General features: G+C 43.4%; 1 protein-coding gene across 1 annotated transcript; it reads left to right on the top strand.

The window, feature by feature from the left end:
* Window positions 1-33,537: 33,537 nt before the first annotated feature.
* Window positions 33,538-71,836, top strand: APOB (apolipoprotein B). Its single transcript, XM_054728236.1, has 29 exons — window positions 33,538-33,604; window positions 33,978-34,016; window positions 34,994-35,109; window positions 36,541-36,686; window positions 38,894-39,047; window positions 39,893-40,048; window positions 41,386-41,510; window positions 42,184-42,269; window positions 43,467-43,686; window positions 44,437-44,664; window positions 44,883-45,000; window positions 45,105-45,251; window positions 45,962-46,173; window positions 46,448-46,685; window positions 47,217-47,393; window positions 49,051-49,242; window positions 50,098-50,265; window positions 50,719-50,930; window positions 51,723-51,890; window positions 53,018-53,139; window positions 55,364-55,574; window positions 56,144-56,319; window positions 56,443-56,630; window positions 57,101-57,234; window positions 59,699-60,072; window positions 60,577-68,118; window positions 68,909-69,023; window positions 69,127-69,307; window positions 70,184-71,836. The coding sequence occupies exons 1-29, from the start codon at window positions 33,538-33,540 to the stop codon at window positions 71,834-71,836; spliced, it is 13,665 nt and encodes a 4,554-aa protein (XP_054584211.1).
* The last annotated feature ends 253 nt before the right edge of the window (window positions 71,837-72,089 follow it).

The raw sequence follows: 72,089 nt of genomic DNA, 5'->3' as shown, positions 1-72,089 counted from the left end.
TGCACCAGTGGGGTCCCTTGGCCTGGCCTGTGGGATCAGGCCAAAACCGGCTCTCCGACATCCCCAGAGGAGTCCCAGATTGCAAGAGGGCACAGGCCAGGCCGAGAGACCCCACTGATGCACGATGGGGGCCAGGGAGGTGACATGGGAGGTTGGCCAGCTGGGGAGGGACCATAGGAGGGCTCTAGGGTGTTTCTGGCCCATCTCGCTCAGTCCTGATCGGCTGGACCCCAGCAACAAGCTAACCTACCAGTTAGAGCATCTGCCCCCTGGTGGTCAGTGCATGTCACAGCGAGAGGTTGAGCAGCCTTAGCATATCATTAGCATATTATGCTTTGATTGGTTGAACAGACGACTGGACGACTGGACACTTAGCATATTAGGCTTTTATTATATAGGATGCAAATATATATCTTTATGTGACTGTTTGGTGTCTGTTTCTCCTGCCTGGAGTCTCATTGAAACAACACTGAGCATCTTGCTTTTCCTTAGTAAGCCTTTAAAGAAATATTGAATGAGCAGATGCATGACTGTGCTGTTGGTATCTGCAGCCTTGGGAGTAGATGAGATTGCCAGGAACTCTGGAGAACAGCAGTGGAGTAACAACTTTAGAGCAACAACTGTGGCATTTGCCTTTGCAACTTTTCCCTTCCTCCTTTGTCCCTAATAGGGAGCTCAGTGGTTTGCACACAGGAACAATACAAAAGTAAAAGTAACCTGCTTTACCAAACCAATCTAAGATTCAGAGTATATCATTCCTGCTAAGAATGTTGTTTTCAGTGAAACTGTTACAGAAGACCGGGAAAAAACCAAGCCATGCTTAGAGAAAGGGAGTTACATTTTATTAAGCGCAGGGCCAGAGAAAAATGTGCCTTTCAAATTCTGGGCCCCCCACATGGAGGAAACCTTTTCTATTTATACTTTTCCTAGCTCCTTTGTCTCCCAAATTTGGAATGAGACTTCCGGGCCTTCTGGGAAAGAAGGCCTGCGTGCTGGGAAGGGGCCATGAGACCATATCTCAAGGCCTGGCCTGGTGTCAGCACTGACAACTCTGTCTGGGGCATGGTCCATGGCCTCTCTGGAATGGGAGTAGTCTGATTTTCCTTATTACTTAAGCAAGCAAGCGTTTACAGAAGCCAAAATAGCAGGGTTAAAATTTCAAACAGCAGTTTTTATATAAGATGGATGCTTCAAAACAATTACCCTCAAAGACTGACACTGGGCATGTCTCTTAATCTCTTCATATCTCATTGCTTCCCCATCTTGTAGGAGAAACAGATGTTACATACATCAAATACATAAAGTTTCCATTGTCCCTTCAAGGAAGCTGCATGTGACCCCTCCTCAAATCCTCCACTTAATCATTGATTTCCTTGTATTCTCATTCTGTTTCATAAATCTGATATAATGCAGATTTAGTAAATTGTATAATGCATGTCATACCATGTGCTATACTTATGGGTAAGACTCTTTTTTCCTCTAGTTGCCATATGCTCCAACATCCTAAGTCAGGTCCATTGTTTTCTACATTTCTGGCACCCACTTTCTAGAACTCTAGTCCTAAATAAATTAACATTTATGACTTGTTCAGATTGTTTTCAATTTGACTGTTTTCTATCTTGTCAGGCTTTTAGGTGCCACGAGGAGGCAACACAAATTTAGTGATGTTCTCACTCAATGTGCCTGTGTATTCACAGTCTTTCTGGCACTCCCTAAGGGAAGATGTCTTTCCTACTTAAGATGCAATTAAGCCTCACCTTTTTTTTTTCCAAATAATACTCAGTGTTAAAATGAGGAAGTGAGGGATAAGAACTGCCATATACTTGTGGATTACACACTTAAAATTGGTGAATTTTATTATATGTGAATTGTAACTAAATGAAACTGACAAAAAAAATAAGATGGCGCCTTTTAAGCTTTCACAAATTATGAAGAGCAAGGTTAATGAAATAGAAAAAAACAATATAGCCATATCTCTGAAAAAACTAATGAGGTGAACGAACAGACCTCTTGCAGGACTGATCAAGAAAAGAAGGAAAGGCATATAAAAATATTATGGGGTAAAGAGATCTGAACTACAGATGAGATTGAATGAATGGACTCCTGTCCAACAGTGAAGAATGAATGAACTAAATCTACATATACTGAGAGTTTTAACTCACATACCACACAATTCACCCAATTAAAGCATATAATTCAATAGTTATTTGGTACAATCCCAGAGTTGTGTAGCCATCAGCAAAATCCAGTTTAAGAACATTTTTATCATACCAAAAAAATTCCATAACCAGTAGCCATCACCACTTTTAAGGTTCACCCTGGTTCGATATATATATAGTATAGCCTATTGCTCCGTGGTAGGCATTACTGACCACTCCTGGAGACTTTATAAGCACTGATCCTGCTTCCTTCAGGCAGTCAGAAATAGAACATTAAAGCTACTCCATGAACAGGGATGTGAGCTGGATTAACTGGAAACATGGAGGAGAAACTGGCCAGGTAGGTGTAGATCACTGTGATAGTGACTGTCAGGAGAGAATGAAAGTTGGCCTGAGGATCAGTAGGAATAAGAAATCAAGATGGAGAGATAAAGGAACATAGAGGACTGTCATGGCAATGTGGTTTTGTCTATTACATGTTGAAGCAGTGGACAAATTAAGGAACTTTGTGGTATTCATTTTAAAAAGAGGTTGTTTAATATGTAGATCTGATGACTCAATATTTTGACTTTGGAACTTTGTTTTTGGTTCCATTGACCTTATCTGGCAAAAAGGGCTCTTGCTGGCATTGAATTGATGGAAGAAAATAAAACATCACCCTAGCGGGTTTGGCTCAGTGGATAGAGCGTTGGCCTGCAGACCAGAGTCCCAGGTTCGATTCCAGTCAAGGGCACTTACCTTGGTTGCAGGCTCCTCCCTGGCCTGGGCCCTGGTCAGGGCACATGCAGGAGGCAACCAATTGATGTGTTTTGTGGAGAGTGGCCACAGTGTTTGGACAGGTTCAAGCCTCGGACTAATGAGAGGGCACGGTCCTCTCGTGGCAAAGCCACGTGCAAGTCCCAGCTTGGAGGGCAAAGCCCTCCCAGCACAATTATAGCCAACAGCTATAGTCGTAAGCTTGAACCTATGGTCCGAACCTGTGGTCCCACGTGGCTGAGTGATGTGGGCTTGATAGAGTTCAGGTGCATGTAATTGAGTAGATTAGAACATTGTTAACATCTTGACCACCCCCTTACTTTACCTCGTGGAATCTGGCTATAAAATAAAGACTTGGCTTGCAGGCAGTGTCGCTGTCTCTCCATCAGAGAAGCAGCGTCCCACCAAGACCCAGCTTTTATTACCTTGTCTATCTTTTCTCAATCCTTCACTGTCCCCCCTCAGGTTCACCCTTGGCCGTGCTGGCGCGGCACAGTGTTTCTCTCACATCAGTATTTCTCTCTGTCTTTCCCTCTCTCTCCCACTTTCTCTTAAAAAAAAATCAATGGAAAAAATATCCTCAGGTGAGGATTAAAAAAAACACACCAAAAAACTTATCTATGCTTTACCTCACTACACCTGAAAATATTTCCAATGTATAAGGACAGGCTGACCCCACACTACCTCTGAAACCTTTTACTACAGGGCAGAGGCACTTAATACTTGTGAAGCTAGCTCCTCCGGACCTGTGTCCTTGCACAGGATCTTGGGTCCTCCACAAAGAATTTACAGCAGTTTCTTTGAAGACCATTCCGCTAGATCTGGGAGGGCTGGCGCACCCTCTGAGTGTGTAGAGCTGACTCCTCTGTGCTGACACAGGTCAGAGGCTGACTGATTAGGACATCACCTGTACACTCAAAATCCAGGTGCTGTGAGTGAGAGGGAATCTGTGGCCAAGCCCCATAGATACTGCTCCTGTAGGAAAAGAAAAGATTCCTCCTAAGCCACAAATCCTTCCATTCCTTACTAGGAATTCAGCTCCATTATAATCTTATGGGGCAACCGTCATACATGCGGTCCACTGTTGACCAAAACATCCTTATGCAGTGCCCGATGTGTGCACAGGACACCACAACGTTAGCCATCCAAAAATGCCGATAGTGCCAAGGTTGAGTACCCTGTTCTAAAGCAATGATGTCCAAACCAGGCTAGCTTTTTATCAAAAAATCAAAAGAATCACCTATCCAGCTTTAAAAAAAAAAAAAAAAAATCTATGTGCCTGAGTCCCACCTCTGAGATTCTGAATAAGGAAGTATGAAGAGAAGCCGGGGATCTGCGTTGTTTAGAAGCTTTCCAAGGGATTCTTACGATCGGCCAGATTCAGGAGCTGTGCAAGTAGACCCTAACAGAAGAGAATTGGCTAGTAAACATTGGCAGCACGTCCAAAATAGGTTAATGGCTCCAAGGCCACTACCTCTTCTATTTTCTCCAATTACCTATCTCTCAATTAATGGGGTCATTAAGCACTTCAGACATGCATTAATTTTCATCCTCTTTTCCCCCCACTTCTTTCATTCTGCATCAATCCAGTTTGCAAATGATTACATCTTAAGTATTATACACTTTCTGTTTACAAATAGAACAAATGACCTAGAAAATGTTTGGCAGCTGTCTTTGTTCTCTGGCGCTTAATGGGAATAGCTGAGCAAACAGGCGCACCAGCCCTGTAAGCGGTGTGGTGTGACATATTAATAGCTAGTCTTTGCTACCAGAGGACGTAATACATGGAAGTGGAATTCATTTTAAATGGCTTGAAGTTGCATACTTTAAGTCACTATAATTCTGCTGAATGCAGAAAAGTGTGAAAATGAATGAATTTTAGCTTTAAGACTCTTTTCACTTTCCATCACTCTAATAAATTACCAAAAAAAATGAAATCGTCCCAGCTCTTAAGAAACCAAGAAATAGTATAATGTAGCCATGGACATGAGACATAAACACAAGGAACTATAAGAAAAGGTATTATACATTCTCAGAGGATAGACATTTGACAGGAAGAGATCCTTCTGGCTGGAGAGACTGGAAATGCATGTGGAAGTAGCTTCATCTATAGCTCTGCCTTACTCATGCCTACCTCATGCTCGATCCACCATATTGGGAGCTGGAGATAAGTAGACACTATTTCTCTACCCACGGAATTTATTTCCTGGAGACTAGTCAGTCAATCCACAATTATTTATTGTGTGCACTCTGTGAGTCAAGCATACAAACAGGCAATAATGATTTAGAGTGATCAGTGTTAAGATAGGGAAGGGCATGATCCAATTAATTATTGGCTGGAGTTTTATCACACTGAATCCTCCTCTCTAAGTTTTATCACACTGAATCCTCCTCTCTAAGCATAGATTTTTCTCTGAATTCATTTGCAATGCCAGGATCACAGGGCACTCACTCACATTTAGCAATAATTTAGCCCTGACACAGTTTAGCAATAGCTGCTTAGTAATATGTTGTAATCATCGAGTGGATCACTAGTGTTAACTTCAAGAAATCGTTAAAGAATTGTAATAAAAACCACTGATATAATCCTTGGTTGGTTAAAACTTTTGAGGAAGCTTCCCCTTAGAACTATATACTGACTCTTGTCTATAAATCTAGCAGTGATATCAATTGTGAGATTACTCAGGAACGTGGTCACTATACAGGGTGTGGCAAAGGCAGATTTACAGTTGTTGGTACAGAAAATAATGTAATAATTAATAAATAATAATACAAGAATAAACCCCACCACATTAACAGATCTACTAGTAACAAGAAAATCTGAATGATCATATCAATTGGTACCTAATATTTATTTTTGAACTGGAAGTGGCTTTGGATAGTGTCATTATCATATTTCAAAATAGTCTCTCCATTGGCTACCATCACCCACATTTTCAAGATCACTGAACCGACGCTACATTGCATCCAAACTCAGGCTGAAATCTTTGAGTACGGCCCTTACTCAACAACAAAACACCCCACTCTCAGAGCACACAGCTGACAGATACTCTTTTTATAACCCAGCCGGGATGGAAAGGGCCTCCTTGTCATTCCCAAGCCCCTTCGGCCTCTTTGGAGGAATAGAGGACACGTGAACATTGCCAATGAGAAAAGGTAAAGGGATAAGAGCATTCCCATGGCCAGCCTAATTTTGTAATGAGTCAGGCTGGTCAGACCCTGTCCTGATGGGCATGCTAAGCCATGGGAGATCAACAGCAATTAGACAGTGTTAACTTTTAGGGCCTCGAGCTCTCCCAATAGCCAGGGTAGAGCCCATTCTTCTAATTTTTTGAGCATGTGGCCTCAAAACCTGAGAGGAAGTGAATATGTTCGTAGGTTTTTAGTTACAAAACCAGACCTGATACTAACGTCAGGTTATGCTGTCTCAGCACGTACTGTTCAGAACTCCACGAAGTATGCAGAGGACAGGGAAGGGCAAATTGCAAATATCTAGTGAGGCAAAATTTTGTATAATGTAAACAAAACAAACAAAAAAACATTAAGGCAATTATGCTTTTATCATCCAGAAGAAATCATGTTGCATGGAGTTAAACAGCTTGTCTAAGTGGTTAGATAGAGATCTGTTTAGAATTATGTAAAAACTAGAGGCCCTACACGCCTTCGCTTTCGATCTCGGGAGAGCTGGGTGCCTGTCCGCTGGTGCACCAGGCCTTTCAGAAGCCTCCGGCTCGGCAGAGGCTTCCGAAAGGCCTGGTGCCGGAGCAGACAGGCACGCAGCTCCCCCGCTTTTGATGGTCCGCGGCGGGACGTGAGCTCGCTGCCCCAGAGGCCCCTTCTGTTCCGCAGCACAGACATGGCGCAGACGCTGAGCTCGCGCTGCCAATGCGACGCGAGCTCAGCATCCTGCCGGCCCAATCGGCCACCCCAGCCACCCTGAGTCCCGTCCCCTGCACCTCCCTCTGGCCCAATCGTGGGCGTAGCGGAGTGATGGTAATTTACATATTACCATTTTATTAGGTAGGATAAGGAAGGGCCCAGTTTGTAAGACTGGAAAGAACTGGCTCTCTAAAGAAAAAATTCTAGGGAGGAATATTAATTCAGGGACTCATTTCAGAGACAAGGCAGTGGACCATAGGTAAGAAGTGACACCAGCCTGTGTCTGAAGCATTGACACATTTCTCATCCTTAGTTCCATTCACTGAGGATGCAAATGAATAAATACATAGAGCTTTTGTGAGAAAAGCTAAGTCCATTGGGAGGGTTCTGGGAAGAATCTAATTTATTTGGAGGACAAGTGTCATCTTCAAGACAAGATACATCAACTGACTCTGAAGTTCTTACCGTGGACATAGTGGCAGCCTTCCCTGGCCCTCACCGTCTGGCTGCATGAGGTGTACCTCTTCTGAGTCCTGACAGCACCCTGGGCATATGCCCAAAGGAACATTTAAATTATTTTTTAAGATTTTTTTTTTTTTTTTTTACTTCACAGTGGAAGGTAGAGGGAAAGAGATAGAAACATCAATGATGAGTAAGAATCATTGATCAGCTGCCTCCTGCATGCCCCCTACTGAAGATGGAGCCTGCAACCCAGGCATGTGCCCTGACTGGGAATCCAACAGTGACCTCCTGGTTCATAGGTCAACGCTCAACCACTGAATCACACCAGCCAGGAAAGATTCTTATTTTTTTATCTGCTTTTCCCACTAGTCAGCTTCTCAAGAACCCAGGCATTGTTAGCATTTGTGTGGTTTTCAGTTTTTAAGGGACTCTTATCAGAGATTTGAAGGCAAACATACTTTCCCACTCTGGAAATCGTGTTTCATTTTCAGGTGTTCCATAGGCCAATTGGCCCCTTTCCAGATTAGGTGATTAATTCAAAGGTTAGCGCCAGAGCTGAACTCCGCCAAAAGACCTGGTGGTAAATCAGATCGAAATATAATACTGAGTTCCACCAGTATTGGGGCTGAACTCCAAAATGAATGCCCCATACCAATCTGCTCGCTGCCATGTGTTCAGTCATTACATTGGCTTCAATCCAGATGTTTGTCTGATGGCACTGTAGTCCAGGTGAACTTTCTCTGCTGTGTCCGCCATGCTTATGTGAGATGCTAAAGAAACAGATTGCTCAGAGACATCTTTAGGGCCAGAAAGAATTCAAGCACCTTCCCTGTGGCCTATCTTCATGGGAGGGGTGGGGCATGGGGCAGGGCAACACAGCTATGGGAGATTCTGATTTATGTCCCAGGTCATGCACCCAGATCCCAGATAGGGAATCAGAAACTTTATTATGTTCCTTGCAGGTTCCAGATAGTCAGACCTAATCCTAGATCATGTCCTTTTTTTTTTTTTTTTTTTAACCTCATTCTCTTTTTCTGAGTAGAAATTTTCAATGGCAACATTATAATGGATTCTCTGGATAAGAAATGTGTTTTCACCAAATCTGTGGGTTATGATCTGTCCATTTAACCCCTCAGGTGAAAGTTAACACAGACAGTGCCTGTGTCAGTGCAGACACAATGTCAGTTTGAAAAAACAAAGAGAGCACTAACGTCCATGGGTGTCCCCAGGAAGCACTGTCCTGCTGAGCTGGTCATTATCTCCAGAGCAATGAGAAGGCCTTTCCGGAACTCCTCCTGCCTCTGCGGCCCAGGCTCTGGGGATTAGAGCCCACAGACAGGAATGCACCGTTCTTAGGTCAGGAGCACACAGAGGGGAGACTTTGGAGTGAAGAACTCATATTTGTTGAAACCTTTGCCCGGAGCTATAAATCTGTGCGCTGCGTGGCAGGGCTGTCTCTGACTCTGGAACAGAGAACAAAGAGCATATTAGTTAGTCACAATGAGGAAAACACCGAAGATGCAGAAACCACAGGTACATATTACCATTTTATTAGGTAGGATAAGGAAGGGCCCAGTTTGTAAGACTGGAAAGAACTGGCTCTCTAAAGAAAAAATGTCTAGGGAGGAATATTAATTCAGGGACTCATTTCAGAGACAAGGCAGTGTTATTCTTAATAACATCTCCCAGCCCCTCCCCATCGGGAGAACCACCTGTCTTCCCTTCAACTCCTCCAGTGGAGATTTCTTGGAGCATTTCGGCTCCAAATCTGGGTATTTTTCTACCATAAAACTAATGCCAAAATCACCCCTCAGGCCCTAGAGATCCATTTCTAATGCTGATGAGTTCAGATCTTTCCTGGAGTCGTAAACCTCAATGTGGCCAACAACCTGGAAGTCCGCATTTCACTCCATTGTAGAGGTGACGGAGTGACTTTACGATCCAATATCACGAAGCCCCTCAGAGGCCCACCAATCCCTGCTACACCTGCCAGATTCTTTAAAACATTTATCTGAGTCATCAATATAATAAATTTTTATTGAAGAAAAAAATGTCAAATTATGTGAACTATTGAAAAAAGAAAAACACTTTTATAATCCCAGCACAATACACTTTGTTCAGTATGTCTTTGGGGGATTAAAAATAAAACTAACATGTAAAATCTTACAGAATAAAAAGGGGAAATGTGGATTTCTTCATTTGATGTTTAAATCTTAAATTTTGGCAACTTAGCACATAAAACATCAAAGCACACTTGGACGGGGTCTTTGTTCGAGGCAGGCTGTAGATTACTACAGGGTGTGAAACATTGTGAAATCAGCCCAGCTCCACGGGAGTGTGGACAGCACAACATTCTCTGTAAGATCCTGGCAGTGCCCAGAAAACCCTGCACTCCTAATTGGCCAAATCCTGCTACCGTCACTTGCAGGGCACAGCCCATAATCAGTGGAGGGATTCCAGAGGTGTGTGATATTATCCCTGAGTTCTTATTGCAGACACTAAACTTCAGGCAATTAAATCCGAGAGAAAGCAACCTAGAGCAGGTGGAGATAGAGTGATTGTGCTTTGCAGATTTGCATTGATCTCCCACTGATTAGGGGTGTCAACGGAAGCCTCCAGCGGTAAAGAGACAGATCTTCGTAGAGTGGTTTCCAACATTATGTGAAGTTATCCAGGCTTAGAAGGGAGTTCTGGTGAGAATAAGAATCAGCTAAATGCTAAGCCAGGCCCTGCCAGCTGTAACTCCATGTACAAAGTGTTGGGTTCCCTCTGATAATTCAAATATCCACTTGACTATACATAGTTATTACAATATTGTTGACTATTTTCCCTATGCTTTACTTTACATCCCCATGCCTGCTTTGTAACTACCAATTAGCACTTCTTAATCCCATCACCTTATTTTTTGAAGGTAGCTGATAAGTTTCATCGCAGATATAGTCCTTTTCACCATACTTCCATTCCCACTCAGAAATACTAAATTCTCTCCTGTATTGTGGAAAAATCAGGTAAGATATTGAAAGGGGCCTCTACTAGGAGTTAGAAGACAAATGTAGCCTCACTTCAACCAGCCACATATTTTGGGGTCCAGGCAATCACTTAGCCTTACAGGGTCAAGAGTTCTTCACGTAGGAGATTGGAAGGATACTATAGGCCTATTATTTTCCAAGTTTGTTTTGGTTTGTCTTTGAGAATTTAAAGAGAATGAACATCTGGTAATGAATAAAGCACGTAAGTAGGAGATTATAACATTAGTTAAAAGGGTATGTGTTGAGCAATAATGAAAGAATACGAAGACACATCAGTTACAATGTACTTGCAACACTTTTTTGTCTCCAGGCCAGCAGAGCTCAACTACCTGTTTACCACCACTCCAAATGTGGCTGAGCATGCGCCCTTGTACTTATGTCCTACACTGAGTCAGTATAGGAGCATTTCCAGCAATTTGTCCAATGACCACTCAATAAATAATCTTGAAAGAAAGGGAAAGGTTAGGGATAACGTTTAATCATAAGGAAAATACAGAGTTGTGTGCATTATTCTCTGAGAAGTGTGTCCTCATAGATAGATTTCCTTTGGAAAGACAAAGTGAATGAAAAGGTTGGTGTTAACAAGAATAGCTATACAGGAAGCAATGTACTGTATGAAAGGACTTTGACATAAAAGAAAATGAAAAAGTGATTCTTAATGAAATTTTATCTCTAGGGGCATATATAATCAAACTCCTAAGTATAAGTGCTTTTTATTATATTCTTGTCTTATTCGTTTGTTTGTATTTAGTATTTTATTCTAAGATTATAGCTGAATAAACTTCTTTATGTCTGTAGATTTTATATCTCAGTGGAATATTTGCATATGAATGTTTTCAACAAAGTATCAAATCATTGACAATTTATGGAACATGAAGAGCTAAATTAATAAATTTGTTTGAAGAGAGGAAAAAGCCTCTTTGCTCCTGAGCTCTTAAATATTGAACCTTGTGTTTTTTGAAGTGATATGAAAATGTATTTCTAATATCAAAATATATAAACATATGAAGGAATTAAAATGGGTTTATATCACGGGATTAGAGAATATGAGGCTTGGAAGATAACTTGAAGCCAAATGGGTATAGGGTCTTAAAAACCTTAGCTTGGGTGTAACCTCAGAGATCAATTGGTATTTAATTAATCCTTTAATCTTATTTTCAGAAAAAATAAGGTCATAAAAATCCATCCAATTTCTTATAAACCCTTCCCAGGTGTACAAACTAGAATTCATAATGAGGAATCTGGCCTATAGACAGTGGGTAACCACTGTAGATTTTGAGTTTAATTAAAAGAATGGCACAATCATAATTGTTTGGAGGAGTTCTCCTGTGGTGATTGAGGATCAATTGGCTGAGGAGATCCTTAAGGCCAGTTAAGAGTCTCTTGAGATGGATCTGAGGTCATAAAAACCAAGACAAAGGTGATATCCAAGGAAATAGGAGGAAAAGGGACAGAAGTGGAACTATGGCTTGGAGTCTGGATTTACACTACTGCTGCTGACACTGTGGCTTAACCTTCCTCACATTTCATCATCTGAAAACTGGAATTGAATTAGATGATCCCTAACAGCTCTGGTGTCTGTGGCTAAAATGAACATCTGGAAGTAGGTCAAGAGTAGATATAGTGCAGAATGTATCCCTCTTCCTTTCCATACAGTTCAGCTGTAAATGCCCGATCCACACCAGCCCTATCTTATCCTCTCTCTTGAGAATCTGAGAAACACAGATTGGAAATTGTAGTTGAATTACACTGATGGTAGAATGCTAAACAGAAAGTCTGTCAACTCTCACCGATGAGATCTCAAAGTTCCTAAGGACTAACTGTTTATACCCTGGAGCCCATACAATACCCTATATTCTTTCATAAAGTGAGTGAGTATATAGGTGCAGCTCCTTTGCAGTGGAGGGAAATTTGATAATATCTATCATCACTTTTTAACTCTGTGATGCTGAGCTTTAGTTCTTCCCTGGCAAAATGGAGCGACCAATACCTACCTCCTAGTTTTGTTTCAAAGATTAAATGTGGCACAGTGCCTAGCACCTAGTTAGTACTTACTATGTATTACTTCCTGTCTTAGCTCAGGTAGCTGTGTAACAAATACTACAGACTGGGTGGCTTACATGGACATTTTTTTCTCACAGTTCTGGAAAGTCCAAGATCAAGATGCTAGCAAGGTGGTTTCATTTTAAGACCTCTTTGTTTGGCTTGAAGGCAGCCAACATCTCATACTACTTCTTTGTGTGCCCAGAGAGAGAGTGCAAGTGAGCTCTCTAGTATCTCTTCTTTTTTATCTATAAATCTTTATTGTTGAAAGTATTACATATGTCCCTTCCCCCCTCCCAATTGCCCACTCCCATCCCTCTCCCCCACAAGCCTTTACCACCCACTATCTGTGTCTATGGGTTATGCATATATGCATATGAGTTCATTGATTGATCTCTTCTCCCCCCCCCACTACCTTCCCCAGCCTTCCCTCTGAGGTTTGACAGTCTGTTTGATTTTCTATGTCTCTGGGTCTACTGTTGTTCATCAGTTTATGTTGTTCATTAGATTCCACATATGAGTGAGATCATGTGATACTTATCTTTCTCTGACTGGCTTATTTTGCTTAGCATAATGCTATCTAAGTCCATCCATGCTTGTTGCAAATGGTAAGTGTTCTTTCTTTTTTACAGCTGCATAGTATTCCATCATATAGATGTACCACTGTTTTTTAATCCATTCATCTGCTGATGGACACTTGGGCTGTTTCCAAATCTTAGCTATTGTAAATTGCACTGCTATAAACATAGGAGTGCATATATTCTTTCTGATGGGTGTTTCTGAGTTCTTGGGATATATTCCTAGAAGTGGGGTCACTGGGTCAAATGGTAGCTCCATTTTTAATTTTTTGAGGAAACTCCAAATTGTTTTCCACAGAGGCTGCACCAGTCTGCATTCCCTCTAGTATCTCTTCTTATAAGGGCACTAATCTCATCATGGGATCCCATCCTCATTACCTCTCAAAGGCTCCACCTCCAAATATCATCACATTGAGGGGTAAGGCTTCAACATATACATTTGGAGGGGGACACAAAAATTCAGTTCATGGCACCATCATATGCAAAAGCACAGTTTTAAGGAAGGAAAAAATATTTGCTCAGACTGGTTTCTATTGAAACAGATGTTAAGAAATCTATTTCAGGATTTCATGTTTAAGCTGGGATTTCTTTTTTTTTTTTTTAAGTTGGAGAATATATTCCATAGCTTTCTTCTTAAGCCCTGAGGCAGGAACAGACTCATCTTACCAAGCATGATGATTCTCTCTCTCCCTCCCCTTCCCCTCTCTCTAAAAATCAATAAAAAAAAAACATTTAAAAATATTTCATATTACAATCCCTCCCCGAGGTATGGAAAGGAACTATTTCCTCACTGATCCATTTCAAAAGCAAGAAGGGGTTCAGGAAGGTGTGTTGCTGGGGTACAAAGACAAGTGGTCTTGGGCCCCAGGACAGTTCCTGTAATGCTCACCTAAAATGCGTCTTAAGCTTTGTTGGCCAAGTATCCGAGAGGTGGGAACACACCGGGGAGCTTTTACACATGGGCCTTCTTTCTGCTCTGCATTCAGTCACCTTAGTGAAAATGAGACTTTTCTATTAGGATAACTTCCTTTAATCCCCAACTTCTAATTGTAAACCTTATTAGGCTAAGCCAAAAAAGCCAGACACAAAAGAATACCCACTGTGTTTCCATTAATATAAAGTTCTAAAACAGGCGGAGCTAATCTATGCTGACAGAAGTGAGAAAAGTGGGTGCCTGAAGGAGGGCAGGAACTGAGTGGGAAGGGTCACCAGGGAACTTTCTGGAATGATGCAAATATTCTATAGCTTGACCGGGATAAGTGATTGTGCATTTGTCTGAACTCACCAAACTGTGCATTTAAGAACCATTCATTTCACTGTAAATAACACTTCAGCTATTAACAAAATAAATATATGCATTTATATCAAATTAAAAATAATTGTGAAAAATACATGTGTGTGTGCGTGTGGGTGTGTGTTTTTTTCCTAAAGAACTGTTAGAAATCTAGATTCATGTCTGTATATAGTCTGCAACAGTGAGGAGGAGATAAGTCCAGAGTATCCTCCATAGCAAAGCCCTACTCTCCAGGGGAAAGAGTTTACCAGAGCCTTACCCCACCTGGGAGATGCACCTTGCCCTGCCTCCAGTGCCCTCTACTTTTTCACCCTTACCTAAGAGGGGAGGGGTCTAAGAACCACTTGTGAAGGATACATCCTAGGGACCCAGGCTCACTAAAACACTGAGATTTAATCAAAAAATTATAGATCACACCCCCTCCTGCCACCAACCCAACCCCACCAACAGGGCTCTAACATTACAGTGGATTACAGCTCAACTTCAAACCCGACTCTAAGGAGAAGTTGCTGTTTTTTAATTCCTAAGGACAACAAGGCAGGCAAAAACAAAGACACTACAGAAATTTGAAGTCTCTGGCACTTCCAGCTACAGCAAACATTGCACATGGCACAACTCGCAGCAGCCCTGCATGGCTTCATTTATTTCAGTCATTCATAAATGTACTAACCTTATCAGACTCTTTCACGGGACTTTCGATTGGTTATCTAGCAAAAGATGCCTAACCTCACGAATACTTTTCACCTTATATATAAATGATTGTATTACTGTATAATTTTATTTCTGCCTAGCTTACTGCTCCTGTTTCAACTGAAATCCTTTAAGGACAAGGACTGTGTTTTACTTTTCTGAACCTTCATAGATAGCCTAACTCAGAGCGGGCTGCGTGAATTTAGCAAATGAATATTTCTTTTCTTGCTCTGGCTGGTATGGCTCTGTTGGTTAGGGGTCATCCCATGCACCAAAAGGTCGCTGGTTTCCCAGTCAGGGCACATGCCTGGGTTGTAGGCTCGATACCCAGTAAGGGGCGTGTGCAGGAGGCAGCAGATCTCACATTGATGTTTCTCTCTCTCTAAAACTCAATAAAAAAATCATTTAAAAATACTTCTTTTTTCATATCCTATTAATACCTAGGACTTATTGAATGCCTGCTACATTCAGGCACTGTTTGAAATGCATCACCTGTATTAACTCATTTATTCCTAGGAGATAAAACTATGTTATCCCCCTTTCACATAGGTGGCATAGAAAGGTTATGTAACTTATGTAGCTACTGAATGATCCAATGTCAGATCAGTGGCTGTGCTTTTCATCTTGAAGCTTCCGCATGAACAAGGGTAGGAACAGCCTTCAGCTCTGCCCTCAGAACCACTGGCCTCTTCTGTCTCCAAATACTTTGCTTGAAAAATTAAACTCTTATCTCAATACAAAGTGATAATGCAGAAAGGTTTTGGGAGAGAACACGGTTCCCCGGAGAGCAAAGAGATATTTGCTAATGGCTTCACTTGGAGGGAGGGCCTTTGTTGTCCTTGATATCACATGTCCTGGATTGGGAAATCAACGTGTGGAGAGACTTTTGACCTGACTTTTCGACAAAATGCTGCTCTTTTTCCTAAAACCTTATCAAGCATGAGTTTGAAAGGTGAGTCCTGTCATTGCAACATCACCTTTATTCCTCCTACAGATGGGGTTCTGTTTGATTTAATATTAGGGAAGGCTTCGTGGATTAGCTCTTACACAGAAACTGGATTTAGGAAGCTACATGACACTGCTTCCTCCCATTCCTTACCTACGAACATGCTGAGATGGTCAAACACATTTTACAGCTGGTTCCAGAAGAATCAGTAAACAGGGAACTTCCCATCAACTGAAACGTGCACTTTGAGTCCTACAAAGTTTACATGGTAGTAGGCACGATAAAGATAATTCTAGAACTAACAAAGATGGTGATCAACATTCAGAGTTGCTGGGCCTTCTTCCTGCCCTACCAGCCATGTTTCCCTCTCGTTCCTTTTTCCCATTCTTACTTTCCCAGTTCTCCCCCAACTCCTCTCTCCTGTCCTTTCCCTTCCAATCACTCACAGGAAAAGAGCCTCATATAAGTGCATACAAAAATACATATATATAGCATCTATTCACACTTTGATTTTTTTTTCACCCAAATACTCATTTATTCATTCAACAGATTATTCCGTGCCTAACTGTTCTTACCCTACCTCCCCACCTTTGGACAGATGGAAGTTTGTGTTTCCCCAAGGACATTGGATTTAGCTGGAGAGGCCCAAAATAGCAGAGATTCGGACATATTCTTGATAGTTTATCACTGATCACAGAGTCAGAATCTGGTAAATTGCAGGCCAACAAGTTATAGCCTTAGGAAGACAATCTGCTTGGAAAACAAACAGAAACAAAAACCTTCCTGTCTGGTGCTTTCATTGGGGTTTCTGGAACTCTCTCTGAACTCTGGGAAAAGCCCACGCTCAGGTAGGAGCCAGTGTCCCTCTCTCAGTACCTCCTATCTGTCCACAAAGGAGCCCTACAAGCTTGGGAAACGTTTCCCAAGTGACAACCCACCAAATAATGGCTCACAGAATATCACAGATCTAGATATCATGCCTTAAGTGTAATTATACCTCATAAAAGACAAGATTACTAAGTATTATATAAGGTTTTAGCATAAAGATGTCCTAAAGTACAATGTCAAAACCAAGACATGGCCTTTGACCAAGATTACTATACCATTCTGCTTATCAGGTAGTCATTGAGCACCTCCTGGGCACCCAGCATGGCATTAGGCATTAGGTACAGTCCTGATCCTTTTGGCATTTACAACCAAGTTGACTAGGCTAGACATGTACTAATAAGATGATGGACGCAGCATGATAAAGTGGAAAGAGACCTTGACTTGGAATCTTTAGACTGGTCATAGCTCTAAATGTCACCACTTGTTAGCTGTGAAACTCAGTTTAGAATTGCTGTAAGGATTTGTTTTAGATGTTATGTAAATTACTAGAGGCCCAGTGCATGAAATTTGTGCACGGGGGTGGGGGTGTTCCTCAGCCCATCCTGCACCCTCTCCAATCTGGGACCCCTCAAGGGATGTCCAACTGCCCATTTAGGCCTGATCCTGGTAGGGCAGTTGGATATCCCTCTCACAATCCAGGACTGCTGGCTCCCACTGCACACCTGCCTGCCTTCCTGATTGCCCCTAACCACTTCTGCCAGCCTGATCACCCCCTAACCACTCCCCTGCCAGCCTGATTGCCCCTAACTGCCCTCCCCTGCAGGCCTGGTCACCCCTAACTGCCCTCCCCTGCAGCCCTGGTCACCCCCAACTGCCCTTCCCTGCAGGCCCGGTCGCCCCCAACTTCTCTCCTCTGCTGGCCTGGTCACCCCTAACTGCCTTCCCCTGCAGACTTGATTGCCCCCAACTGCCCTCCCTTGTAGGCCTGGTCCCTCCCAACTGCCTTCCCCTGCTGGCCATCTTGTGGCAGCCATCTTGTGTCCACATGTGGGCAGCCATCTTGTGTGTTGGAGTGATGGTCAATTTGCATATTACCTTTTTATTAGATAGGATAGAGGCCTGGTGCACAGGTGGGAGCCAGCTGGTTTGCCCTGAAGGGTGTCCCGGATCAGGTTGGGGGTTCCCTTGGGGCATGGAGTGGCCTGGGTGAGGGGCCTGTGGTGGTTTGCAGGCGGGCCATGACCCCCAGTGACCCAAGTGGAGGCCCTGGTATCTGGGTTTATTTATCTTCTACAATTGAAACTTTGTAGCCTTGAGTGGAGGCCAAGGCAGGCTAGGAAGCTTGGCTTCCTCCTTCACTGGGGGCAACCCAAACCTCCTGCTCTCTCCAGCTCTGTGGCCACAGCCATTTTTGTTGGGGTTTATTTATCTTCTATAATTGAAACTTTGTAGCCTTGAGTGGAGGCCTGGGCCAGCCAGGGTGTGCGGGAAGCTTGGCTTCCTCCATTGCCAGGGAAACCCAAGCCTCCTGCTCACTCCGTGGTCGCAGCCATCTTGGTTAGGTTGATTTGCATACTCGCTCCTGATTGGCTGGTGGGCGTGGCTTGTGGATGTAGTGGGGGGTACGGTCAATTTGCATATCGCTCTTTTATTAGATAGGATGTATGAATAGAAAATATTTTTATGGTTTTTAGAGGAGAATTCAAAATGGAGTAGAATTACTTGTCAGGTTCAGTATAACCCAATAAGAAAAGCCAGTGTTTTGCAAACAAATTGTCAACCACTGGTGGCTCATGAAATCAGTTTAATGGGTGGTGGTCTTTTTTTTCTTTGTTAAGTGGAACAGAATAGAAAATATCAGAGTATATTACATGTAGTATGGGCATTTTTGTTTCAGGTAACTTTTGTCTCTATTATATATAGATTTGTGAGTATTATACTGTGATGAGAAAATATTTTCTTAGTATGGGTCACTTTCCAAAAGTTTGGATAGCCTGGATTTTCTCTCCCTTGGCTCATCTTCTTTCAGCCTTGACCTTGGCCATTTACTACATACAGTAACTGTAAGCCAGGAAAGGGCAAGAGATGGAGAGTGGACCAGTCTGTTATGTGAGACTTGCAGCATTTGTGTTCTTGATGCATGTGCTTGAAGTGAACCGTATTCTCACAGAAGCTTGACCTCTGCACTCGGGAGCTATCAGTGACACGTCCTACCTACATGACTTGGTGCAGCTCCACTATAAGGCAAGGGGTGAGGGTCTTCTGGGACAATGCTGACAGCTCTGAATCAGAGCTAAAGTCATGGCCCAGGTCACATGGACTTTAGGATTACTCGCCTAGAACACCCCTTGAAGCATGGATAGAGCCCATCACTTAGGGACCTCCTTCTCTGTCCCCACTTCCTATCTCTCTCTCTCTCTCTCTCTCTCTCTCTCTCTCTCTCTCTCTCTCACACACACACACACACACACACACACACACGCACACACACACACACAAATCAACAATCTCCTCACCCGGAGGAAGACCTGATTCTAAGGCTGGAGCAGGAACCTAATTTGAAGCCACCACTGGGTGTATTCTTTCCAAAGCACAAATGTTCTGTCAAGACAATTGATTCTGGTCCTGTGACTCAGTGCACTGATTCTCTGGCTCCTCCAGAGATTTTTCTGGTGACAAAGGAGCTATTAAAACTGTACTTTTGCCCAGATGGCATGTCTCAGTTGTTGAGCATCAACCTGTGAACCAGGAGGTCACGGTTCTATTCCTGGTCAGGGCACATGCCTGGATTTCGGGCTCGATCTCTCACATCCCTAGTGAGGGGCATGCAGGAGGCAACCTATCAATGATTCTCTCTCATCATTGATGTTTCTGTCTCTCCCTCTCTCTTCCTCTCTGAAATCAATAAAAATATATATTTTTAGAAAAACTGTACTACTTAATGAAGAACAATGATATTCTAATATTCTAAGATCATGGTCACTGACAGCAGTGACCTCATTCATGACTTGCCCAGTGTGGTCAGGTTGGGATTGTTGTGCCTGCCCTTGATTGCCACCCACACCCAGCACTCACAGTGCAGCCCCACCTTGCCAGCCTTGAGGAATCCTTCTCTCTTGGGATCATAGACTGGGGGCAGAGGTGGGAATGTCCTCTGGAGATGGCAGACACAAGAGCACTGAGTTTCTAGATGGTTTCCCACTGGTGCCCTGGAGCTCCCTGTGGTGACAGCACCAGCCTCAACCCCCGGTAAATTATGTATCCCCACAGGATCTAAAAACTTACTCTAAGCGAGTCACTGAGCTAGGAAGTTTAGAGATACAGAGATGAATAAAGTGTGAGTCTGACCCTTTAATTGTCACAGTAGGCACCTTAACTAAGGAGTTGTTGGGCTCTATAGATGGGCGTCAGGGGCTTCATGACCCGAAGAGTGAAGTTCTGTGCAGTTATTTGCTGGACATTTGTAGGTTTTTATAGTAACAGGATACTAGCTTTTATAAGATCATCAAAGGGCAGGACTCTGTGGTCCCAACATTTCAGAAATGATGAGTTTTCTCAACTGTGATTTTTATATATTCTCATATTAAGAAGAGGAATAGCCCTATAATCCTGGATTTAAAAAAAAAAATGAGGGGAAGGCCTTTTAAGTAACAGAAACTGGCTTCTCTCTGGTTGACTGCCCAGTATCTACTCAATAAGTGGTTAGTAAGCAGATTCTAGTGACCAGAGTATCATCTCCTCAGTGGGAATATGTTTCCTGTAGATGGTCAATCAGAAGAGCTTTAACCAAAGCTAAGGGCTGACCCTCATTTCCTGAAAATACAGTCACTGCACTCTATAACACTTGTGCAAGTATTCCAGAGTCTGCCCTATTTAGTAACATGTTCACATCAAGTAAATCCATGGTAGTCAACTTGTTGTAAAATGCAGCCAATCCCACTGTTTCTGTCACCAGGGTGAGGAACGGGAATTGCCTCATGATGGGTTCTGTCACCATGATTACTGCTGTGACAATTTAGAGAGAAAGGACCAGGTTGGCTATAATATATCCAGCTGGGCCAGGATGTTTCTTTTTGAGTTAGCTTAATGAAATTCAGAGTCCCAGTTAGCAAATTGTTGTTTGATTGCATTGTGTGTATACATTTTGATTTCTAAAAATTAAATCTAAGCAAATCTAAAATGGGTAATTTCAAATTGGGTAATTCCAAATTGGGTAATTTTTCTTTGCTATTGTTGTGGAAGAGGTATTGTTTTTCTTTTTTAATATATATTGATTTATTTCAGAGAAGAAGGGAGAGGGAGAGAGAGATAGAAACATCAATGATGAGAGTGAATCATTGATAGGCTGCCTCCTACACGCCTCCAACTGGGGACTGAGCCCGCAACCCGGGCATGTGCTCTTGACCAGAATCAAACTCAAGACCCTTCAGTCCACAGGCCAATGCTCTATCCACTGAGCCAAACCATCTAGGGCTCTTTTTTTCTTTATTGCTGAGGATCTGGGGAGAAAGTTTACCTGCAGAAATTGTCCTCTAAATTACTAAATAACTTTTACATAATTGTGTAATCTAAATTCAGGTGTTTTTATCAAAAGATTAACCGTGACCTAATTTCACAGTTTGTTGCTTTCCTTAGTTTAAAGAACATTCATTCCCCGTGCTGTGCACCTGAAACTAATACAAAATAATATTAAATGCAAGCCATAAATGAAAAAAGTAAAAAATAAAACCATAATGAGATATCACCTCCTAATCAAAAAAAGACAAGAGATAAGTGCTAGCAAAGAGATGAAGAAAAGAGAACCGTTGAGTACTGTTGGTGGGAATGTAAATTGGTACAGGCACTGTGGAAAATAGTGAGAAAGGAAAACATATAGGGTGATGGATATGTTAATTAAATGCATACATACAGCAAATTTTCACATTGTACACTTTCAATATCTTAAATTTTATTTGTCAAGTATACCTCAATAAAGGTATAAGGGCTGGAAAGGTTGACTACAAACTTAAATTGAGATTGCTTCTTTCTCTTCCCACGAAAATACCTAATTTTTTAGAATAATAAGTTTCTTACAGAGACTTAGTACTAGCAAAATTAATTCATTCACTGTTAAAAGCAGCAGTCTGACAACAAGTGAAAACTTTATGATGCAGAAAATGTAAGTTGTCCTCTATTCATTCTGTCCAATATTCTAAATCACAGCTGGGTAATTATTTTGATGAAATACTAAAGGGTAGGAAAAGTTCATAGTTAACTATACCATGTAACTTTAGTTATGTAATGTTGATTTTGGAGAGCAACATAGAAATAATTGTAAAGAATAACCTCTGGTTGGCTGCTAAGATAATAGAAAATAATATCAGGGAACTTTGTGGCCAGTAAAAATTTAATACAACAATTTAAAAATATCCATTTAGATTATGAGGCTGCATTTCAAATACATATTTAAGTGATAATGGGAAAGATTATTAGAATTGGCCCAGTAACATTTTTCAGGTAGTTGAGGTGTAAGAAATATATTCTTCCCTTCATAGCTTTATGTTTCATTGGCATGACTTGATAGGTTCTTTGCTAAAGATGTGAGCTGGTGGTCCATGTACCAGAACATTTATACTTCCCAATTCTAAACTACTTTATTTTTCTAAATCCCGAAGAACTTGCCCTAGCTGGTTTGGCTCAGTGGATGGAGTGCGGGCCTACAGACTAAAAGGTCCCGAGTTCAATTCTGGTCAAGGGCATGTATCTCACTTGCAGGTTCAATCCCTGGCCCTGGGCCCTGGTCTGGGCATGTGCAGGAGGCAACCAATCCATGTGTCTCTCTCACAGCGATATTTCTCTCTCTGTGTCTCTCCCCATGCCTTCTACTCTCTCTAAAAACCAATGGGAAAATATCCTCAGGTGAGGAGTAACCAGAAAACAAACAAACATAGAAAGCCCAAAGAATTGTACCAGAGTGAAAAGCATATCTTATTACTGAATCATGAAAAGCAATTGGAACGACCCTGTGCTATTGCTCAGAGCAGAACAATGTCTTATGAAGTGGAGAGCCCAAAGGAATTTCTTAGCACACAAAGGCCAGACAGACCATAGAAATCACTATTACACAGGCTACATTAGCAGTCACTGTGTCATCTTCCACATGGGCCTGAATCATGGCTCATAACTTAATTCAAAAATAAATCATTTCAGTTTGGTACCAAAATGGTGGAGATGATAATGAAAATGTGAAGGAAGAGGAAGAATAGTATAGACAAACTTAACAGAGGAAGTGGAGATTAGGGCTTAGGTTTGGTAACAAGAGCAAGAGTGAGGGGGAGAGGAGTGAGGGGAGAGACTGGGAGATGAAGAAAGTCGCACACACAATTCTGGAAGAATTTTAGGAAGGGAAGAATTTCCGGAGGGGTGAACGAGGAGCAGCTGCTCTCTGCCCTGAAGACAGGGACCCACTCATCAGTGGGATGGGCGGAAGCTGCTGGAGTTATCTGAGTCTCCCACCACTCCACCTCCCTCCTCTTGGGGAGGGTCTAGCTGCTCTGAGCATTGAGGGAGAAATAGCTTATCTGCCTTTAACAAGGAGACACAGCTCTGTTATTAATGAAGTGAGAACCAGTAATTCTCTGGGCAATTCAAACATCCATCACCATTTTCAACTAACATGGTCAGGTAAAAAAGGTCTAAGAGTCAAGAAGAATAGATGGATCTGAATTAATTGCCTCAATTTACCATTTTTATATTGGAGTTGTCCAAATTAAGTCACATACATGGCGTTTAGCTGTGCATGTGGGTCAGCAGTGATGGAGAACGCTGCCGGCCAGTGTTCTGCCAAGGACTCTGGTCCCAAGACCTGGTCTGGAATGAGGGGACAGACATCATTTCACACTGACTCACTCTTGGAGGTATTCTCTGGAGGTGAGGCAGTGTGTCAATCCAGTAGGATGAGCCATGCCAAGATCATGATGTGCAGGATAAGAATGGAAAAAGAACGGAGGTGTCTGAGCCAGCTTCTTGTTTACCTACTTGGAGAAAATGCATGCAGGCATTTGGAAGGGGAAAATAACAATAAACAGCATTTATGTTAAGACCTCATCCAAAGAGCAGCAAGCACAAGTGTCTCGGCACATCTGTGCTTTTTCCCTAATCACATTTCCTCAGAAGTCTGGATGTTAACAAAGGCATACCTTAGCAAATGCCACGTAGCCACCAACCCCCTCCTCTGGCAGCAGTATTTCTATGGTATTTTCATTTTGTCTCTCTTAGTATCCTCTCTGAGAGCCAGCTCAGGCTCAGAACCCCAGGCCTTTTTGTTCTAAAAAAAAAAAAAAAGGAAAAATAAGCCAGATTTAGAGATCTGGATTTCCTAATGCTCTCATTGAGATTCAGGTTGGTGGAGTATAAACCACAGAATGGCTGAGCTTGAGCTCTAGCTCAGTTAGTTACGATGCCAGGTGATCCTGAAAGCCACTTAACTCCAGGAAGCCTCAGGTGTCTCACCTGTGATATATACCTTAAACTCACAGTATTATTAAAAGGGTTAAAAGAAATAATGAATACCAAAGCCCGACCAAACCTTACAACAATATGCAATGGCAGCTCTTGTTAATATAACCCTGGCGTATTTCCTCAGGTAGAGGGTAACCAGTGTGTGGATGCTCAGAATCACTGAAATGCAACCTGATGGGGTTTATTTGACCCCCTTACACATCCATAATCATCTCTTCTAGCTGCCTGTACTTGCATAATGGAGACAGTAGAATTGGGTGAGTAATGCAGAATGCAACCCTGGCTTCCTTATTGGTAGGAACGGGGGTTAAAACATCTATTTTGTAGGTTTTGTCTTTTGAATAGTAAATGCGATCATCTATGAAATTTAGTTATCACAATGATTGGTACATTTTTGGAGCTTAATAAAAAATGGGTTTTTAACAAGTATTTGCAACGACATGACTGAGCAGAGGGATGACTGCTCACCCTCCCCAGCACCTGGCGCACAGTTACCATGTGAAGTGTGAAGGCCCCATCTCATTTTGTTGTTGTTGTTGTTTAATTGTTTGTTAATTACCCACCCTGACTCCACATCACTACTCCCAACTCCTGTTCTCCACTTCACCCCAAAGCAACCATTCTAAGGTGTTTGCTGTCACTTTATTTGTTTAAGTATTACTAGTTTTGTATATATTTGCTTGTAAAACATATTGAGCTGTTTTGGGTGCAGGGGAACTTCATGTCTCAACCACTGCATACTCTCCAAAGGAAAAAAGAAGAATGGTCATCAGAGGACAATGCACCCCAAAAAGCAGACCCAGGGACCGAGAACACCCCTTTTTCTCCCTCTGAAAAGACAAGGGCTCAGGGCCTGGCCCCTCAGTGACTGTGGCTCTCAGCTCCATGTGACTGGTCACTGGTTGGAAAGCACCCGGGAGGTGCAGTGCCCTGATAAGGGACTGACCCTGCTCATTGAGCAAGAGGACTGATGTCATCCTCACATGGGAAGAGGTCACGTCCTGTTAGCAGGGAGGCGGAAGAGGTTACTCGTGGCTATGCACAGGTTCATGGAACCTGGAAATGTCTAAAAACAAGGCTCAAAAGGAATCTTCCATTCACAAAAATTAATAGAGCGTAGACATAAACATAAGGTCTAAAACTATAAACCTCCTGGAAGAAAATCTATACTAATAAAAGGGTAATATGCTAATTAGACCGGATAGACTGGACATCTTCCGGTCGTCTGGTCCTTCTTCCGGACAAAGCCACGGTGGCCGGGGGCCAAAGCAGAGGTGGTTAGGGGTGATCAGGCAAGCAGCAGAGGGCTTAGGGGAGATCAGGCAGGCAGGCAGAGGTGGTTAGAGGCGATCAGGCAGGCAGGTAGAGGGGTTAGGGGCGATCAGGCAGGCAGGCAGGCAGGTGAGCAGTTAGGAGCCAGCAGTGCCAGATTGCAAGAGGGATGTCTGACTGCTGGTTTAGGGGTGATCAGGCCAGCAGGAGAGGGCAGTTAGGGGCAATCAGGGCAGTTAGGGGTGCAGGGATTGAGCCTAAACTGGCAGTCAGACATTCCCCAAGGGGTCCCAGATTGGAGAGGGTGCAGGCCGGGCTGAGGGAAACCCCCCCCCATGCACGAATTTCATGCACCAAGACTCTAGTATAGGAATAAATGTTCTTGACCTTGTTTTAGGCAATGCGCTTAGATATGACACCAAAGAACAAGTAACAAAAGAAAAAATAAGTAAAGTGGACTTCATCAAAATTAAAAACTTTTATACTTCAAAGAACACCATCAAGAAAGTGAAAAGAGCCCAGCTAGTGTGGCTCAGTGGTTGAGCACTGACCTATGAACCAGGAGGTCACAGTTTGATTCCCAGTCAGGCCTGGGTTGTGGGCTCAATCCCCAGTGGGGGCGTGTACAGAAGGCTGCTGATCAATGATTCTCTCTCATCATTGATGTTTCTATCTCTCCCTCTCCCTTCTCTCTGAAATCAATAAAAATATTTTTAAATGAAAAGACAACACACAGAATGAAAGAAAATATTTGAAAATTATATATCTGATAAGAAACATATTTAGAATATATAAAGAACTCTTACAACTTAATAAAAAGTAAAACAACTCAATTAAAAAGTTCAAAACTCAAAGGATTTGAATAGACATTTCTCCAAAAGAGATATACAAATTGCCAATAAGAACACAAAAAGATGCCAAACATCATTAGCCATCATGAGATATCACTTCACACCCACTAGGAAGACTATAATGAAAAAGACAGATAATAACAAGTGTTAGCAAGGATGTGAAGAGATTGGAACCTTTAAACACTGGTAGTGATAGTGTAAAATGGTACAGTCATTTTGGAAAACAGTCTGGCAGTTGCTCAAATAATCATACATAGAATTACCACATTACCCAGCAATTTCACTCTTAGGCATAAGAGTGAAACCAAGAGAAATGAAAACACATGCCCATGCAAAAAGAAAAACTGAACACAAATGTTCACAATAGCATCATTCAAAATAGCCATGAAATGGAAGCAACACAAATACCATCATTCATGAATAGATAATAGATTAAATTGTGGTATATCTATTCCATGGAATATTGGTTGGCATTAAAGAGGAATGAAATGCTACAACATGGATGACTCTGGAAAACATTACGCTAAGTGAAAAAAGCCTATCACAAAAGGCAACACACTGTGTGATCCCATTTGTATAAAAGGTCTAGCATAGGCAACTCTATAGAGACAGAGTGTAGATCCGTACTTTGATTGGGGGAATGAGGGAGTTTAGGAAGTGATGTCTAATTGGTACAAGATTTCTTTTTGAGGTGATAAAAATGTTCCAAAATTAATTGTGATAATGGTTGTACAATCCTGTGAGTATACTAAAAACCATTAAATCTTTCACTTTAAAGGGGTGCATTTTATGATACTAATTTTATCTCAATAAAACTATTTTTAAAAGAAGTCCCTTTCCAGAGTTGACCATACAACAACTGAAGGTGGCCATTATTTTTTAATGACTTTATTAAAAGCTAAATGTTACCATTAAAAAAAAGAAAGAGAAGGAGCCCCTGAAACTAATTGGTACATGTTTCTACCCCCACTTCTGCTTTAGTGACCAAAGCTGACTGGGTTCTGGGGGTGGCCTGACTCCTTCCTCCTCCCCATGCTAATAACTTCTATTCCAAAGTAGATACCTTTCCCAGCTCTCCCTATAATGGATGGTCTGTAACCTGGATGGGGGACAGAAATAGCAGAAACCTGAGATATGACCACAAAGCATTGCTATCTATATACAAGACCCATCTGGCCATCTATAGATTGACAAGCCAGAGAAGTTTCCCTTTTAGGAACTCTTAATCGCTCTGCTCACTAGAGCATTACCTAATTTCACAAAATTCTACCAGTTAGGCAGCCTGCTAATGGGTGGCCAGGTACTCTCAGATTGATGGAACCTTTATATTGGGAGATGAGTTGGATTCAATGACATTAATGGCCCTTTGAGGCCCTGAGTATCTGTGATTCTACATAACCAGTTACATAGCAATATTTATTCTGAATACAAACCCACAAAAAATCAATTAAGTTTTTCACTTTTAATGACTAGTAAATTAAAAGGCAAGTTTGTGTCAAGGATTCATCATCTTCAGAAAGCAATCTCCAAGGAATTTTATGTTGTCAATGTAGATTTAGTGCAATTAAGGTAGAATGAATATTCTAGATTTTAAACTAGAAGACCCAAGTTCTTGCCCTACCTCCATTTATTTTCATGGGAGAAAACCCACAGGCTGTCAAGACCTCCATTTCTCTAATATCTAGAGTCAGTCTCTCAGGTCCTCTCCATGTCTGACACTGTCCCTCCTCCATTTCCCTTCACAGCTCTGGACCAAGAGGTTCAGCCCAATACCCATGGCCTTCTATACAATCTAGAGTTTTCATGCCATATGTGCTAAATTTTATGCTGAATATATAAGATGCAGTTTATACAGTAACCCATAGTTAAACAAAGATGGAATTAGCCAGAAAGTCCTGTCCACAGCCCAGGCACAGTGAAGTATGCTCTCGCCCAGTCCTCATCCGACTTTTCTTCACCTTCTCCATGTCCACAGACTCAGCTGGCTGGCTGGGCTACAGGCTGTCAAACATGTTAAACATAGTCTCATCTTCCCGCCATTTGCTCTTCAGTGGTGCCACCCAACCCAATTCCACAAATCCTGCCCATCAACCAAGATCCTGCTCGCGTCTTACCTTCTCCAGAGCCCTAAGAGCACTTTAGACCAATGCGGTCTAGCTGTGTAGACACCTCCCCCTTGGGTGCTTTATGGGCACTCATTCCTAGCTGAGATGCGTATTCATGCCCCTTTACTTTTTGGTAAGCTCTCAGAGGACAGAAGGCTCAGGGGCTCCTTAAATCCTTAAAGAGAATCAGTGGTCCTAGGAATGGTAAGGCTTGTTTATCCAGCCAGCCAGCCATTTATCATGAGCACTGGTCTCAGCCTTTTGAGGGTAGTTCTTTCTGGTTCTTAGTCCTATGATAATATAAAGAAAACTAACACACACACACACACACACACACACACACACACACACACACACACATACACACACACACACACAAATGGGTAAAGAGTAATTGACCTCCCTGACCAGTGTTGCTCAGTGGTTAGAGTGTTCTATTTCTCAGGCAGTGTGTCTTTGTAGAGGTGGGTCACCTCCTGGAAAACCCATCCTGCTTAATGGTTCTGAATTCTCAGCCCCTAACTGCCCTGAGGCTTGAACCCCATATAATTTATGCCTTTTTTAAAATTACCACGTCCTCATAGAATCAAAGTAGTCAGAGCTACAATGGGCCTAAGAGGTCATCTAGTCCTGTCCACTCATCACACAGATGGAACCAACACTCAGAGTCTTAAGAGTTTATGATCCTGGTTTATAGATGCTGCCCCTTCTCATACTGATTCAAATTCACCATACATTCTGCATTAAGCTATAAACATATAAAGCAAACCTATCTCACAAGGACCATCCCACATTATAATCACAGTGTTTACTCCTTAGCTACTATCTGCCTCGCCTGGAAGAGGTGTTGGTGAGGGAGAGGGGAGAGGGATACAAAGGTGAAAACTGCATACCATTCTTGCCCTCCAAGCTTATCTCTCTGGTTGTCAAGGTACTATGTAAACAGGTGAAAATTAAGTCATATTACTGGAGAAAAATGTAAGTTCAGGGCAACAATAGACAGTTTGTCTAAAGGCCCTGTGGGGTCCATTGCCCTATATAGAAACTGATAGGAGATCAGGGTCAGAGGCCAGGAGGTCTAACTGGACTGGACTAGGGAAAGGCTCCTCGGAGCAGGTGGGGCTGGATGGATGGGCTCTGCATCGTCAAGGAAGTGATACTTCATCCCACAGGAGTGCACATGGACAGTGCTGACTTCGGGCCTCTTTCCCCCAGAAGGAACTGCTGCTCAACATTCTGACCTTGGCTCTTGGAAAGCAGAATGGCAGAGTAGGAAGGTTTCTTTTCCCCTCCTCACAGGAAGTTCATCATCCCTTGGTGATATCTCCATTTGGTTGACACTGGCCCATTCCACCATCTCCCACCTGTGCCATTCACGTGAATGCCCTATTTTTTCTTGACAGTTATCGTGTGTGTGTGTGTGTGTGTGTGTGTGTGTGTGTGAGAGAGAGAGAGAGAGAGAGAGAGAGAGAGAGAAAGGGGGGGAGAGAGAGAGAGAGAGAGAGAGAGAGAGAGAGAGAGAGAGAGAGAGAGAGATTGGCATGTACAGACCACACTGGGCATAGTTCCATCTACAATTCTTGAAGTTGATGAGATTTCCAGCTTCTGGGCATCATTTGCAATTATAATGCCATCATAAGCAGAAAAGAGATAGACTAATTAATCATTGTCAATACTCGTCCCTATTTGCCAAATGAGTGTTCTGAGCAGCATAGCTGGAGGTACTTTGTATCAAATCGGATACCCTTGTTTTATTTAGCATCATGGTCACTGTACATATGTATCCTGCTAGCCATGGGGTATATGAAGGGCATCGATTCATTGATTTGCATTCACCAAATTATGTATCAAGCACTTATTTCAGTATGAGAACAACACTGAACTCAGAAAGTGGGCTTCTGAGGGGCCTTTCATAGCATCCACAGTTTCCTAGACTGGGCCAGGACCCTTCTGGTCATCTTCAGATAAACGGAATGCATAGTCTCCCTTCCAGAGGCCATCACTGCTTTAAGCCCGCATTATCCAATTCCTTGAAATTCCGCTGGCCAGGCTGCTTTCTAATGGGTACCCAGAGCTCTGTGATTACTCAGACTGATGGTTCACCCCATGGGACTTTGCATTCATGAGCTGATAAGCCATAGCCACTCACTGAGATTAGCTTTGTGACAGCAGAGTGTGTCTCTGCTGGAGTCACTAGTCTGTCTGCGGGAGCAAGGCCTCCCTCCCCCCCAAGAGAACAGTGATTTCAAACACCCAGAAATGTTAGGCATCAGCAGAGACAAATGGTGTATCAAATACACCCGCAGCCACAGCTATCCGTGGCCCTCCTGAATGCCCTCTTTTGCTTCTGAACCCTTTCTTCAGCACTGATTTCCTATTTTCGTCCTATTCGCCTGTGTTCATATACGTTGTGGTTAGCTAGCTCCAATCGGTACCCTAAAAGGCACTTCCTCTCTAACACACACATAGTAAGTGGTAGCAGTTACCATTTATTGAGGATCTTTTCTTTGCTAGGCATCATGCTATAAACGCAACTATCTACATAATTGTTTCATTTAATTCTCACAAAAAATCCTATGGGGAAGGTATATCTTTCTAATTCTGTTTTAGGGATGATGAAAAAGAGACCCAGGCTGGTGAAGTCATTTGCCCAAGTGACCCAGCCAGGATTCAATTCCAGGTCTTCTTGACACTGGTTTCCTTTACATAATGCTGACCTCTATGAACTAATATTTTCTCTGTTCAACGAGTAACTTATACTGGAAGATTTTCTGACTCTTCATTCTATTTGAGGTCTGTATGAAAACTGGTCTATAGTCTTGAAACTTAAAGCATTATTAGGAGAGGGAATTGAGAAATGTTCTGCTTAAAGGGGAAGGAATGAAGGCTGATATCTGTGGTCCCAAATAAAACTGTATTTTCAAATCACTTTTGAAAAAGGATCTAGGTGGATTTTGTAATATAAGAAAAATCTATGCACTAAGCCTTACCATATTTTTGTGAGTCTGCTCAAGTTCAACTCAACAATTCAACATGTGCCGTGGTGCTGATGTACTTGAGAATGAGCATGGAGGCCCGGCACTGGGTGACTTCCAGAGGGAATCCGAGAAAGAAAGAGATCACCCCAGTCTCCAGGCTTTCTCCTTTAGAGATGACAGTCAACTCAGGGAGAGCCGAACACCCCACAAGTTTTCCCTGCACCCAAGTGATCAGATTCATTCTTGATTCCCAAATCATAAAAATCACGTTTGTCTGTTGATGCTGACTCAAGGACAGCGACTCCAGCTGTTCCCAACAGAGAAATCCTGGATTTGTGCTGGTCAATTGGAGTTAGCCATCTCTGTCTGGTTTCTTTGTGACTCACCCATTCTCCTTAAAGAGACCATTTCCTAAAATACAGCAGCTCCTTCTGTGGCAAGTCAGCCACTTAAAATAGGTGTGTGGGTTGCTTTTTTTAATGCTCAGAGAATACACCTGAAACTAATACAAAATAATATTGAGTGTAAGCTGTAAGTAAAAAGTAAAATCTTATTTTTTTAAAATTTAATGCTCAGAGAAATGGCATTTTGGAGTGATTAGTTTCTCCAGCACCTTCACAGTTCCGTGGCGTAGTCTTGGCCCGCCTTGGGTTGAGACCTTCGTAATATCCCCCTTTTACAATATGAATATACCGTGGATGCAAAGCAACTGAGCATTGAAGGGAGTGTAGCTGCCCACAGGGGTTTGTGTTAAACACAACGATACTGTACGTGAATGAGGAGAAGGGTGGAGCCCCAGGCTGGGAATAAGGCCCACATCGTGGTCTTCGTACACTACTACTGTTTCAGAATACGGCTCTTCTGGAATCATCGGTCCTGCCACCAGAAGATTTAAACAGCTTCACAATCATTGGTTACATCCGGATATGGCACAGAAGCAACACATTTTAGCAAGCAGTGACTCTGTGATAGGCGCTTTGGGTATTCCTTAGTCCACACTCTCTCTTCATGGCCCCTCCACGCCCGCTCTGCCAGCAGGCATACCCGCACCATTCTGCCCCGCTCACAGCCTACCTCCATGGCTCACCAGCAGCTTCCTGTTGACCCATCTTGTCTCCCCAACCAGACTGGAGGTGCCTTGTGGACACGGCCAGTCCTCAGCGATCTGCACTGAGCCTGATTCTCTACAGCTAGGGATAGTCTCCTGTGGGAAAGGTCCTGTGGAGAAGGTTCCCGGATGTTTGGGAGGAACATGGCATGTCCAGTCCATTCCTCTGCTTCTCCTTTCCAGCCTCCCAATCTCTGGAGGAAACCCTGGCTCCTCCCCTCAATTTGCCCAGAGGACTCTGCCAAAGGGGTGGGCTCTGGGGGGTGTGGAGTAGGGGGTGGGGTGACCCCCACTTCACGAGGGATTATGGACGATTTGGGCACCTGGCTCCTGCTGTGACTATGACCTCCTTGCCCCTCAGGGTGACTTCAGGGCCCTCAGGGTAACTTTGGGTCAGTTACTCACCAGACCTCCCTCCTTCCCCTTTCTCTCTGCTGCCTTCCCATGATCTGAATCCTGAGCAGATAACCACAGCCACGGGTACCTACCTGGATTAGGGGTGCCCTCTCAACCCAACATCCACCCAAATGGGAAAGAATGGAGAGGAACATGTCTCCACTAAGAGGCTGTGAAGGGCTGGCTCCCCAGTGGGCTACAAAGTGGGACCAGGGAGCTGGGGTGGGTTGGCCCCAGTGCCTGGTCATCTGAAGGCCCTCCTGGGCCAGGCAGTCTTCTCAGGTGCCAGCCCACTGTCCCCATGGCCTCACCCCCTGAGACCCCCCGGGAGAGGCCCAGGCAGCCAGAGGAAAGGCCGGTGTGGCTCTGCCTGGGTCCCAGCGGAGCCCCTCGCCGCAGGCCCCTCCTCAGGTTCTGAGAGGAGCCCTGGAAAAGCAAACAGGCCTGCAGGCTGCCCTTTGGACCTTTGGTAGTTCTCTGGGCGTTCCGAAAGCTGGGCGGGCGGCCTCATATAAATAGGGTGCCGACTCAGGGAGCGCATTCCCACCTTCTCACCTCAGTGCGGAGATCTGCCTGCGTGTACCCCTGCGTGTGGAACCAGCGAGCGTCCTGAGGCCAGGCCCAGCCTGCGAGGTGCCGGGAGGTAGCAGGCCCAGGTCGGCCATGGGCCCATCAGGCCCCGCGCTGCTGGCGCTGCTGCTGCTGATGATCACAGCAGGTGCCCGGGCAGGTGAGTGCCGTGGCCTCCTACCCGCCCACCCTGCTGGGGCACAGCATCCAGGGTGTCCAAGAACCCAGCCAGAGGGGCCAAAAGCCAGTGGCAGGAGGGGTGACTCAGACCTGCTGGGGCAGCTCAGACCTGGGTCCGATGGAGGGCAGTCACGTCCAGGGCCAGGGGGCCAGGGCCTGCTGGGTGGCTCCCCAGCCTCAGGATGGGGGGAGGCCTGGTGGCAGGGAACGGAGGGCCTGGGGAGATGGTTCTCCAGAACCTGCTTCCTCCTAAAAGAGAAAGGCACTGTGCGTGCAGAGGTCCTCCCTACAAGACCCCAGGGCCCATCGGAAGACAGGGAAAACCCACAGTTGTCCTTCTCCATTTCTTACAGAAGACGAAGTGCTGGAAAATGTCAACCCGAGCTGTTCAAGTAAGGCATTTCCCCACCGGGCAAGGAAGGGTACCCCCAAACCCCCACCCACCTGCCTATCACGATGCTGGGATGCTGGGATTAATGTGCACTGCACTGAGCCCAAGAAGCCATTCCTTGGGCCTCTGCCCACCCCAAGGGGTCTCAGCTCCCTTCTCCCTGACCTTCTGTCTATCCATGGCCAGGGGTAGGGTGGGGAAAGGAATGTCACTCTGTTGGCCCCTGGACATTTTGAGACATCACCATCCTGTTTGTCAGTGGCTAATCATTGATTCCAAGCACATGACTGTGAACAAATGCTGACTTTAACCTTTGTGCAGAGACCCAGATCCCCTTTGTATTTACCTGACCCCTAAGGGTCAAGGGAGCTGGCCTTGCAGAGGTACCCTGTGTTCTGAGCAGGAGGCTGGCCTCTGATGGGGAAGCACTGCCATCTGGTGGGCACCTGCCATCACTGCAGCTGGGTGCCTGTCTCAAATGTCCCTTTTTCTCAAATTGTTCAGAACATTCCTCTCAAGCACAATGGCAACATTCAGATGTTTCTCCAGTCAGCCAGATACCCCTAATGCTTAATGAGCGTCGCCTCGGGTATTTAGGAGAACCAAGAAAGAGAGCCACAGGATTGTGCTATTTTCCAGCTGATAAAGGCATTAGAGATCTCTGCTTTATGTTGTCCTCTTAATTTTCCAGTCTCTCCTCTAGATTTTCTGAGCCCCGCCACTTGAAAATCACCTCCTTCTATCTCAAGTGACATATTCAAGGAAATCTAGCTAATTGAAACGTTAGCCTCAGCAAAACATGGTGGAGACATTAAATCGATAAAGGAAAATTCAGCATAATACAAAGTCAATTAAAAATAATTTGAGTTACATTACCTTTTTTTTATTATTATCTATGCCACTGCCCCTCTCTGCCCAGAACTGACTCTTAGGAGAGTTATTTCTGCTGCGTGGCTGACTGATCTGTCCTCATTTTAGAAGGTACAACTCGATTCAAGCACCTCAGGAAGTACGTATACAACTATGAAGCCGAGAGTTCGAGTGGAGCCCCCGCGTCTACTGATTCAAGGAGTGTCACCAAGATCAACTGCAAGGTAGGAGGGGGGGCACTGGAGGACCCGGAGCCCACGGCTGAGCAAGCCCAGCTCACGCCAAGACGTTTGTGTTCTCAAAGGGCTGGGAGCTGGCCCTCAGTGTGAAAGCCACTCTGCTGAGAAGTTGTCTGCAACCCTCCCCGCCCCCCCCCCAAAAAAATGCCAATCGGATTTATTTTCCCATCAGCTTCTAAGATGTCATGGTGATTGAACATGATGAGAGAGGTCTGGTGGGTGAGCAAGGGGAGTGGGCATCTCAGGAGAGCATTCTGAAAGGCAGTGTTTTATCATCTCAAATAGCATCTTTTACTAAAAACAAATGGGGAAGGGGGAAAATGGAAGCATGCAGCTTGTTCTCAAGTCAGACTTTTCGTATTGAGGCTGGACACACTCATGCGTGTTCATACGGGACGAAGCTAAGAGCCACTATGGGGGTTCGTGTGGGGAAACCAGGCCCAGAGCCGCCCTCTTCTTTCTAAGGCCCCGTCGTCTGTGTGGTCAAATAAGGTAGCCATTAGCCACATGTGACTATTTCAATGGAATAAAAGAAAGACTTCTGTTTCTTAGTCCCACCAGCCACATTTCAAGGGCCCGACAGCCACGCCCAGCTGGTGGCTCCCATGTTAGATAGTGCAAATAGGGATCCCATCCATCATATGGCATGTTTTTGAACAGTTCTGGGTAACAAGTAGGGAGCTGTTTAAACGCCAGCTAGATGTGAAGGCTTGAATGGTTCCTAAGAGATATGAATGGGTTTGATTTTTCTGATTTTTTTTGGGGGGGGGGTGTGTGTAACTTTTAAGGACACTTTTGCTATTAAAACTAATGGTAGCCTTCCTCCCACTTCCTGTTTTTCTTCTTAACTCCCACTCCTAAGGCTATATGTCTTCTAACAAGTCGTACCCCTTTATAACTGAAGTGAGCACTTCTAGAACCAGTAAAAGACATCCTCCTTGACATGCATGAGGGCAAGCTTAGAGACTTGGTACCCCAGAACAAAAGATCAAAAATAGGGCCTGGCCGGTATGGCTCAGTGGTTGAGCATCGACCTATAACCGGGAGGTCACAGTTCAATTCCTGGTCAGGGCACATGCCCGGGTTTCAGGCTCTATCTCCTGTAGCAGGCATGTAGGAGGCAGCCGATCAATGATTCTCTCTCATCATTGATGTTTCAATCCCTCTCTCCCTCTCCCTTCCCCTCTGAAATGAATAAAAGCATATATTTAAAAGTAGGACTATGTCTAGGTTGATTCAGGAGTGCTCCTGAGGCCTGTTAAGGACACCTGTGGTGTTGGGGAGCAGATGTCGTGTTCCCCAACAGCATTCCCCTTGGTGTCTGATTAGGGAGGAAGCCCTCAGCCGCAGGGGTGGGCCTGGGGAATCTCACATTCTTGATGGAGGGTCTTAATGTGCCGCTCCTCTGTCTTCTAGGTCGAGCTGGAGGTCCCCCAACTCTGCAGCTTCATCCTGAAGACAAGCCAGTGCACCCTGAAAGAGGTGTATGGCTTCAGCCCTGAGGGCCAGGCCTTGCTGAAGAAGGCCAAGAGCTCCGAGGAGTTTTCTGCGGCCATGGCCAAGTAAGCGCGGGCCTGTGCATTCCAGCTCCTGAGCTTCCGGTGTTGTGTTGCGGGTTGTGTTGTGAGTGAGGGTGTGTGTGTGTGTGTGAGTGAGTGTGTGTGTGTGTGTGTGTGTGTCCACTGAGGTATGAATGTGTGTGTTCACAGTAGGCACATATATGAATGGATTTGTATTCGATATTCACCATGGATCAGGGAATTGCTGAGTGTTCACAACCGTCCAATAGAGGAAAGCATTGTTTACCTTCCCCTAATGATGGTCCCCTAGTTGTTATTTAAATGTGTTTCTTAAAGATCTCATGCTTAAACTCCTTGAGATAATAAAGCTGAGATGATTTGTTCAAACACGGAAATTCTTGTTGAAGGAATTAAGCAAGAGTGGGTGCATGGCAGTCTCCAGGGAGGGTCCCAGCAGGACTAGGCAAGGGCTGGTCTGCGGGGGTCCGGGCCTGGCCTCAGGGAGTCCAGGGGGAGCGCAGGCCTGAGCCTCTGCCAGGACACCCCGACCGGTTCAGTCCTGTGGTCCACCGCTGGCACCTCTTCTGACTGATCGTGGCCACCTAGTACCAGTTGCTAGATACTTTGAACGTCGCCCCTCCTCACCTTCCAGTCACGGTTTGTAAATTCCTGCGAGTGTGGAAATACAGGCAGTCATAGATTCGTGGCTTCGGGAGCATGGAAACTCCCTGCCCATCTTCCGGTCTTGATGCTGCTCTCATCAATGCACCTTGTATGATCTGAGACTTAGCTGTAGATGAGGGAGCAGGTACCGTGATGGAAGGGAGTGAGCCGGAGTTACATGTTGGTCCTTACCCTCCTCCAAACAAAAGGGACTCCTGCTCTTGACCCCCTCAAGGCTTCGCAGGCCTGCCTCGCAGTGTCTGGAACTTTCCGCGGGAGCGAGAGCTGGGGAAGATATGCCTGTGCTCCTTCTCCTCCTGACTGAACTAGAGCAGGTGTGGCAGGTGCTTTGAAATCCCCAAGAGGAAGCTCCCAAAGGGAAGTCCCTGAGAGTGAAGGCCTCGGACATGGCCTGAGACCATGTCCAAGAGTGAATGTCCAACAAGTGCATGAAGAGGAGCTCAAATGGCCTAGCAGTCGGGAAATGCAACTGATGTCCTAGGATCTGTATCCCCTTATGCTCATACGATGACAGAAATGCGAAGCAGATGTAGCACCTGTTGCAGGCGGGTCTGTGAGGAAAAGTGTACTTTCGTGCATTGTTGATGGAATTAGAACTATTGGTCAATATCTATTATAATTAAAAATACGATAGCCTTCGGCACAGCAGTTTTGCACTGTAGGACTCCAGTCCATGAAAAGAAAAGGAGTAATGTGTGAAGATATAGACATAAGGATGTTCATTTCAGTGATGTTCGGCTAGTAAAAAAGATCCAGAAAGGGAGAAAGTAAATGCCATTAAATAGGGTAATGTCTGAATAATAATAATAATCTATAATAATAAAAGCATAATATGCTAATTAGACTGGACATCCTTCCAGATGTCATTCCGGAAGACCTTCTGGCCGAACCGGGGCTTCGAGGGAAGCCCAGGTCCCAGGTGCCAGAGGGAAGCTGGTGCCAGCAGCCAGGGGTTGGAAGGCCTATTCTTGCACAAATTTTGTGCATCAGGCCTCTATTAGTAATAATAATAATAATAATAATAATAATTCTATATAAGCATAGCATTCAGTGTTTTGCAGTTTTTTAGAAAGAATCGGGTAGGGCTCTACCAACTGACTCAGAAGGATTTTTGTGGAGAAGAATTGAAGAAAGGGAGATCGAGAAAAATGTACAGAGTGTGATGCCATTTGTACAAAACCGAGAACTCTTTCTGTGCAGAAATTTACACCCGCACGTCTATGTAGGACTGTCTGAGTGGGGAGGGACGGCAGCAGAGATGAGGGTGGAGCAGAGAGGGGACAAGTAAGCCAGCATTAAAGGAAAAGAAATAAAAGAATGCCAATAACATACACATACTTAAATACCATTTTAAAAAGGTAGGGATATATTTCTAAAGAAAAGATGTAAAAAGAAAAACAATAAGTAAAAAAATGTTTAAAAGGCTGCAAAGACACCCAGCTTATGTCCAACAGGTTCCTGCTGTAGAAAGGACACTTCTGTGACCTCTCTTCTCCCTCTCTCTCTCTCTCTCTCCCTCTCTCTCTCTCTCTCTCTCTCTCTCTCTCTCTCTCTCTCTCGGACAGGTTCGAGCTCAGGCTGGCCATTCCCGAAGGGAAACAAGTTTTACTTTACCCAGACAAGGAGGAGCCCAAACACATCCTGAACATCAAAAGAGGCATCATTTCCGCCCTCCTGGTTCCCTCGGAAACGGAAGAGGACAAGCAGGTGTTGTTCCTGGTGAGAATTTAGAAAGCTGTAAGAATGGCCCTTTGACCGCATCTCCCCATGTCTGAGCTGGGTCCCACTGTCCACATGAAGTGGGGTGTTGACTCAGCTAGTTGCACAGGAGGCCCTCCGTCCGTGTGAAACACCAGTGCCCACGGCTTTCCTGTCCTCTGGGCTCACTGTCAGATCGTCCCGAGCAGATCTAATTTCACAGCAGGTCCTAGGGAGCCCTGGCCACCCTACTCCTTTGTTGGGTTACGTTCTAGTCCCACAAGGTGCAGCACGGTGAGGCCTATGTGTGTTGCAAACACGGGAAAATGATTGAACCGGTTGCCGGTCTCATTTAAGAATTCAAGGTTTAGATATGAGAGAATTCCATTTCCTTCGGTCCCACGCCCATTTTTGAGCCCTTGAAGGGTTCTGGGTTCTAGACTGCGCCACAGTTGGAGAATACAGACCTGCATCCTGCAGAGACCTTTCCTCGAGGCCTTCCTGGGGCCTGGGGGCGGGGGGGAGGGGAGAACCAGAACAGTACAACCCAAGGCAGATTGGAACACATGTCGTTAATGAGCAGAGGAGAAAATGCCCTGAGAGCACAGAGCATAAAGTCGGAGTTGGCTGGGTCCTAGGCGGCCAGGCCACTGTGCCTCGGAATCAGAACCCCCTTCCCCGTGTCCTCACCACACCTCTGGCTGGCCAGGCGCCTGCAATGCCCACGCTCTGCCTGGGAGGAGGACGGTCTCTCCAAATCCATGTCGCTCCTACCTTTTCTTCTGGCTCCTTTCCCAGCCCTTTCCAAAGCACCTAAGAATGTTTTCCCACGTTGAATTTGCCTGTTGTATCTTCTGCTCCCATAGGATACTGTGTATGGAAACTGTTCCAGTGACTTTACCGTGAAAACGAGGAAGGGAAACGTGGCAACAGAAATATCCATCGAAAGAAACCTGGAGAAGTGTGACCACTTCAAGCCCGTTAGCACAGGAGTGAGCCCACTGGCTTTGATCAAAGGCCTGGTAAGTCTCACATCACCATTGCTATTCACACTATCCTCTTTGTTAGTAAACTTCTGGAATGTAGAGCTAGTAGGGATCTCAGAGAAGGACCTGCCCAGCCTCCTCTTCTTATAGACTACAGTGGGAAACTGAGGACCACATAAGGGAAGGGCTGCCCAAGGCCATATGGCCTGTTATGAGTTGATCCAGCACTAGAATTGGGTTTCTGACTTCCAATCCTGACCTCTGTCCTTTTTGCTGTCATTCTGTCATTGGCACTAAATCTTCTGCCATCACTTGAGAATAATGGCTGGCCATCTCTGAGAAGGCGCCAAGACCCAGTGTAGGCGAGCAAGCCACATACTGTTCCTTCCTGTGCCAGGGCTGGATGTCTGCAGCTCTAAGCCTCTAGCCTCCAAGAAAGTCCCAAGACCTGGGGTCTGCTCTTCTCTCCCCCTAACTCCCATGGAGTGGCATGGCTGAGAGCACTCCAGGGTCCTGTCCTGTCTTTCCATTCCATGTGACCTGATCCATGCCTGGCCCCTCTGTCTCCTGCCTGGGACACGCCCTCGGTACTAACCTCTGATTATTCTTAACAAAGGTCATGTATCACCTCATTACCTGAGCTTACTTAATGCTTAGAATATCTCCTGGACATGAATCACAGCTTAACTCAGTAAACACGAAGGACTTGAGCAATCACGCCATGCCTGGCAATGCTTCTGGTCACTGTCCTTGGACCAGAAAACAGGCAGTCTGGTGACCACAGGGCCACGGCCAAAAAAGGCCAGTGCACTGGTGTCTGTTGTTTTTTCCTAAGCAGCTACTGTGTGCTCAGCCCCACTCTGGGCAGCACAGAGGGAGGGTCAGTGGCAGGTGAATGTGGACCTTGTCCTCAAGGTATTTTCAGTCTAATGCAGGAATATAGTTCATACACATGTCAACAGAGGACAAAGATGATACAGTGATGAACTGAACAGGTCAGACAAGCAGTCCTACGCCTGACCACAAAGGGGAAAGCACTAGTCACCTAGCTCTTTGGGCAAAGCAGCTGGTAAAAAACATCTAGTTCAGTTTCACCAGTTAGGAGAAATGATGGGTGAACATCTAGTTCCGTTTCACAGAGGATGTGGAGCATGAGACTAAAAGATACAAAGGATGTGTCAATGGAAGAGAGACACAAGGATGGGCTTCCGGGCAAAGGGAACACGGGGAGTAGTAGTGTGTGAAGTACTAATGTGTGGTGGGGCAGGTATGTGTAGGATGCCAGGCTGTATATCCTTTGTGTAGGATGAGATGTCCAATGGGGCAGAATAAGAAGAGTCTTATTAAATGCTTTTCCCTCATCTCATTCACAGACCCAACCCTTGTCAACTCAGATCAGCAGCAGCCAGTCTTGCCAGTACACCCTGGACCCCAAGAAGAAGCATGTGTCAGAAGCCACCTGCCAGGAACAACACCTGTTCCTGCCTTTATCCCACAAGTAGGTCACCTGCTGCACCCCTGGTTTATCAGTGATGGGGTCCGTGTGAGCTGAATGCTTCTCAGCTTCCCTGTTCCAGGCTAGGCTATGAAAAGGTACAAAGCAGAGCCCATCCCTGACCCCTTTTCAAGCTAACAATTGATTTGTTAGGAAAAATCTTAGACATTTTGCAAAACAATTTGAGACCAACAAAGGACACCTGAGACCCAGACTTTAAGGGTTATAGGTCAGGAAAATCCAGGATCACTGCAGGCTGCCCTGGTTAGAAAGACTTTGTGGAGGATTTGGAATTTAGACTGGAGACCTATGTATCCAACTCCAATTTGAAAACTGATCAATCAACTAATGTTTATTGGATAACTTACATTCTTGGCACTGTGTGGTGGGAGATACCAAGGAATTTTTGAGGCACAGACTTAGTCCTTGACTCTCCAGACACTCCAAACTGGTTGAAGGTATAAAGTGCATATGTCCTTCGATAGAAGGACAGCTAGTGTGACCAGGAGGAGGTGGGTGCTGTTTATTAGGAAGGTCAGGATGTTTGAATTTAACTATGGTTTGAAAGGTGGACAGGACTTCAGTAGAAGTGGAAACAGGGGTAACGTTCAACATGAAAAGTTGCTCTGGGGAGCAAGCCATCCCTTGTTACCTGCTGCCCTTCCTTTATTTCCAGGAACAAGTATGGGATGATGGCACTGGTTACACAGACTTTGAAACTTGAAGACACACCTAAGATCAACAGCCGCTTCTTTGATGAAGGTAAGATTTTATACCCGCATGTTTGCCGGGGCTGGGGAATCTTCCCAACATGGTCCACATGTCATAGCTTAGCTCTTTGCTGCGGCCCAGGAAACTTCTGCTGACTAAAGAGGTAAGTGGGCTCTGGTGTTCTAGCTGGGGGCTACTCTATTGAGAAAGCATGTTCATCTGAGAACGTCAGAGTGACAATGACATTCAGGAAAGGGAGAAGTTTCCCAAAGCTACCTAGGCTTTTGTAAGTAGGCAACTGGCCTCCTAAGTCTAACTTTCGTAGATCTGACAACCTCATACACCCTGTGATAAGGCCTTGAACCTGGGGCAAGTGGCAGAGGGTCTTTGAAATCAGGAATCAGTCTTTGGAGCTGGTAGGGACTTCAGAAATCTCCAGCCCAACTCTAGCCCTGCATTTGTCTTGTATTTAAATCTGTCTTATGCATTACTTCATTGTTCTCGGCAACCTGTGATGTCAGGTGGTAACAATGTGTGCTTCTACACTCCTTCTGCAGAAGGGAAATGGCACACAGAGGGGTTAGTGATATATTCGAGGTCATAGAATATTAGAGGGGGTACAAAATGAGTTCCTATGTTTAATCTAAGCCAGGACTCTTTCCAATACACATTTCCATGCTGAATTAACACACACACACACACACACACACACACACACACACACACACACATCCTCCCTAGCAGGTCAGAGCAGAATACTGGAAGGGACACAAAAGGGTCCTCCCCTCCCTAACAAGATGCTGTTAGATTCAACTGGAAGAAATGATGGGTGAGCCTCAGCTCTCGCCTTAGCTGTAGCCATATTAGCAGCAGCACCTACTCAGGGGTTCTTGTGGGCAGAGAGGTCATCTGATACCACATTAAAATAAGCCTGGATTCAATTTCAGCTCTGCCTTTTATACCCAGAGAGGGCTTGGACAAGACAAGACACTTCAGTATGGATCTTAGTTCCCTTATCTTTAAGTTGAGGAGTAATACTCACTCACAGGGATAGTGTGATGACTCAGTGAAAACTTTGAAGTCCCATGCCTAGCACAGAGCCAGATACATAGTAGGCACCGATACAGGATAGTTTTCTTTTCTTCTCCCCTTTGCTGAAACCCCACTGATTCCCAGTTTCCAGTAGACCTAGATAGGATTGAGCTGTAGAAGCAAGCAAGGGTTCCTTTGACACTTTCCTCCTTCCAGGTACCGAGGAGGTGGGTCTTACCTTTGAGACCACCAAGTCCACATCACCGCCAAAGCAGGCCGAGGCCATTGTCAAGACCCTCCAGGAACTTCAAAAACTGCACGTCTCCGAGCAGAACGCCCAGAGAGCTAAGCTCTTCAGTAAACTGGTCACTGAGTTGCGAGGCCTCAACAACGAGGCAGTCGCATCCCTCTTGCCAAAGCTGGTCGAGGTGTCCAGGTATTTCTTCAATGGTGGCAGCTCAGTCTTTCATACACCTTATACATCTATGGCAGTGCTGAACCTTGGCCAAACAGAGAATCTCAGGGACCATTGAAACATTGACCCAGCTAGTCAATTAGTCGATCAGTTCATGTTTGCTGGATAGAGAAATAGCAGCTAAGCTGCCTAGAGTTCCATGAGGAACACACACATACACATGTTACATCTAAGATATGTGTGTGTTTTTAAATAAGAAGGAAATATTTCCCATATTTTGATGCGTATCTGCTCATTCCTTGTTCTGTTACCCTGGAAGGTTTCAGAGACAAAGAAGTCTGGCCTTTTTGAAGCGTCTTAGTGGGGAGAGAACTCAGGCAAACAAAGTAATACTGTGGTTTCTGTATACTTCAAGGCACTGGCTCTTAGTGCTGTGAAGGTCAGAGAAGAAAGTGAGGGCTGAGATGAGACCATGCCGATATTTTCTTGACATGTTCTGTGTCCTGGCCAAAGGACAGTGGTAACCGTGCTCTTGGAGTTATAAGACCAGAGGTCCTTCTTCAGATGTGGTGCATGATGCCTCTTCTGTGGATAATGCTCAGAGGGAAGATTTCCTGGTCCTTGGGATAATGGTTCTGAGTTGGATTTTGAACTAGGGTGGATTTGGACAGTGAATAAGGGAAATAAGGGCAGAAGGAATACCATGGGCCAAGGAGATTTTGGCTGCCTTGAAGGTGACCTATGTAACTTTCTCTGTCCTTTCTTCCTCAGCCCCATCACTTTGCAAGCCCTGATTCAGTGCGGACAGCCCCAGTGTTACACCCACATCCTCCAGTGGCTGAGAAATGAGAAAGCCAACCCACTTCTGATAGATGTTGTGACCTATTTGGCGGCCCTGATCCCAGGGCCCTCAGTCCAGAGGCTGCAGGAGATCTTTAACACAGCGAAGGAGCAGCAGAGCCGGGCTACTTTCTATGCTCTGAGTCATGTGATCCACAAGTGAGTTTTCCCCTGGTTCTCTTTGTAAGAGCTGAGGAACACCCACATCTCTATACTAAGAGTGTACCCCTTCTTCTACTTTCAGACTCTGGTGCTCACTCTTGTTTTTCTCCTGGTCTTTTTGAGAGTAATGACTTGAAATAAGAAATCAGCAAACACAGTTTGGATTTTAAGATAAACCTAGTCATGCTTACTGAGTCCTAACTCTTATTCTGCAGCTATCATAAGACACACCCTACAGCGACTCAAGAGCTGCTGGACATTGCTGATTACCTGTTGGAGCAGATTCACGATGACTGCACTGGGAACGAAGATCACACCTACTTGAGTCTGAGGGTACTTTTATCTTTTGTATAATATGCATCATTTCAGAAGCACTTTTCATGGCCACCTCTTCCTTCTCCTGCATCCTGATTCCCTCTGGTTGCTTTTCAATGCAGGTCATTGGAAACATTGGCGGAATCCTCCAGAAGATCACCCCAAGACTCACATCTTCAGTCTTGCAATGTGTCAAAAGTACAGCGCCATCCCTGCTGATTCAGAAGGCTGCTATCCAAGCCCTGCGGAAAATGGAAAATAATGACGAGGTAAGGTCCACAAAGGAGGTCTTAAATTGAACATTATTCAGACTGACAAGGATTTGGAATGCAAGCCTAAATCTCATCATTCTACGAACTTCATTCTACTGCTTTCTAATTGTAAATTTTCAACAAGCCTATTGACTTGACTGCCTGGCAGTATGTGAACATGAGAGAAATATTTGACCTTGCTGCTGCTCCAGAATGCAGAGTTTGAAATGTTTACTACATGCTATCCTCCTACCAGATCAAACTCTCATCTTAGGAAAATAGACCTGCTTTTCCCCAATCTAGGATAGGCAATCTACACCCATCTTAGGTGGCAAAGGATCCATATCTTTTTATTCTACCTTGTTTATTAGCCCCAACTCTCACTATCCCTTTCTACCTTTACCCTCATATTGAAATAATTTATGTTAAAAACAACTTTATTTTCAGTTAGTGGCAAGTCTCCAACAAGTCATAACTTGGCCATAACTTGCATATTTTAATGAAATTGAATTTGACATGCATTTAATAGGAGTCTTCTGAGAACCCCTCCTTGAGCTGGTTGCTCTGGGAAACACTAGCAAGAAGATTCAGTACCAGCATTAGAAGAGTTATTAAAGAGAAATTTGGCTTATACATAATAAATTGCTTACAAACCACGCCAAGTGTTTGCCAGGCTTGTTCTGTGTCAACCAAAGGACAGTGGTAACAATCTCCTCTTTTGGCTCCAGGTCCGGGAAGTCCTCCTTCAGACTTTCCTGGATGATGCCGCTCCAGGGGATAAGCGACTGGCTGCCTACCTCATGCTGATGAGGGACCCTTCTCAGTCAGATATTAGCAAAATCACCCAACTTCTCCCAGAGGAACAGAATGAACAAGTGAAGAACTTTGTGGCTTCCCACATCGCCAACATCTTAAACTCAGATGAATTGTATGTCCAGAGGTAAGTACGAGTAGTTTTCCCCCACCTGTTACAAAGGGCTGAAATTCCAAACCTAGATTTGGATTTAGCCACTGACTATTCTTTCTAAAGCATTCTTTCTTCTGGAAAAAAAAAAAACACACTTGTTCAAAAGTACAGCAGACCTGAGTCAAACTCTTGGGGCAAACTCATGAATTTGGTAACAATTGGAAATCCATCTTTACTTGGGGTGAGAGAGACAATGCATAAGTTACATGATGTGTCAGCTCAAAATATACTCCTTCTTTTCATCTAGTCTGAAAGAGTTAGTGAAAGAAGCTCTGAAAGACTCTCAACTTCCAACCGTCATGGACTTCAGAAAATTTTCCCGGAACTACCACTTTTCCAAATCTGTTTCTCTTCCATCCCTTACCCCATTCTCAGCCAAAATTGAAGGTAATCTTATATTTGATCCAAATAATTACCTGCCTAAAGAAAGTATGCTGAAAACGACCCTTGCTGTCTTTGGATTTGAATCAGCTGACCTGTTCGAGGTAAGTGTGAGACTGAGAAGAGTCATGTTTTCTAACCCATTGTGTTCTACACCGTAAATACAAAGTCAAGAGATCATGAGCCAACAGGAGAAGAACAAGAATGATCACTTTGAGGCCTTTTTCTTCCCACCTCCCTGCCTCTCTGCTAGGAGTCATCTGAATCATGACTTCTGATTGTGAATGGAAATGCAGAAGTCCCAGAAAAGACCTTAGACCCAAAATCCAATGGAGTACATGAGGTGTGCTGTCAGACAGACCTCCCAACTCTGAACCTTTGATTTAATTATTTGTTCTCTCTAAACCTTAGCTGCCTCTTCTGGAAAAGGGCACTGTAGTAAGTTCCGTCTTTCAAGGTTCTACTAAGATTTAAATAATTCAACTCCTGAGGCATTGAATTCAGCTAAGTTCAGTTCCTATCTTACGGTATTCACCAAATACTTGTTTAATTGGATGGACCTAAAGAGGGAAATGGGAGGTGGAAATGCAACAAGGAAACCTGAGAGCATTTTCTTCCCTGGTTTTCTTTCTCAGCTTGGTTTGGAAGGAAAAGGGTTTGAGCCAACCCTGGAAGCTTTCTTTGGGAAGCAAGGATTTTTCCCAGACAGTGTCAACAAGGCTCTGTACTGGGTTGATGGTAAAGTTCCTGATCGTGTCTCTGAGGTCCTGGTGGACCACTTTGGCTACACCAAAGATGATAAACGTGAGCAGGTATGTGTTTGTTAAGAATCCTCTTAAGGAAAGCTTTGGGTCTCAGGGCAAAAACATTCTTTTTCTAAGCCTGGAAGCAACCAAGGAACTATTTAACTAAAGTGACAACTATGACTTTTATTAATCAGTCCTATGAAAGTAAGAACCAGTATCTTCTGCTGCTGTTATGGGCCTCCTGGCGATGTAGAATGCCCAGGAACCAGACTTTTTAGAGGCTCTGAAGCCTATTGACTAAGAGTGTGAACTCTGGGGCATGGGTTTGAATTCTTACCTCACTGTCTTCAAGCTATGCAACCCTGGGCATGCTGCTTGATATTATGTCTGTCTGTTTCTGCATCTCCAGAGTGCTAATAATAACCCATACATCACAAGGTTATTTAAAGACTAAATTCGATAAAGTATGTAAAAAGTTAAGCAGAGTGCCTGGCTCTGATATTGATTATTCAATAAGCAGATACTATGAATAATTTTTAAATTCATATTTTCATTATTATTCACTTCTTTCTTTGGCTTTCACTCACATCAGTGCAATAGCTTAATGAAAGCAAAATTCACATTGAGGCTAGCTAAAGCTCCCACTGACGGAGTAGAAAATAGATTGTATAATCTGGAGCTTCTTAGTCTTTAACTTTTTGCTACCCAGAGTGTGGTCCAGTCACTGGCATCAAATCAAAGTTTGTTAGAAATGCAGTTTCCCAAGCCCCACTGGGATCTACTGAATCAGAGCCTGCAATTTAATAGGATCCCCAGGTAACTTGCACACACATTTCCATTTGAGAAGCAGGGAAGTCATTTACTCATAGGTGCTCACAGGTAGCCCCGCCTCCATCTTCTAATCTACTTACCTCCATTTGAGGCTGAGGGTCCTTGATCTATTTTGAGTCTGTCAGTCACTCTTTTCTCTCTCAATGTCTAAGCATCAGTCTATGGAATTCTCATTGCTAAGAAAAACTTGTCAAGTATCAGGTGTTTTTTAAGGTTTTGGCCAATTTATTTGGCAGCTCATTTTCCCAAGAAGCCCCTGCCTACTATTCTTCCCTAGACAAAGGAGAGAGCGCATCAGCCGGGGAGGGGGTCGGGGTTAGAGGATCTGCTCATCGTGGGGAGCCATAGGGATCCTAACATCCTGGAGAGTAGAGATCCCTCTTACTATGCATTCATTATTCAAGGTAAGAACAGTGGGGAAGCACCACTGACTGTCCTTGACAAGACCTCAGTTTTTTTGTTTTTTTTGTTTTTATATATTTTATTGATTTTTTACAGAGAGGAAGAGAGAGGGACAGAGAGTTAGAAACATCGATGAGAGAGAAACATCGATCAGCTGCCTCTTGCACACCCCCTACTGGGGATGTGCCCGCAACCAAGGTACATGCCCTTGACCGGAATCGAACCTGGGACCTTTCAGTCCACAGGCCGACGCTCTATCCACTGAGCCAAACCGGTTTCGGCGACCTCAGTTTTTTTTTTTATCTCAATTTGGAGAAGCTCTTTATCCTTCAAATAAGAGGTGAGAGCCTGATTCCATTGTCTGCCCTGTACCCGACCCTGACTGTTTGAATTTAGGTCCTTTGTGGTCAGCAGACAGGCCCATGTCAGAAACCTAAAGGTGTTTGACAGCTCTGACATCTCACTACATATGTTGTTGTTAAAATCCTAGGACATGGTCAAAGGAATTATGCTTAATGTTGAGAAGCTGATCAAGGACTTGAAATCCAAAGAATTCCCAGAAGCCAGAGCCTACCTCCGCATCTTAGGAGAGGAGCTTGGCTTTGTCAGGCTCGATGACCTCCAGCTCCTGGGAAGGCTGCTCCTGAATGGTGTCCGTACTCTGAGGGGGATCCCCCACATGGTAAGTGGGTCAGGCCCCATCACGGGTGATGAGATTAGCCTGTGCTCTTTTTAGATCTCCCTGCAGATTCTAGCCAGCAAAAGTGCGTGAGCTTCCTTCAAAGGTTTGCCTTGATGTTCAGTGAAGAAGATTCTGGGATCACAGAGAATTGATAACATTTAGAAATTAAACTGTTAGATGTATCTCTTAAGACCATTCATTCGTTCATCTGGAAAACAATGCTACAGGTTTATTTTCATATTGAAATGATGAAAGAACATATTTGGAAAACTGTCATCTATTAGCTAAATGTGAGCTATAGTTTTTATTAATTTATTAAGAAGGGAGAAAATATGGACATTTACTCCCTAGGATTTAATAAATAGTTTGCTTTAAGAAAATACCTCAAGTTATTTTCTAGCTACGTCTTAAAAAACAAAAGCCAATGCATACTAATATGTATGTCATCTCAATAACTCAGTTTCAAAAAATTAGTGGTTTTTAAATTCATTTTATCATAATATATTATACTTTGAGTAAATCTTCATTTACACATAGACTCTAAAAAAACCAGAATGAAGCCGTGCCAGACAGTGAGACTTCAATCCCAAAAGCTCTGAGGCCCAGCAAAGTCTTAAATGCCTTCTGAATCATCAGTTGAAAATGATATGATATCTATCCAGGGCAATATTTTATATCCCAATGTGTTGAAATCAATAATCATTCATGTTTACTTATTATACTCTTCAGCTAATCTATGCTAGATCCTTCCTTTCCGGTGAAGAAGAAGAATTATTGTCTAATGGGAGGGAGCATTTCACAAAGCCCACTTCGAGGAGGCTGACGTTTCGTGGTTCTCCCCTGTTGGGTCTACAGGTCGCAGAGGCCCTAAAGAAAGGTTCAAAGAATGACTTGTTTCTTCACTACATCTTCATGGACAATGCCTTTGAACTCCCCACTGGACTTGGGTTACCACTGCAAGTGTCCTCCTCTGGAGTCCTCGCTCCTGGAATCCAGGCTGGGGTGAAACTGGAAGTCAAGGATGTAAGAGTCTGTTCACCTTCTGATTCTTCCGGTTGTTCCTTTCCTACTGGGGTGGTGCCCTTGTGCAACTTTCAAATGTGTTTCCAGTTCAAGGTGAAGTGCCTCATCAGTGTAATCACCACATTCATGTTTATGAAAAACTTTAGGGTTCCACCTCGCTAGCTGCCATGGGGCATGGTGGTCACATGAGAATTCAGCTATTCTCTCAATACATGAGGATTCCTGTCATCTTTTTATCTTATGCTTAAAGTTAACTTCAGCACTTTCTCGTCCTGGGTATCAGAGTTGTCTGGATAATAGAGAATGGATAACTTGGCTTTCTTCCTTCACACAAATCACAGTAATGTTTGCTGAGGTGTGATCTATCCATAAATATTTGCCCAGGGATGGGGAGAGGGCTTGATCTGACTGCATGGGACTAAGCTGAACAGGTCATTTTCTGACTTACAGAAGATGCAGATGGAACTGGTGACAAAGCCCTCTGTGTCTGTGGAGTTTGTGACGAATATGGGCATCGTCATTCCAGACTTTGCTAGGAATGGGGTCCAAATGAACACGAACCTCTTCCATGAGACAGGCTTGGAGGCCCGAGTTGGCCTAAACTTGGGGCATCTGAAGTTCAGCATTCCAGCTCCAAAGAGGCCAGTCAAGCTGTTCAGTGTCAGGTAATTCTTTCAGTTAATTCTGACTAGCCAGTTTGAAAGAGAATCGAGTCTGTACCTGCAGGACTTGGCCAGGCCAGACAGTTAATTGAGATAATTCTGGCCCCAGTGGATCTGTGGTGACAGAGGGAGAGAAGGTACTGGATTACCTATTTTTAACCTAACCTAGACTCACTAAATAATTACAATTTCCCCAACCTTCCACATTTTACTAAATAGAGACTAAAGACCTACTGATTAACTAGTTGTTATTAGGTTGTGATTTTTTGTTATTCATTTGTTTGTTTTGAGAATGAAAAAACACTAGCTCTAGAGAAATCATCCTTGGGAGCGTGTGTGTGTGTGTGTGTGTGTGTGTGTGTGTGCGCGCGCGCGCGCGCGCGCGCGTTTAATGCAGATGGAAAAAAGCCAGTAGAGACTGAGGTTTCAGATGAAAGAGATACAGGGCACTTCTTGCCCTGCATCACAAGAAGGAAGGGACACACCTGAGGTCAGGTCCCAGCGATGGTTATTTAACACCTCTGAGCCTCTGTTTTCTGTGTAAAATTAGGGTCCTCATGCCTGCTGTTGTGGGGATTGCCGATAACAAGTGAAACATAGAGCCACTGTGATTGTTAGCCTTGCTGATGTTCTTCTTACTATGATTTGTTTCAGAGTAAATCAAAGAATTTGGGATGGCTTTAGACAGGGGGGATATAAAGGACAAGATAAGGGGGCATTTGCGCTTTGAGAATCAGCGATGTTCACTTTGATTTATGACTTGGAGATAACTCGGGATTCTTCTTTCTTCACTAGTAACACAATGCATTTGGTCTCTACCATCAAAACGGAATTGACTCCACCTCTAACGGAGAACAGGAATTCCTGGTCAACTTGCAAGCCTTTCTTTACCGGCCTGAACTATTGCACCACGGGCACTTACTCCAACACCAGTTCTTACTCTCCTCTGATCGGAGACACCAGGTCAGCCATGCTCAATGTCCCGGCCAGCATCTGCTTACCTTCTACATTATGGCCACCTAGCAGGGCAATGGAAAAAAAATATTGTGTATTGTAGGCCTGTTTCACAAGCCTCAGGGATTTGCACCATCTATTAATTATTTAAAACAGTGATCCTCTACCCAGCACACCTGAAGGATACACAAACTCCTGCCTAAACTTTGAGTCTAGGACTGGGTTCTTCCATAGGAGGGAAGGGAGTGGCAGTATTGGAAGGTGAGGAGTCATGACCACTGAGGGAAGTCTTAGCTCAAAAAATAAATAGCCAAGTTGATTTTCTCATACTCCCCTGAGGGACCTACACCCATTGCCATTGAGAAACACTCCTTTAAAAGCATCTCTTTGGCCCTGGCCCATGTGGTCAGTAGTTGGAACATCGGCCTGCGAACTGGAGGATGGCAGGTTCAATTCCCAGTCAACGCACAAGTGGAAGGCCACCAATGGATATGTCTCCATCATATTGATGTTTCCTCTCCTCCCCCCGTCTCTCTCTCTCTCTCTCTCTTTCTCTCTCTCTCTCTCTCTCTCCCCCCCCCTTCCACTCTAACTAAAAAAAAATCAATAGAAAAAATATCCTCACTCCTTGGGTGAGGATTAAATAAATAAATTTATAAATAAGTAGTAAAAGCATCTCTTTGTGGAAGGTGCCTCCTCTTTCTCCTTATGCATTAGATGAGGGCATCACAGCACAGATTCCAATGTGCTTCTAACTCTGTGTTTCTGAGCCTCCAGATACATTGGGGCGGCCTTTTCTGGAGCCCATTGTTGTCCAAAGCCCTCGCCTTGCTTAAAAGCAACTTGTCTTCAAACCCCTACCCCACTTCCACTGCTTGGTCTCAGCTTTGCTGACACAACCAGCAACTCCTGCTGTTCTACTTGTCCAGAAACCCTGGGAATCCTGGGCTTTGTCCTTGCCTTGGGCTCCTGGAGGGACTGAAAGGGACCATAAAGCTCATCACTAGTGAAGGAGAAGGGTCAATGTTAAAAAAAGGACCATGTTTTTGTTGCTATTGAGGTTAAGTTGCTTTGTTGATGTTCTCATCGTCATGGAAAGCTCTAACACCATTCTCTATGCATTATAGCATCTTTAGATATGAACTGGAACTGCAGCCTACGGGAGAAGTGGAGCAGTATTCTGCCAGTGCAATCTACAATCTCCAGAAAGAGGACGAGGCCCAGGTGGACACACTGGAGTTTGTAGCTCAGGCAGAAGGTAAGTGTCTAGAAAATGGCTCTTCCATCTCTGCCTTCAGTCTCAGGTCCAGAACTCACAAGGAGGACACCTTCAAGTTAATGTGTATAACAAATAGGTACTGAGTACCTGGTATGTGTTGGGCCTATTCTTAGAGCTGAGGCTAGAACAGTAAGCAGTGGAGATGGTCTCTGCCCTCATGGAGTTTATAGTAAACTAGAGGCCCGGTGCACAAAAATTCGTGTACTCGGGGGGTCCCTCAGCCCAGCCTGTGCCCTCTTGCAGTCTGGGACCACTTGGGGGATGTACACCTGATGGCTTAGGCCCACTCCCTGGGGGAATGGGCCTAAGCTGGCAGTCAGACTTTCCTCTGCAGCCCAGGAGCCCTTGGGGGAAGTCCGACTGATGGCTTAGGCCCACTCCCTGCGTAGAGCAGCCTAAGCTGCAGTCAGACATCCTTAGCACTGCCACGGAGACAGAAGAGGCTCCTGCCACCACCACTGTGCTCGCAGCTGTCAGCCGGCTTGTGACTGAGCAGAGCTCCCCCTGTGGGAGCACACTGACCACTAGGGGACAGCTCCTGCATTGAGCATCTTCCCCCTGGTGGTCAGCGCCTGTCACAACAACCAGTCGTTCCAGTCATTCTGCTGTTAGGGTTAATTTGCATATTACCCTTTTATTATATAGGATAACCAAATAAGTAAATATTGAGAATGTCAGATTGGTGCTGAGGAGAAAAATAGGACCTAGAGGAGTCCAGAGAATGTTGGGAGTAGGAAGAGACGGGAAGGAAGTGCCATTTCGAATGATACAGTCTTACCACTAGAGGGAGCATAGAAGAGAGACTTGAAGGAAGTAATGGGGTAAGCCATAAGAAAGCTTTACAAGCTGAGGAGCCAGCAGGTACAAAGGCCCTGAGGCAGGTGTATGGCTGCTATGGTTGAGGAAAAGGAAGGAAGCTAGTATGACTGAAGCAGAGAGAGTGGGGAGGAAATGGTAGGAGATGAGGTCAGAATGAAAGGGGAGGTGGGGAAAGAATAACCTTGTAGGTTTCAATAAGGACATTGGCTTTTACTAAGTGAAATAAGAAGCCAAGGAGAGTTTTCATGATTTGATTTATGTTTATGTCGAGGAAAGACTCTAGGGGCACAAAGGCAGAGAAATTAGTACGTAGGCTATGGCAGTAATCCAAGCCAAAGGTGGTGGGGCTTTGGATTAGAGCAGTGGCCTAGGAGATCTGAGATGTGATTGGATTCTGGCCATATTTTGAAGACTAGGCTGACAAGGCTTGCTGATATAGTGGGTGTTGAGCGTAAGGAAAAAAGGGATCTGACGACTGTAAGTTTTTCTTTGGCCCATGCAACTGAATAATGGAGATGGCATTTACTGAGATGGGCAAGGCCACTAGAGAAGCATTATAGGGTATGGGGCAAATTTAGATGTTCACTTCCAAAGATTTTTTTTAGGTAGGAATAGTGTGCTCCAAAATTAAACTAGAAAAACAAATCCACAGGGTGCCTGCTAAAAAAATATGTCATGTAACAGTTTGACAAAAGACATAAAATGGGTAAACCTCTGAATTGAAGGAAATATGAAACCTTGTTACAAAGAAAGAAGGAGTCAGGGAGGAAAGAAGGTGAGGGAGGGAAAAGGAACCAGGGAGGGTGTCATCATTGGAGAGTCATGTAGAGTTGTCACATCTGCTTGACACAGAAGGACCTCGAGCCCTTACTGTTCCATGAACATGCTGAGTGTTTCCCACAGTAGGTCCTTTGTGGGATGCTCTCCCCCAAGAATGTGCCATGGCTCCACCGTTCTCTTCATTCAATTCTCTGCCCAAATATTCCCTTATCAGGGAGGTCTTCCCTGACCACCACACATGAAATAGCACCTCTTTCTAACTTCATTGTCATATCCAGTTGCAGTTTCTTTACAATATTATTTACCATCTGACATAAATAACTACTTGTTTATTATCTGTATTCCCATACCAGGATGTGAGCTCCATGAAGGCAAGAACCCTCTCCCCACTCCCCAGTGCCAAGAGCAGTGCCTAGCATATGATAAATATTTGCAGATTGAACAAGTACATGAGCACCACTGAGTTCAAAAATTAGGATAAAATCCTGCAGTGTTTCCTCATTTAAGCCCATAGAGTACTTGGTGTTTCTCTATACTTTTCTCTCTTTCCATCCCAAACAAAGCTTCTGAATATACATCTTAATCATCTTTTGCAATCTTTCAGGTGTAAAGCAGACCGAGGCCACGATGACAATCAAATATAACCGGCAGACTATGACTTTGACCAGTGAAACGCAAATTCCAGATTTTGACATTGATCTTGGGACAGTCCTCAGAGTTAGTGATGAATCTGCTGAGGAAAAGACATCTTACAAACTCACCATCGACATTCAAAACAAGAAAATCACTGAGGTCGCCTTCACAGGCCACATAAGGTAAGGAAGGCTTGGGGTGATCTGATTGGAGCTGCTGGCCCTTGTGGCTCTTTCCTGTCTTCCTTTGCAGCTCTAAAGCTGACCAGACCAATCATTACTGGTCTACAGTCCAAGGGGCAGAGCCATCAACATTCTGACCCTCTGCACATATCCAGTTAGATCTTTTTGCCATTTACTGGGCACTTAACTATTCATCAGGCAATGTGCTGGGTGTTTTAAAGAAATCATCTCAGTTCTTATAATAAACTCCAAAGTAGGTACAAGTTTCCCTATTTCATATATAAGGAGACAGTAGCTCAGTGGGGTTAAGTACTTTGGCCAAGACGATAGAGCTAGTAAATGTTAGAGCAGCATTCAAACGTTTTAAGAAAACCTTCTCTTTCTCCCATATCTCCCTAGAAAGTCCTGCTGAAATTGACTGTAGAAGTTAACGAGTTTGATCTCTGGAAATTTCTCTGAGCCATCCATGTATTTCATTTTTATCACCACAAGTTGAACTTCTGTTTAATTTTGTGTATCTTCCTGGAATGGACAAAGTCATTGATGTCAACTGATTTTCTTTCCAATAGTTATGACAAGAAGGAAGAAGGCAAAATCAAAGGTGTTCTTTCCATACCCCGTTTGCAAGCAGAAGCCAGAAGTGAAGCCCTCGCCCAGTGGACTCCCACAAAACTGCTCCTCCAAATGGACTCATCTGCCACAGCATACGGCTCAACAATTTCCAAGAAGTTGGCATGGCGTTATGGTGAGTACCTCTTCCCCATAGGAGCGCTTCTGAGAGCGCTCTGGACTTGAGTGCAGTGTTGAGAGCCATTGGTTAGAAGCTGACCTGGTACCACTGACAACTATTTCACATGTGTGCTTTCAGATGAAGAGAAGATTGAATTTGAATGGAACACGGGCACCAATGTAGATACCAAAAAAGCAGCTTCCAGTTTCCCCATGGATCTCTCTGATTACTCTAAAAGGTTGCATATGTATGCCAACAGTCTCTTGGATCACAGAGTTCCTAAAACAGACATGACTTTCCGGCACATGGGTTCCAAATTAATGGTTGTAAGTACAAATCAGTCAATAAATACATGGTTATAAGTGCTAATTATATGCTCAGCCCTGAGTTAGGTGAAGGAGGGGATCCAAAGATGGATAAGGCATGCTTCCTGCCCCCAGGGAATTTTCTGGGGAGAAAAGGAGCATGCGTGCATGGTTAGCCGGTTACCCAAGGCTGTAGATGATAAGTGCCAAACAAATATACTAGTAAGCGGAAGAGTTTGCCAAGACAACGATATCAAAGGAAGCGTCAGGACACTGGCTAGGAGTCTGACTATGTTATATGCTCCTTTAATAAAATACAGGAAGTGATCCATGACTGACAAAAATGTATAATTTTCTATAATTTATTTTTAACTTTCAGTGTATCATCCTGCTTAGTGATTGATCTGTCAAATATGGATTATCACCTAGTGTTAATTGCACTTTGAGGCCTTTCTATGCCCACTGCTCTGAAAATGTCTATTATTTTGTAGGCAACAAACACATGGTTTCAGAAGGCATTCGTGCGTCTTCCTTATGCCCAGAATTTGCAAGATTACCTAAAACAGTTGAACCAGAAGATGGCACTGCCAGAGTTCCACATTCCAGAAAACCTCTTCTTGAACAGGTATAAAAAGAAACCAGAAAATTTTCTTTTTTTCTATTTTCTTAAATTATTTCTTTCTTTTTTAATATATATTTTTATTGATTTCATAGAGAAAGGGAGAAGGAGAGAGAGACATAAACATCAATGATGAGAGAGAATCATTGATCAGACACCTCCTGCACGGCCCCTACCAGGGACCAAGCCCACAACCTGGGCATGTGCCCTTGACCAGAGTCAAACCTGGGACCCTTCAGTCCACAGGCTGATGCTCTATCCACTCAGCCCAACCAGCTAGGGCCATTTTTTATTATTGACAGTACTACAGATGTCTCCCTTTATCCCCTCTTGGCCCCTCCTCGCCCCCCACCCCCCTGCTCCTGTCCTACCCTAGGCCTTTACCACACTGTTATCTGTGTCTATAGGTTATGCATATATGCATACAAGTTCTTTGGTTAATCTCTTCCCATCCTCCTCCCTTTCTGAGATCTGTCAGTTTGTTCCATGCTTCTATACCTCTGGACCTATTTTGTTCCTCCGTTTATTTTGTTCATTCGATTCCACATATAAGTGAGATCATGTGATACTTGTCTTTCTCTGACTGGCTTATTTCGCTTAGCATAATGCTCTCCAGGTCCCATCATGCTGTCCCAAAGGTTAAAAGATCCTTCTTGTTTTTTATACATAGCCACATAGTATTCCATTGTGTAAATGTATCACAGATTTTTTAACCACTCATCTATTGATGGGCACTTGGGCTGTTTCCAGATCTTAGCTATTTATTGTAAATAGAAAAATTTCTTGAACCAGACAAAGTAAATGGAAGATTTTACTTAGCATTATTTAGACTCTAATTCACATTTTTAAGGGAAATAATTTAAGCACTTTAAGGAGATTTATAACTGAAGCATCAACACTGTGGCATTTTTGCATTATTAAACATGAGGTCAGAATGTGAATGCCAATCCAGTCAGAAAGAAGCTAAGAAATAGACGAGGATTCTAGTACTTTCACCCTGATATGTTTTACTCACTGCAACCTGAATGTGAAAGCCATTCAGTTTTCCTCCATTATAAGTAAAGTCCCCCTTTGGTCAGGATCAGAATATACTCATAATTGTTTGTGAAGGATTCAAGAGTGTCTAGCAGAATTGCTGACTACAAGTTTGCCGTTGAGCTCGGAAGGGTAGGAGCAGTCACTGAACACTGAAGAGAGGCAGCATTCTGAGGGAGTATTTCACTTTAGCAATATAGCTTCATCCTCATAGTGAAGTCAGATTCCCAATTCCCAGTGAAGTCGGGCCACCTTTACATTTACGGAAAATGCACATAATGCTTTGCTTTATTTCATGGAAATAAAATTAAAAATCTGAGCATGAGCTGTAAAGGCAATAGTCTTTCCTAGGTTTACTCTTCTCTGTATGATCTTCAGGGTTAAGGAAACAAGGGGCCTGTGTCACATGGGCCTTTCCATAGTGTGTGGCTGAGCCACAGAGTTTACTAGACCAAATAAGTGTGAAAGGGCCGAATCCTGCCAAAACACTCACATGGACACGCCTATTGAAGACAAGCGGGAAAGAGTGGCAGCTTCAGAGAATCCAGGAACCTCTTCCTTCACCACCAGGGCCTCTGACCAGCAGTCTTCTTTGTGCTGTGCTGAAAAGACAGGACCATGGACCTTAGCATCAGTCTTAGCAAGCCTCCTCCTAGTGCATGTCAGAATCCTGGATGGGCGGCGTCCAGTCCCTGTTGGAGTAGTGCAATGAACAGTTGATTTACTTACAACATTTAAAAGTCTGCCATCCTACTCTATTCTTACAGGCTATTATAATAGGCCATGATCTGTGGATAGCATTGAAGAGATTGCAAACTGGTTTGGGTATTTCTCTCATTTGCTATTTACCTCCGTGAGGTCAGCAGAGATCACTGCACAGATAACATCAGAAAGGTGAATTCAGAAACACTTCCACCATCAGTGGAAGCTAGCACTCTATCCCACACCTGTGTTCTTTCCACATGTCAACTTGCTTGAATTCAGTTTAGCAGATATGGATTAACGGTCCCCTATGTGCAAGATATTACACTAGGTGCAGTGAGAAGAATAATCTAAAAATGTAACCCTTCCTCCCAGGAAGATACCATGTAGACATGGACAAAGTGCAAGCAAATAAGTTCTAATTATATACGCAGAATTATGACATGCTTTGAGATAGGTGCAAGGGACTGTGTCACTATCAGAACAAGAGAAGTTAATTGTGACTTAAATAGGTTGGTACTGATAAGAAAGTGGTTCTTGGGTTTGGAATGGATGTGAGTGTTTGATAGGTGGACGTACAAGCAGAGGGATTCAGGCATAAGGAGTAGCATGAGGAAAAGTGAGAATGGGCTTGGAAACGGGGTGCACGCACTACCACTTGGAAGATCAGGTGGCAGAGAATTTTGAGTTCTTGATGTCTGATTATGGACATTGTCTTTGTTCTTTATTTCAGTGATGGCCGGGTCAAATACACCTTCAACAAGAACAGTGTGAAAATTGAGATTCCTTTGCCCTTGGGTGGCAAATCCTCCAAAGATCTAAAGATGTTGGAGACTGTTCAGAGACTAGTCATTAGCTTGCCATTTTTGGGATTCTACCAGCCGCCTCAAGAGTACCAACTCCCCAATTTCACCATTCCCAAGTTGTATGAACTGCGGGTGCCTCACTTGGGGGTTCTAGACCTCTCCACAAATATCTACAGCAACTTGTACAACTGGTCTGCCTCCTACACTGGTGGCAACACCAGCACAGACCACTTTAGCCTTCAGGCTCGGTACCACATGAAGGCCGACTCTGCGGTTGACCTGCTGTCCTACAGCGTACAAGGTGGGTCATGCTTGGGTAGAGGGTGCACAGGGCTAATTCATTGCAGGCTCTGATGGGATAGCCTCCTCCAGGGAGAAAAAAGACTTGGGCTTTTTACAAATATTTTTCTTGCTACTTGGATATCTATTCATTTATTCAACCAATAAAAATATGTGTTAAACATATAAAATATACTAAATAGTCTACTAGGCAGTAACAGAGAAAACAGGTAAACTGGCAATTAAAGTTCACTCTAAGAGGTACTATGATAGGGTATCATGTATAAGCATAAGGTACAGAGGAAGCTCTTAGTAACGAAACCCAGCAACGTCATTAGTGGTCAGGGAAGTCTTCCTGTAGGAATACTCTTTGCTATCAGATTTCATGCTTACGGTAGAGATGGAGGAGACTGTTACACAATTGACCCAGATCAATGGGGCTTTATTATTGAAAGTCTGACAACATAGAAATTGTTCTGGAAATGTATCGCCTAATCTAACCCGTATGATTTCATTTTTGTGTTAGGGTCTGGAGAAACAACATACAACCACAGGAATACGTTCACATTATCATGCAGTGGATCTCTACACCACAAACTTCTGGATTCCAATGTCAAACTCAGCCATGTAGAAAAGATGGGAAACAATCCAGCCTCCAAGGGTTTGCTAACATTCGATGCATCTAGTGCCTGGGGACCACAGATGTCCGCTTCCGTGCATTTGGACTCCAAACAGAAGGAGCATTTGTACATCAAGGAAGTCAAGATTGATGGGCAGTTCAGAGTCTCTTCATTCTATGCTAACGGTGCATATGGCCTGTCCTATCAAAAGGATCCTACCACTGGCCAGCGAACCGGAGAGTCCAACCTGAAGTTTAACTCCACCTACCTCCAGGGCACTAATCAGATCATAGGAAGATATGAAGATGGAACATTCTCCCTCACCTCCAGCTCAGATCTGCAAGATGGCATCATTAAAAATACTGCTTCCCTGAAATACGAGAACTACGAGCTGACTGTGAAATCTGACACCAACGGGCAGTATGAGGACTTTGCCACTTCTAACAAAGTAGATCTGGCCTTCTCTACGCAAAGGGCATCGCTGCGTTCTGAGTACCAGGCTGACTACAAGTCCCTGAGGTTCTTCACCCTGCTTTCTGGATCCCTGAATTCCCAGGGTCTTGAACTAAATGCTGACATCCTGGGCACCGACAAAATTAATACCGGTGCTCACAAAGCAACACTAAGGATTGCCCGAGATGGGATGTCTACCAGCGCAACGACCAACTTGAAGTATAGCCCCCTGATGTTGGAGAATGAGCTGAATGCAGCCCTTGGGCTCTCTGGGGCATCTGTGAAATTAACCACAAATGGTCGCTTCAGGGAGCACAATGCAAAATTCAGTCTAGATGGAAAAGCTGCCCTCACAGAGGTGTCACTGGGAAGTGCCTATCAGGCCATGATTCTGGGTGTCGACAGCAAAAATATCTTCAACTTCAAAATTAACCAGGAGGGACTTAAGCTTTCAAATGACATGATGGGCTCATATGCGGAAATGAAACTCCACCACATACACAGTCTGAACATTGCAGGGTTGTCACTAGACTTCTCTTCAAAACTGGACAACATTTATAGCTCCGACAAGTCGTATAAGCAAACGTTTAATCTACAACTACAGCCCTATTCTCTTGTAACTACTTTAAACAATGACCTGGAATTCAATGATCTGGATCTGACCAACCATGCGAAATTACGGCTAGAACCCCTGAAGCTGAATGTGGGTGGGAACATAAAAGGAGCCTACCGAAATGATGAAATAAAACACATCTACACCCTTTCTTATGCAGACCTGTCAGCAAGCTATAAAGCAGACACGGTAGCTAAAGTGCAGAACACAGAGTTCAGCCATCGGCTCAGCACAAACCTCGCCGGGCTATCTTCCACCACTGACATCAGTACGAGCTACAACTCGGACTCACTGCATTTCAGCAACGTTTTCCACTCTGTGATGGCCCCGTTTACAATGACCGTTGATGTACATACAAACAGCAACGGCAAACTGGTTCTCTGGGGAGAACACACTGGGCAACTGTACAGCAAATTCCTCCTGAAAGCAGAACCTCTGTCCCTAACTTTCTCTCATGACTACACAGGATCCACCAGTCACCATCTCAAGTCCAAAAGGCATGTCAGCACTGCCCTTGAGCACAAAGTCGGCGCCCTGCTCACCCCAGCTGAACAGACAGCCACCTGGAAACTTAAGACCCAGGTGAACAAAAATGAATACACCCAGGAGTTTGATGCTTACAATACCAAAGACAAAGTTGGTATGGACCTTACTGGGCGCGCCCTGGCTGACCTCACCACGCTAGACTCCCCGATCGAAGTGCCATTTTTAGTCCGTGATCCTGTCAATGTAATCGATGCCTTGGAGATGAGGGATACTATTGACCAGCCCCAGGAATTCACTATGGTTGCTTCTGTAAAATATGACAAGAACCAAGATGTTCACATCATCAACCTCCCATTCTTTAACCTCCTGCCAGAACATTTTGAGAAGAGTCGAATAATTATTATAAATGCATTGGAAGCCATACAGAGAGAATTGAAACATATCGATATTGATCAGTTTGTGATGAAATACAGAACAGCCTTGGACAAACTCTCACAGCTGAATGAAGTCAACTGGGAGACACAAGTTTCAAGAACCAAGGAGAAACTGACTGCTTTCCTAAAAAATCATGGAATTACAGAAAATGATCTAAAAATTGCACTGGACAATGCCCAAATCAACTTTAATGAAAAACTATCTCAACTACAAACATATGTGATACAAGTTGATCAGTATATTAAAGATAATTATGATTTGCATGATTTTAAGGCAGCTATTGCTAAGATTATTGATCAAATCATTGAAAAATTGAAAATTCTTGATGAACATTATCATATCCGTGTAACTTTAGTAAAAGTAATCCACGATTTATATTTATTTACTGAAAAGATTGATTTTAACAAAGTGGGAAGTAATACAGTATATTGGATTCAAAATGTGACTGATAGGTATCAAATCAGAAACTGGGTACAAGAAAAATTGCAACAGCTCAAGACACAAATTCAGAATATTGACATGCAGCACCTTGCAGAAAAGTTAAAACAACAGATTGAAGCTATTGATGTCAGAATGCTTTTAGATCAATTGAGGGCTGCAATTTCATTTAAAAAAATAAAGCAAATGATTGAGCATGTCAAAAACTATGTTAGAAATTTCATTGAAGATTTTAAAGTAACTGAGAAAATCAATGCTTTTAGAAACATGGTTCTCAAGTTAATTAATATGTATAAAATAGAGCAACACATCCAGATTTTAATGGATAAATCAGTACAGTTGGCCCAAAAATATAAGTTGAAGGAGACTGTTCAGAAGTTGGGCAATGTCTTAAAAGAAGTTGGGATAAAAGATCACTTTGAGAAATTGGTTGGGTTTATTGATGATGCTGTCACTCAACTTAAAGCATTGTCTTTTAAAAATTTCATTGAAAAAGTAAACAGATTCCTTGACATGTTGATAAATAAATTAAGATCATTTAATTACCACCAGTTCATAGATGAGACCAATAACAAAATCCGTGAGGTGACTCAGAGAATCAATGGGGAAATCCAGGCTCTGGACCTTCCACAGAAAGCTAAAGCACTAAAAGAGTTTGTGGAAGATGTCAAGGCTGCGGTCTCAGTTCAACTGGAAAACCTAAAAAGCACCAAAATAACCTTATTCATTGACTGGTTACAGGAGGCTTTCAGGTCACCATCTTTAAATTACATGAAAGCCAAATTCAAAGAGACCCTAGAAGATATACGAGACCAAATGTACCAGGTGGACCTTCAACAGAAAGTTCAGCGATACCTGTTCCTAGTAGGCCAAATTTACAACACAATTGTTACTTATATTTCTGACGTGTGGAGTCTTGCTGTTAAGAACCTCACTGACTTTGCAGAACAGTATTCTATCCAAAGCTGGGCTGAAAACCTGAAAGCATTGGTAGAACAAGGGTTCACTGTTCCTGAAATCCAAACCATCTTTGGGACCATACCTGCCTTTGAAGTCAGTCTCCAGGTCCTTCAGGAAGCTACGTATCAGACTCCTGAGTTCATAGTACCCCTGACAGATCTGAAGGTTCCATCAGTTCAGATAAATTTCAAAAAGTTAAAAGATATACAAGTCCCATCCAGGTTTTCCACACCAGAATTTACTGTCCTCGACACTTACCACATTCCTTCCTTCACAATTGACTTGGTAGAAATAAAAGCAAAGATCATCAGAATCATTGACCAGATGCTGAACAGTGAGCTGCAGTGGCCAGTTCCAGAAGTGTACCTGAGGGATCTGATAGACACGGACACCATTCTTGCTAGAATCACTCTGCCAGACTTCCATGTATCAGAAATCACAATTCCAGAATTCGTAATCCCAAAGCTTGACCTTAAAGATTTTCAATTTCCTGACCTTCACATACCAGAATTCCAGCTTCCCAAAATCTCAGAGACAATTGAAGTACCTACTTTTGGCAAGCTGCATAGCGTTTTGAAAATCCAATCTCCCCTTTTCACGTTAGATGCGAATGCTGACATTCACAATGTAACGACATCCGTGAACGAGGCAGGGATTACGGCTTCCATCATTGCCAAAGGACACTCCAAATTAGAAGTTCTCAAATTTGATCTTCAAGCAAATGCCCAACTTTTGTACCCAAAGATGAAACCACTTGTTCTGAAGGAATCTGTGAGTTTCTCCAGCAAGTACCTGAACACGGAGCATAAGAGCGAAGTGCTATTTTTTGAAAATGCTATTGAGGGGAAATCAAACACAGTGGCAGGTTTGCAAACAGAAAAAAATTCAATGGAGCTTAGTAATGGTGTGCTAATCAAGATAAGCAATCAGATTAACCTAGACAGCAACACAAAGTACTTTCACAAATTGCACATCCCCAAATTGGACTTCTCCAGTCAGGCTGACCTACACAATGAAATCAAGTCCCTGTGGGACGCTCAACAGATAGCATGGACTTCTTCTGGGAGAGCATCATGGAAATTGGCCTGCCCCAAATTCTCAGATGAGGGAACACGTGAATCACAAATTAGCTTCACTGTCAGAGGACTCCTCACTTCCTTTGAATTTTCTAATAAGATCAATAGCAAACACCTGAGACTAAACCAAACCTTGGCTTATGAATCTGGCTTTCTCGACCATTATCAATTGGAAATCCGGTCACAAGTTGAATCCCAGCATGTGGGCCACAGTATTCTCACTGCTAAAGGCACAGCACAGCTTGGAGAAAGGAAGATAGAGGTAACTGGCAACCATGATGCTCAATTAAATGGAAAAGTTAGTGGAAATTTGAAAAATTCTCTCTTCTTTTTAGCAATTCCATTTGAGATTACTGCATCCACAAACAATGAAGGAAATCTGAAAGTTATTTTTCCATTAAAATTGACAGGGAAAATAGACTTCCTGAATAATTATGCACTGTTCCTGAGTCCCAATGCCCAGCAAGCAAGTTGGCAAGCCAGTGCCAGGTTCAATCAGTATAAGTACAATCAAAATTTCTCTGCTGGAAACAATGAGAACAGCACCGACGCCCATATAGGATTAAGTGGAGAAGCCAACCTGGATTTCCTAAACAGTCCTTTAACAATTCCTGAAATGACCCTGCCTTATACAGGATTCAAAATTCCCCAGGTGAAAGATTTCTCCTTATGGGAAAAAACAGGCTTGAAGGAATTCTTGAAAACAACAAAGCAATCATTTGATTTAAGTGTAAAGGCTCAGTATAAGAAAAACAAAGACAAACATTCTATCCCAATTCCTTTGGACGTATTTTATGTGTTTATCAATCGGAACATCAAGTCCTTTAACAGACATTTTGAGAAAGTCAGAAGCAAGGCATTAGATGTTTTTACCAAATCCTATAATGAAGCAAAAATTAAGCTTGATAAGTACACGGTTGAAAAATCTCTGAACAAGGAACCCATGACCCTTCAGATTCCTGGATACACTATTCCAGTAGTCAATACTGAACTATCTCCATTCACAGCAAAGATGTGGACATTTGGCTTTGAGATCAGCACCCCCAACATCACCACCCCAAATTCTGGCTTCTATGTGCCCTCCTATGCAATAGTCCTGCCATCTCTAGAGCTGCCAGCCCTTAAAGTCCCTAGGAATTTTCTCAAGTTTTCTCTTCCAGAATTGAAGGTATTAAGTATCCCAAACATTTTAATTCCAGCCATGGGCAATATTACCTATGATTTTTCCTTTAAATCAAGTGTCATTACACTGAATACAAATATCGGACTTTACAACCAATCAGATATTGTTGCTCAGTTCCTTTCTTCCTCCTCTTCAGTTATTGATGCACTGCAGTACAAATTAGAGGGCACCTCAAGTTTGACAAGGAAAAGAGGGTTGAAGTTAGCCACAGCTTTGTCTCTGAGTAACAAATATGTGGAAGGCAATCATGATAGTACCATTAGCTTAACCATGAAAACCATGGAAGCTACAGTGACAACAACAGCAAATGTTCAAATTCCAATTCTAAGGATGAATTTCAAGCAAGAACTGAATGGCAATACCAAGTCAAAACCTACTGTTTCTTCTTCCATTGAATTAAAGTACGATTTCAATTCCACCAAACTGCACTCTACTGCTACAGGGACAGTCGACCACAAATTCAGCTTAGAAAGCCTCACTTCTTACTTTTCCATTGAATTATCTAACAAAGGAGATATCAAGGGTTCAGTCCTTTTACGGGAATATTCAGGAATGATTGCCGGGGAGGTCAGCACTTACTTAAATTCCAAGGGGACTCGGTCTTCAGTGAAGCTACAAGGGGCTTCCAAAGTTGATAGACTCTGGAACCTTGACGTAAAAGAAAGCTTTGCTGGAGAAGCCTCTCTCCAACGCATATATGCCACCTGGGAACACAACACCAAAAACCACTTTCAGCTACTGTACCCCTTAACATCCGGAGAGCATTCAGGCAAAGCCACCCTGGAACTCTCCCCATGGAAAATGTCAGCCCTTGCTCAGGTCCATGCAAGTCAGCTCAGTTTCTTCCTTGATCTCAAACACCTTGGCCAGGAAATGTCCCTGAATATTAACCCTGAGAACCAGAAGGCCAGCTGGAAAGGTGAGGTCCAGGTTCACTCCTTGTCTCTCCAGAATGATGTACAACTCTCCAATGACCAAGACGAGACACGCCTTGACATTGCAGGTTCCTTAGAAGGGTACCTAAGGTTCCTCGACAGCATTGCCCTACCTGTTTATGACAAGACCTTATGGGAATTTTTTAAGCTGGATGTAACCACCAGTAAGGATAGGAAACAATATTTTCATGCTTCAACAGCCCTTGTATACACCAAAAACCCCAAGGGCTATACTTTCTCTGTCCCTGTGCAAGAATTGGCTGATAAATTTGTTATTCCTGGACTGAGGCTAAATAATGTGAACTCAGTTCTTCTCACACCTGCATTCCAAGTCCCGTTTACAGATCTCCAGGTTCCATCCTACACGCTTGACTTCAGTGAAATAAAGATCTACAAGAAGCTAAGTACTTCGCCATTTGCCCTCAATGTACCCGCACTACCCAAAGTGAAATTCCCTGAGGTTGATGTGTTAACAAAGTATTTTGGACCAGAAGACTCCTCAGTTCCCTTTATTGAGATAACTGTGCCTGGATTTCAGTTAACTATGCCCCAGTTTACATATCCAAACAGTATTTCTGTTGGTGCTACTGTTTTGGATCTAAATGAGATGGCCGGCCAGATTGCAGACTTCAGGTTCCCAAACATCACCATGCCTGAGCAGACTATTGAGATTCCTTCCATTAAGTTCTCTATACCTGCTGGGATTTACATCCCTTCCTTTGGAGCACTGACGGCACGCATCGGAGTGGCCTCTCCCCTGTATAATGCTACTTGGAATGCTGGCTTGAAAAACAAAGATGATCATGTTGAAACATTCCTGGATTCCACCTGCAGTTCAATCATACAGTTCCTGGAATACAACCTTAAAGGTAAGGAAATGTCCCAACTCCTCCTGTATAAGAATTCTACATGTTATATGTTTTCAGTGAGAGTCGTGAATCAATAATGATGTATTTAGATATGACTAGAGGCACAATTACTCTCTATAGCAAATTTAAAAGAAGAGATTCATCTATACCAGTGATGGTGAACCTATGACACGCATGTCAGCACTAAATATTTAGTTTTTGGTTTATTAAATACAATTATATATATTTACATTTATGTTATTTTATATATTATGTTATGTTATTATATATATTATACATTTATGTTATTTAAAGTATAAATATCGCGAAATAATGTTTTTTTTCCTCATAGTGACACACTACCCGAGTTATGCTCAGTTTTTTGGCGAAGTTTGACACACCAAGCTCAAAAGGTTGCCCATCACTGATCTATACCGACATGTAACATCCTATAGAAACCTATTGACATTTAAGAAGAACACGTTCAAAGAAAATAGAATTTTCTGTAATGACTTTAGGACTGATAATGTCTCCTATTTATTTTTTTAAAAATGTGGCTGCATGTTTCAAATATATATATATATATATATATATATATATATGTATATGTATATATATATATATAGTGTGTGTGTGTATATATATTTATGTATATATATTTATGTATATGTATGTATGTATGTGTGTGTATACACACATATATATATGTATATATATACCATTTGAGTTAAGATAGATTTCTCCTGTTTTTCACAGTGAAAATGCTTGTGTTCTACAGTTATTAATCAAATGAAAAATCTCTCCTTTACAGTTATGGGAACATACAAGATTGAAGATGGCATGTTTGTCTATGAGGGTAAAGGAACATTTACACACCGTGACATCAACGCGGAATATAAAGAAGATGCCAAATTCCAAAGATATCCGTATAAAACTTTTATTGAAACTTAGTTCCTTTTCAGATCATTGTGATTTTTTTGCCACCTTTGTTCCCCTTTCATGATGGCTCATCTGCTTTTCTGCTCGCAGGGACTGGAAAGGAGAGCTCCGCCTGGACATCACCAGCCCCGCATTCACTGACGTCCATATACACTGCCGTGCACGTGAAAATGTCTACTACTCAGCAGCCTCTCCAGCCATAGGCACGGTGGTCTTGGACTTGGGATCTGATAATAACACCTTAACATACAATGTCTACTACCGCCCTCAGGTGAGTCTCACCTAATGGGGAGTAGAGGTTTGGGGCAGATAAATATAATTCAGGGCAAAGTGTTTTCTCGGGACTTTCCCAGATTAGGTGAAACACAGCAATGAGCAGGTTGAACGATTCTCTGGGAAATAGTACAATGAGTCTTTTATTGATTCTAATTATTAGATGTACCTGTGACATCATTTCACCACTGTTACTTTACCACTATTGGGTAAATAGAGAAAGAGGAGGGTTATGGCTCACCACCTGAGGCATGAGCAAATGGTGTTAGATGCTGAGTACATTTCCAGACAGTGGCTTCTGGAGAATTTTCAGATGAGATATCCCAGATTGGTCTCATTGTACTTTGCAAGCTCTCCGGGGCCAAATCTAAGATGCCATTCAATTTCTTAGATGAGAAGAAGCTATGAGATTCTATGACTAAAGTTTGTCATAGGCTTGGAAAAATGAATGGCTCCTGCTGCTGGTAGTCTAGATCTCTGCTGGATGGGCTCTGGACGTTGGCCTGTTTCACTACTACTTTTTTTCTCTGAATTCGTCTTTTCCCATCTCTTTCTCCCCTTCCTCCCCTCCCCCTGCTCCTCCTCTGATCTTCAGTCCTGGGAAGGCCTTAATGTGAAGTGTTACTGTGTATAAATGCCATGCATAATTTTATCCTTTCTGAGGCGCGTGATAAAGAGGAATTAACAACAGTAGACTTGTTTAACTGTAAGACAAACACATGAACTGACATAAGAAAGATAAATTCCCTTGAGAATGTGAAAGACCCTCTGATCTTTACTTTTAACTGCTAATGAAGTTTTAGTGTAGTATATTATGTAATCAGGATAATTGAAAACATGTTCTTTTTATCCTTTTTTTTTCTTCTGGTTTTAGTCGTCTCCAGATAAAAACCTCAGCATATTCAAAATTGAGTTTAGGCACCCGTACTCTGAATCTAATGAGAAATTTCAGATGAAAGTTAACTGGGAAAAGGAAGCAGTGTCTCAATTGCTCAGTTCTCTGAAAGACAACGTGCCCAAGGCAACAGGGGCCCTTTATAACTATGTCAACAAGTGCCACCAGGAGTACACAGGACTTAATCTGAGAGAGGTCTCTTTGAAACTGAGAAAAAGTCTGCAGAACAAGGCTGAGGAGACCTACCAAGGAACACTGATTCTGATTGACAAGGTGGACAAGACACTCGAATTCAAGAGGGTGGCCAGAGATGCTGCTAGAACCTACCAGCTGTGGAGTGAGAGGGCCCAGATTACCTACCAGGATGTGTTGGATCAGGAGGGCAACATCGATCTCCAGAGACTCCAAAATAAGGTGCTTAACATCCTAATAAATATTACTAGGGAATGGGAAACAATAGTCAGGCAGGTGATTGCCTGGCTTATTGATTACCTGAATCTCACAAGATTCCAGCTCCCAGGTAGAGCCTTCACAAACACTGCAGATGAACTCTCTACTTTGGTCATGAGGGGAGTAGGGAAGGTACTGCTGCAGGTACATTCAAAAATCCATAATGGGTTAGAAATACTGTTTTCCTATGTCCAAGACCTGATGGAGAAATCTGAATTAATAAAGGACCTAAGGATTAAATTTCCTTTTGATTCAAGAAGTTTTAAACTAACAAATGTAACCTTGGAGTATGGGAAACAGTTGAACTCTTTCTCACAAATGGTCCAAAGGATATTGAATGCCTTCAAATCAAACAAAACTACCGTAATACTAGGTGATCTTCAGAGATATTTAGAAGGTGTTTTTGAAAACATAAGAGAAGAAATTAACCACTTAAAGATGAAGAGACTTACTATTATCATTAAGAATATCAAACACGAGATCAAGATCACCTTCGACAGTTGTATTCAATATGTTTCTCGATTCCTGAAAGAAAACCTAGACCTTGACTTTGGTAAGTTAAATGAACTTGTTCAAAACAAATTTCAAGAAGCATCTCAAGGGTTAGAGCAGTTCCATCAGTACATAAAGGATCTTCGCAAAGAATATCTTGATTCAAGTGTGGTCAGCTGGACACTGAAATATTATGAATTTGAAGAAAAGATAATCAACCTGGTCAACAAGTTAGTACATGTCCTTAAGGACTTCCATTCCAAATACATTGTCAATGCTGCTGGTATAGCTGCCCAACTCTCAAGTGAAGCTGAGCTATTAGTGCAGAAAACAATCCAGAAATATCTTAGCATTCTTGTCGATGCAGATGGAAAAGGGAAAGAGAAGATTGTAGAGCTTTTTACCAGTGCTCAGGAAATAATTAAAAGCTGGACCGCTGCAATGAAGGAAATCATTTCTGATTACCACCAGAAGTTCAAATATATACTACAGAATTTTTCAGACCGACTCTCTGATTACTATGAAAAATTCATTGCTGAGTCCCAAAGATTGATTGACCTGTCCATTCAAACATACCACATGTTTCTGATATATATCATTGGGTTACTAGAAGAGCTGCAATCGACCACAATCTATGACATGAGCCGTTATCTAAAGATTGCTCCAGGAGAATTAACTATCACCTTCTAATTTGTGTAAAGCAATTCTCATTTATTCTTCTACTCCAATTAAGTTTCCATATAGTAGAAAAAAATCAGACTGTATGCATTGACATAATTATACACTGAGCTAGTCCTGGAGCAGGCAGCTGACTGTGAGCAGAAGCACATGGGAACTAGACCTGCACTGAGGCTGGTGGCAGGTCTCTGAAGGTCTCTGAACTCTGGAAAACATTTTTTTTGCAAGTTAAAGGAAATCAGTATCCAAATTATTTTGTTAAACT

This window comes from Eptesicus fuscus, chromosome 16 (assembly GCF_027574615.1).
Source record: "Eptesicus fuscus isolate TK198812 chromosome 16, DD_ASM_mEF_20220401, whole genome shotgun sequence".
Classification (NCBI taxonomy): Eukaryota; Metazoa; Chordata; class Mammalia; order Chiroptera; family Vespertilionidae; genus Eptesicus; species Eptesicus fuscus.
The sequence above is the reverse complement of the archived record's forward strand: the minus strand, read 5'-3'. Positions and strand labels throughout refer to the sequence as shown.

Bases quoted from the DNA above. Each gene is read 5' to 3' on its own strand.
- APOB (XM_054728236.1), top strand. From the start codon at position 33,538: ATGGGCCCATCAGGCCCCGCGCTGCTGGCGCTGCTGCTGCTGATGATC. The intron at 34,017-34,993 runs GTAAGGCATTTC...TCCTCATTTTAG, and splicing joins TGTCAACCCGAGCTGTTCAA to AAGGTACAACTCGATTCAAG. The intron at 56,320-56,442 runs GTGAGTACCTCT...GTGTGCTTTCAG, and splicing joins GAAGTTGGCATGGCGTTATG to ATGAAGAGAAGATTGAATTT.